Raw genomic sequence first — 72089 nt, forward strand, 5'->3', positions numbered from 1 at the left:
AATGCAGGAGAGCATTTTTAGTGGTGGATTTTAGGAGGACCAGGCCCCTCATGGACCCCGTGATCATCAGAGGTGACTGTGTGCAGAGGGTGCAGACCTATAAATACCTGGGAGTGCAGCTGGATGATAAACTGGACTGGACTGCCAATACTGATGAGGACAGAGCCGGTTATACTTCCTTAGAAGGCTGGTGTCCTTCAACATCTGCAATAAGATGCTGCAGATGTTCTATCAGACGGTTGTGGTGAGCGCCCTCTTCTACGCAGTGGTGTGCTGGGGAGGCAGCATAAAGAAGAAGGACGCCTCACGCCTGGACAAACTGATGAGGAAGGTAGGCTCTGTTGTAGGTACGGAGCTTGACAGTTTGACATCTGTGGCAGAGCGACGGGCGCTGAGCAGACTCCTGTCAATCATGGAGAATCCACTGCATCCACTGAACAGGATCATCTCCAGACAGAGGAGCAGCTTCAGCGACAGACTGCTGTCACCATCCTGCTCCACTGACAGACTGAGGAGATCGTTCCTCCATCACACTATGTGACTCTTCAGTTCCACCGGGGGGGTAAACGTTAACATTATACAAAGTTATTGTCTGTCTGTACATCTGCATTGTTATCACTCTTTAATTTAATATTGTTCTTTATCAGTATGCTGCTGCTGGAGTATGTGAATTTGCCCTTGGGATTAATGAAGTATCTATCTATCTATCTATCTATCTATTATATAGTGCCTTGCACTTCTAACTATCTATCTATCTATGTATCTATCTTATTATATAGTGCCTTTCATATTTATCTATCTATCTATCTACCTTATTATATAGTGCCTTTCATATCTATCTATCTATCTAATTATATAGTGCCTTTCATATCTATCTATCTATCTATCTTATTATATAGTGCCTTTCATATCTATCTATCTATCTATCTTATTATATAGTGCCTTTCATATCTATCTATCTATCTTATTATATAGTGCCTTTCATATCTATCTATCTATCTATTATATAGTGCCTTTCCTATCTATCTATCTATCTATCTATCTATCTATCTATTATATAGTGCCTTGCACTTCTAACTATCTATCTATCTTATTATATAGTGCCTTTCATATCTATCTATCTATCTATCTATCTATCTATCTATCTTATTATATAGTGCCTTTCATATCTATCTATCTATCTATCTATCTATCTATCTATCTATCTTATTATATAGTGCCTTTCATATCTATCTATCTATCTGTCTATCTATCTATCTATCTAATTATATAGTGCCTTTCATATCTATCTATCTATCTTATTATATAGTGCCTTTCATATCTATCTATCTATCTATCTATCTTAGTGATGTGCTCCTAACAGTAAATGAAGCTCCCAATGCTGAGAATTCTTTCTCTTTTCATCTTTATTGCTCGCTCCGGTGGCTTTTGGTCAGGCAAGATGGCCACACCCACTTCATCCTTCCCATATTTATAGGCCCAGGCCCAGGGAGGGCGGGAGTGTTGCAGCCTGCCAGGGCGGGGCTAAGCCTCCACTCCTGGCGCTGTGGCCACGCCCCCTCGCACCCTGGCAAACGTATACAAGACAATCCCTAAGCACACAGATAAAAAACATGGCAATGGAAGGTCAATTCTGCTCTGCTCTGCTCATAATTCCTCTATCAATGGGATGCCCAGGTTATGACGTACAAGAGTGGAGGGGAGTGGACATGTGCAGAGGAGAGATGCTGGGTATATTGGGAGAAGGATGCTAAGGAGAGAGCTGCCAGGTGAGAGGAAAAGAGGAAGGCCTAAGAGGAGTGTTATGGATGTGGTGAGAGAGGACATGCAGGTGGTGGGTGTAACAAAACAAGATGACAAGGACAGGAAGATATGGAAGAAGATGATCCGCTGTGGCAACCCCTACCGGGAGCAGCCGAAAGAAGAAGAAGAATGTGATGGCCAGGTTGCCAGCAGCTGACATCAACACCCCCTGGCACCCGTGAACCGACAGTCATGACCAAGATGGCTAGAGCAAGGAAGACGCAAAACAACAAAGGTTGGTTGCAAATCAAAGTGTTCAGTGTATTTTATTTCCACCGGGAAGGGCCCAACATCTCAAATAAATAAAGTGCAGTGCAGTCAATCCAGTAAATAATTATAAAAAAAAAACAAACTGCCCTTCATCTGTGTAAGTGAAATCAATTAATAAAAAATCCAAAGGAATTTAAAAATAGAGGTAAAAGCCAAAAGAATAGAACCGGGGCTACTCTAAGCCTTGTCGCCTCTCTGAGTCTTCTCCACTCCCCACACACCCATCAGGTCTGTTCAGTGGGAACAGAAACACTGGCAACTGTGGCAAACCTTGTAAACTGTCTGAAGCTCACTTACCTCAGTCGGCCACTGCTGGTGCAGTCAAGTCCAGCTTCATTGTCCTACCATTTCACGCTGTCATCTGTAGGATGGTCTCCTGGGATTCCTCAGTCACTCCTGCTGAGCATTCTGGGAGCAGGTGTGACCAAAGGGCTCCAGGAGATCCCACCACCTTCACACTGGCATCTGGAGGATGATGTGCTGTAGCCTTTTGTTTGCTGCTGCTGAGCATTCTGGGAGCAGAAGTGACTTGGGGGCCGCAGGAGATCCCAACACCTTCTTACTAATGTCTGCAGATTGATCTCCTAAAACCCATCCGTTGCTTCTGCTAAGCATTCTGGGAGCAAATAGCTTCAGAAGATCCCACCACCTTCACAATGGCATCTGCAGATTGACGTCATGGAACTCTTCGGTTGCTCCTGCTGAGCATTCTGGGAGCATGAGTGACCAAAGGGCTCCAGAAGATCCCACCACCTTCACACTGGCATCTGGAGAATGATGTTCTGTAGCCCTTTGTTTGCTGCTGCTGAGCATTCTGGGAGCAGGACAGGGGGGCTACAGAAGATCCCATCACCTTCACAATGGTGTCTGCACATTGACCTCCTGAATCCCTTTGGCTGCTCCTGCTGAGCATTCTGGGAGCAAGAGTGAACAAAGAGCTATAGAAGATCCCACCACCTTCACACTGGTATCTGCAGTACAAAGTTCTGTAGCCCTTTGGTCACTGCTGCTGAGCATTCTGCTTTTATGAATCCCATAACAAATAGTATATAACAGAGGCATATGTACTACATTTGTCATTCCAACAGGTGGAACATCATGAACATTAACACTGCTTTTACAAATCTCATGCCAAATGATATATAACAGAGGCATGTCTATTGCATTTGTCACTCCAACAAATGGCGCATCTCAAACATTAACACTGCTTTTATGAATCCCATACCAAATGGTGTATAACAGAGGCATATGCATTGCATTTGTCATTCCAACAGGTGGTACATCATGAACATTAACACTGCTTTTATGAATCCATATACAAACTGGTATATAACAGAGGCATATGTATTGTATTTGTCATTCCAACAGATGGTACATCATGAACATTAACACTGCTTTTATGAATCCATATACAAACTGGTATATAACAGAGGCATATGCATTGCATTTGTCATTCCAACAGGTGGTACATCATGAACATTAACACTGCTTTTATGAATCCATATACAAACTGGTATATAACAGAGGCATTTGTATTGCATTTGTCATTCCAACAGATGGTACATCACAAACATTTGTAGCGATGCATTTTTTTCTACAAATGTTTCTGTTGTGCCATATGTTGCAATGACAAATGTAATGTATTTTATTACGATGCATTTTAATAGATGGTGTACTGTAAATGTTAATGCTGAGGGCTACATTGATTACTTAGGTTTCAACTCATCTTAGATGGGTAGCACAGCATATGTATAAAGATCAAATACAGGAAAAAAATAAAAAAGCTGAATATTATTTAAGAATAATTCATTGTGAACCTAGGATTTCAGATGTCTGTACCCTGAGGAACCCAAAGCCGCCGGCCTTCTCCATCAGTGCTAATCGGGGTGCAGCTTTCAGGACAGTCATCTTCATCAAAGCTGATTTGAAAGCGTCAGTCTCCAGAGGTTTGTAATGGTTTCTTCCATCTGCTGATGACATTGAGGGTGGCACGGTGGGCACAATGGTTAATGCTCTTTGTAAATTACTTTGAACAAAACAGCCAAGAATCTGTCACTAATTTTCTTTGACAAAGCCTGGGCCCTATTGCTCTGTCTGCAATGTGCAGTACGCGCCGTACGCGCCGTAGTTTCAGAACAACAGCATATAAGTGATCTGCAAAGCATGGAAGCCGACATTTCAATCACACGCGTGTGGCTTCCTACTGTAAAAAATAAAAAAAAAGGCATTGTAGATTTCTGTGCTTCCTACTGAAAGGAAATCAGGAGAGCGAGCGTGAATCGAAGAGCGACTTTCATTTCATTTTTTCTTTCTTTTTTTTTTTTTTTTAAAACAGCAATCAGTGCTTTCACATTGTTGGTTGGCAGCTCCCATTCTAATCAGAGAAAGGAGAGAATACAGCAGGCCTTTGGCTGCCTCCGTCAAACTTCATTCAGCTGTAGATCAAGTGGCATTGAAAACAGGAGCAATCCTTATGCTCGATGCCCCCTGGTGGAGAATGCTGTGCAATGCATAGACAATAAAACGTCATGTTGGGTGTTGTTAGAGCAGTCCACGCTCAAGTTCAGGTTTATTAGATTATGAGAATGGAATGGAAAGACAAAAGAGGGCATTATGTTTCCAGAAGTACAAAGTGTTCATTACTCTAGGAGTGCATTGTGGTCCTCTCCATGGACTGAGGAAATATACTGCTTTTTTTTTCTTTAAGTTTCTAGCAGCTTGATGCCCACATCAAAAGACCTGAGTCACCTCAGAAAGTCCAGTCTGCTCTGGTCCTCCTTTTCCAGCGCCACTGTGTTGTCAGACCAGTCCAGTTTGCTGGTACGTGTAGCTCTGTACCCCTTCTACGTCCTCCCCCTGGATGGTGACTGGTCTCAGAGGGTCCTTAGCACATCGGAAATCCACCACCAGTTCTTTTGTCCTGCTGATGTTGAGTTCCAGGCAGCTCAGCCTTCACCACAAGACCACAACCTTCCACTACTCTGACTCATCTCCATTATTAATACAATCTATGATGGAGGAGTCATCTGAAAAGTTCAGTAGAAGGCAAGCGCTGGTATTGCAGAGCAGGGGTGTTGAACTCCATGCCTGGTGGGCCGCAGTGCAGTGGCTGCAGGTTTTCGTTCTCACCCTTTTCCTAATCAATGATCAGTTTTCACTACTGATTAACTTCTTTTCCCTTCATTTTAATAAACTTGTTTTTAAGGATTCTGTCCTCTGAATTGATTCCTTTCTTCATTAAATGGCAGCCAAACAGAAATGAGACGTGAAACGAGCCAACAGATGACCAGCTAAACTGAGGCTTCAAACTTCAACCAATTTCACTCCAACCAGTTTCTTAATGAGAAGTCGATTCTTGCTGTTAATTAAACCCGTTATTTAATTCCATGTCTTGTTGCTGCTCACATTCTGCCACAGCAGACGTTTCCAAAACTGTCATTTTTCTGCTTTTTCTAAGAAAGCCGTCATGATGGTTTGGTGACCTCGGAAATCAGTCTTACCGAGATCTTCACCTTTCTTTATTTTCAGATATTTTGTGATGGGCACAGGTGAGCTGGACACATGGTGGCCTGTTTTGTGTCTCATTATTGTTTGGCCGATAATTAAGGAAAAAGAAACAACTATGGGGCCTGAGTTAATTAAAAGAAGTAATCAGCAGCAAAAAGTGGTCACTAATGAAGAAGATGGCAAGAATGAAAACCTGCAGCCACTGTGGCCCTCCAGGCCTGGAGTTCGACACCCCTGTTGTAGAAGGTGTTACACACATGTGATTAGGAAAGAACTGAGTGGACCAAGTGGAGGCAATTATCCGCCTTGCCAGGGGGTGGCAGGGGGCACTAAACCCACTTGTGTTATCTCTGCAGGCCAAATACGGGAAACCCTGCCTGATTCAACATCAACGACGTCACACTGCAGACTTTCATTTAAGGGGATTTGCAGACGTTTCAGTCACACCACTTTTTCTACACAATCCCCCCATTTCAGGGCACCATAATGTTAGGGACAAATGGCGTCACAGGTGTTTGTGATTCCTCAGGTGGGTTTCATGGCTTCATAAGACACCTCGGCTCACTTCTACCCCTTTGGAGTCTGTACAAGAGCTGTGCCAGTGAAAGTCAATGAAGCCATCATGAGGTGGGAGAATAAGAACTAAACCATCAGAGGCATCAGTGACACCTTAGGATGATGGAAATCAACTGTCTGGAATATCATGAAGAAGAAAGAACATCACGAAGGGGCTGGAAGGCCAAGGAAGACCTCCACTGCTGAGGACAGAAAAATCCTCACTGTGGTCAAGAAAAAGCCCCCAATACCTGTCTGACAGACCAGAAACAGACTTGAGGGGACCGATGTGTGTGTCACAGCCGACTATCAGCAGAAGACATCATGAACAGAAACACAGAGGAGGCCACACTGCAAGATGGAGACCACAAAAACAGGATGGCCAGATTACAGTTTGTGACATAATTCTAGGAAAAGGTCTTGTGGACCAACGAGACAAAGATGGACCTCATCAGAGTGAAGGCAAAGAGCAAAGCGTGGAGACAACAAGGAAATGTTGTCCAAAGCAGACTACCTCATCTGTTGAACATGGCGGTGCTGGGGGTGTTATGACTTGGGCATGTATGGCTGTCACAGGTCCTGGCACACTTCTCGTCACGGATGATGTGACGGCACAATGAATTCGGAGGTGTGAAGAAATATCTGATCTGCTCAAAGTCCAGTAAAGGTCTCCAAACTCAGGGGACGGCACTTCATCCTACAACAACATAATGAGCCAAAAGATACAGTGGAACCTCGGGTCACGAATGTCTCTGAACACGTACAAATCGGGTTACGACCAAAACGTCTGTTCACGACCACACACTCTGGTGACGAACAAGCCAGTTTCCCTTCTGGTTTGTACGTGCCAATGATTTCCGCACGTGTTCAGTCTCTCCCTGTGCATTCGCTGTGAACTCTTTGTGCTCTATTTCGTTTCCCTTCCAGTTCATACGCGCCGATGATTTCCGCACGTGTTCAGTCTCTCCCTGTGCATTCGCTGTGAACTCTTTGTGCTCTATTTCGTTTCCCTTCCAGTTCGTACGCGCCAATGATTTCTGCACGTGTTCAGTCTCTTCCTGTACAGTATAGGGTAGTCCAGATCTAATTATGCAATTTTCATTACGCTATAACTTATTAAGTTTATTACACAGAAAATCACCCGAAAAATCCCGGACCAACTGATGACATGAAGAATCGTCTTCGCGCCGAACTGGAATAGTCCGCGCATAAATCAAAGTCATTTCGAGTTTTGGAACGAATTACAGTCGTGACCCAAGGTTCCACTGTACTGCTGAGGTGACACAGGAGGTTATCAAAGCTAAACAATGGAAAATTCTTGAATGGCCAAACCAGTCACTCGATTTCAGTCCAACTGAGCGGTCCTTCTATATGCTGATGTTGCATTTTTGATTCAATGTTGATGATGAAACTGTTGATGGCAGTGAGTGGAGGCGTAGAGCGCTGTGAACAATTCTCAGTTATAATTCAAGTAGAGATGATGCTAACTACAGCGTACATATCCAGTAAATGTAGATTTGTTAATACACCAGTTGTATTGGATTGTCATTACTGAGATCCATATGCAGTGTATGTGTTTTTGCTTTGATCAGAATAAGTGCAAAAGAGAATGAGGGCTTTTGAGACCCTCGAACAGTAAAGAACTAAACTAAAATTCGGGACTATATTCTGAAAAGCGTGCAAAGGGGTAAACTTTTGTTTTATTAAAATCTTTTCTACAAATTGTAAAAAAAAAAAAATATATATAGTTTTTCTGAATTAACTGCATAATCAGGTACAAGCAGTCCCAAGCCGATGCACCTGATGATTGACAGATGTGACAAAATCCGTGCAGGACCTGCTCAATGACAGGCGCGATACATGAATGCCAGATGATTGAAATGTAAGCGAGAAAAAGTTTCAGCCTGAAGGCAGGAAGACCGAAGCACAACAGGACAGCGAAGGATTGCTAATCAACCTGGCAGGACATTGAAATCCCAGTACAGAATGATCTCCGCTACCCCTTCCAACAAGCAAGAAAATGTGTAAATTAGCCAAAGTTGGGGATTGTTAAAGATATTTCAGTTTTGATAGAATCATTTTCCAAGTGGAATGAATTTATTATGCTCCTCTATTTCTGTATTTTTTTATTAGAATACAGTGAATCTGACAGGACAGCAGTTTTCAGGGCTAAGCTAGCCTCTCTGAAGCCAGACGTGAGAAATATACACTTGGAGACAAGCGGGAGTGAATTGTGCTTAAAACTGGGTGGGAACCATTAGAAGGCTCCCTGAGTGTCAACTTTCTAAACCAATCCAACGCCTCATGAAGGCGGAGCTCAAGGTAGGAGGCGGTGTCACCGTTTTAAACCAATCCAACACCTTGTGAAGGCGGAGCTCAAAGTAAGGGGCGGTGTCACATTTCTAAACCAATCCAATGCCTTCGGGTGCCCCAGACCCTTTATGAGCTTCTTTGTGCTTTTTTACTATATCTATATCTATATATCCTATATACAGTCGACCCTTGATATACGACCGGCCTGACATGCGAACAACTTGGTTTACGACCAAAATTTTTGTTTTGAATTAACGACCAACGTCTTGCGTTACGACCCGAATGCGGTCACGTGTATCCACTTGTGCGATTGTAATCAAACAGCCGAGAGCGTTTGTAAGCGTCAGTCGGAGCCCAGATACATGTGTTTGTGGACGGAATTTCGGTCAGTGTAGTGATTTATATAATTTTTTTCGATAATTGCTAAGGAAGGAAGAGAAGGTAACGAAAGTAAAGAAAGTGATCACAATCGAAACGAAGAAGAAAATTGTGCGGAAATGTGAGAGTGGTGTACGTGTGTCCGATCTCGCTAATATGTACAGCATGTCGAAATCCACCATCTCGACAATCTTAAAAAGAAAAGATTTGCATAAGGAGGCTCCTTCCAAACAATAACCACCTTCCATTTCATTCTCCTCCTCCTCCCTTCCTGCAGCCCAAAGATGTCAACTTAAATGGTGAGTACAGTATGAAATTGTTGTTTCTGGTAGGCTAGGCACTTTTTATAACTTTTTGGTTAGTACATTAGAAAAATTATTGGTGTTTTGGTAAATTATGCACATTATACAACCCTTTCTTATTATGAAAAGGTTAAGTAAGTGTTGCTGTGGGAGGTTCGGAACACTCGGTCCACTGTATAGATCTCTATATATATATACCTGCGGTGGGTTGGCACCCTGCCCGGGATTGGTTCCTGCCTTGTGCCCTGTGTTGGCTGGGATTGGCTCTAGCAGACCCCCCGTGACCCTGTGTTCGGATTCAGCGGGTTGGAAAATGGATGGATGGATGATTATGAGCCTTCTCTTCTCATCCCAACTGACCTCACAAATGCTCTCTTTTGGCCGAATGGGCACAAATTCCCACACACACATTCCAAGAGTAGGGGCTGTTAGAGCCACAAAAGGGGACCGACTCCATAGTAATACCTGTGGGTTGTGGAAAAACAGAATGTCCTACAATCTCCAAATTTAATAGGTGTGATGGTGAGGCGTCCACAAAGTTTTGGTCATATAACGTAGCTACTGGTGTTGATAGTGTTTTTTACTGTGAATATGCCATATTCACTGATGTAACCTTGTTCGCTGAATATTTTTGTGGAAAATATGCTGGCGATTTAGCGAAACATTCTTTTTCCCAGAGCCCCATGATGCTTTGCAAGGTCAACGTGACATCACAGAGCTGTAGCGGCCGCGTGTAGAACTTTCATGTATGCTTACTGTAAGATTGTGGATGACTTGGCTGTTGCTGGGTCACAAGCACATGGCGGGGGGCTGCCTCCCCTCTGGCCACAGTGATGCACGATGCCCCCTCCACCATTTCTAACCTCATTTTAATCAAAGGGAAGCCCCGCTTTTCCACTCGCGGTCATTTCTCATGTTCATGAAATTGCGATTGTAAGAGGTTTTTCCATAGATTATCATACAAATACGGCTAAACCTACACATATTTTATTATATATTTTATTACCTTTTAATCAGTGCAAACTTTAAAAATAGTGTTTGAAAATTATTTATAAATAATTACACCAGTGTTAATAAAAATCTTTATACAACTTCAAAAAGGAACAGAAAGATCTGTTTCAAATAGGCTGCAATTCCAAAAAAGTCCTTCGATATAATCTAAACGAAACCAATCACCATAAGAAAATAGAATATTTAGAAACATTCAATATAATCTCTGACTGAATATTTAAAATGAAACTCTGCAAATTTCAGTCTTTTTTCTTGCTTACTATATTGTCGTTTTTATCCTCCTCTTCGGAGATGGAGGACTTCTTTCTTTCAGTTTCAAGAATATTGGCGTTTGTGTCTGGCAATGTTGGATCAGGACATCTCTCCTCCGATTCTTTGACATCATTAGCTGAAGCTGCACTAGAACTTGTGGGAGACATTTTCCCAGCAGTCAAAGCTGAGGTTCCTTTCTCGCTTGCCTGCTTCTGCCACCCAAATAATGAGGAGAATAAGAGCGTCTCAAATGCAGAAAATGGAGACATGCTGGGACCACCAATCATCATTCTGACCTGGGGGGATAAATAAATAAATAAACAGACAGATAAATAAATAAATAATTGTGTCACATTAAACAGAATGGGAAAAACAAGATTTAGGCAGACTTTTTTCCCCCCTGAAGAAGAGTCCTGTCTTCGGTTCAAAGGTTTGTTTTTCTCAGCAAGTCAAGTCAAGTCAAGTTGGGGAGCAGGCACTGGTACAGTGCGTTGCCGCACCCACTACACGACGAAACAGCTCGGGATCCCAGTTGGCAACCCCCAAGGCAGACACATGGTCCAGGCCCACCCTCCAGAAATGACCCTCTATCTGCTGCAGCCAGGTTTTACATAGGTGACCCCTTGGTCTGGTCCAGCCACTCGGGTCCCCAACAATGTGGATCTTACGAGCTGGATCACCCTCGGGTAATCACGCTACATGGCTGTAAGTGCCGTAACTGACGCTCCCTCACAATGTAGGTCATGTGCCTCATTCGGGACTCCATGAGCAACACAAAGTCAAACCAGCGTTACCCAAGGATACTCTGAAGAGACACAGTAGTGAAGGAGCCCAGTCTTCGTCCAAGGCCACTGGATAGCGTCCATGTCTCGAAACCATATAGCAAGACAGGAAGCACCAGGACTCTAAAGACTTGGACCTTCGTCCTTTTGCAGAGATATCTGGAGTGCCACACGCCCCTTTCCAGCGACCTCATGACCCCCCCCCCCCTGCTCTCCCAATCCGTCTACTGACTTCATAGGAAGAGTCACCAGGGAACTGAATGTCACTGCCAAGGTAACTAAACCTCTCGAGGAGGTCGACACTCTCTCTGCAGACACACTGCTGATGGCTGTGCCTAAGAGGTCATTAAAGGCCTGGATCTTGGTTTTTATAAGGACACACGCAAGACCAAACACGGGAAATTCTGCCTGAACCTGATGACGTTGCTTCCCATTCCAATCGGGGACAAATACAGTATAGAGTTTTGATTTTTATTAGTCAGGTAGTCCTCCAGTTTCCTCCACAGTAGAAAGGTTAGGTGAGGTGGACTTGTGGTACTAAATTAGCCTTAGTGCAGGGGTAGCAAACTCCAGGCCTGGAGTGCCACAAGTGGCTGCAGGTTTTCATTCTTACCATCTTCTTAATTAGTGACCAGTTTTTGCTGCTGATTACTTCTTTTAATTAACTTGACTCAGGCCCCATAGTTGTTTCTTTTTCTTTAATTAGCAGCCAAACAATAATGAGACACTAAACAAGCCACCACATGACCAGCTCCCCTGTGCCCATCACACAATATCTGAAATTAAAGAGAAGTGATGGTCTTGGTAAGGTTGATCTCTGAGGTCACCAAAACATTTTGCCCCCGAGGGTGAGCAAGCGAAGCGTGCAGGGGGAGAAGCCCCCTAGTATATAAAATAAAAGTCAATTATATTATATTCTGGTTCTTCTTATACCTTTTGAGATGAGCCACCACACTTGAAATTTCTGTGCATGTAACAATTGTCCATTCTTGTTGCTTATAGTAAATCTGCCGATTTCTTAGTCATCCTTCAGTGAATTTTGTATATTATATCAGCCGTTCTTCTTTATTGACTTGACCATCTCAGTATTTTTCCCAAACCAAATCTTATATATCAGTGTACATCTCGTTATCTCGTTTCCGACATTATTAACCCTTTATGCAGTTACTTTAAGATGAATGCTATGTTACTCTAAAATTATTATTCCACATATTCTGGGGTACTGAGTGATACTTGATGAGAGGAAAACATTCATTAAAATGATTTAAGTACCAGGCTGTAACATAACAAAATGTGTAAAACAGCGAAGGGGTCTGAATATTTACTGAAAGCTTCTTATCACATCCCCTTTCAAAGGATAAAAGGCAAACAAACAATAAACACTTTTACCTTTAAAACAACGAGAAACACAGAATAAATCAACATGAAATGATGCTTGGCAAGTGGAAGGCTTCCTCGTTGCTGAAAAGTGAAAAGCACGGATCCAATCAAGGTCACTTTGGTGGCACTGGAGAAAACACAAAGTTATGTTATATAGCAGTTCTGAACGTGTTCAGCAGAAAAAGTAAATACAATGATTAAAAGGATAAACTGAAAAACAACTTATATTATACACTAGAATTACCAAAACCTACGAAAAAATTCATAATCCCGGCCCACCTTAAATCCGTTCGCACCTCTCCGTCAGCGTCTTTTGTTTTGTAAATATGTCGATAAGCGCACTTGTTCTGTTATATTTGTACCTTTTGTGAAAATGCTGATTTGATACTTGGACTTCAGTCTTCACACATTATAGACTTCATGTCAAAATTTTGTCGTTAGTACTAAAACATGAAAAAAGTTGGTCTTTTAGGTATGTATTCAACATTTCTTGCACTTCCTGTCATCCTACACTTACATAGATCTTTGTAGACGCGGAACACACATGACATGCATGTGTTCCAAATAACGATATATTATTTACCCAATACAACTCCAGGTACCTCACACCCAGAGAAACAAGGCCTGAGCTGGGAGAGCATTTTGCCCTTTCTGCAGTGGTGGGTAGGATGTGATAAGGAAATATTTTACCTATAAAAATACAGATTTGGATAAAACTTAAATAAAATAACTAGTGTGAAACTATTTAACATATAAAACCCAGTCCATTACTTACTGTTAAACAACAACATATATTTTTGTAGTGATAGGATTTAAAGTTAACAGAGCAGAATGTAAATCCTGAATAAACATATTGAGCACATATTCCTCCACAACAATCATGGTATACGTTACTGTGACCAATGAAATTGCATTTCAAAGTGATGTGTATTTTATACATTTTAAAAAATAACTAGCCCTCTCTTGCGTTTTATAATGGAGCTTATGAGTACTTGGATCCCATAGTGAAAACAATCCTTAAAACTTACTTAATGTTTCCACTTTGAAGTAGCAAAGGATTTGATTTAACAAAATGTGCCTTCTGAACTTCAGTGACAAGTAAAGTAAACTGGAAATAATACATTTTATCACAGATTCTTGGTACTATTTTCTTGTGCAAGGATGTGTTTCTTTTTAAAATTTTTCTTTTTTAAATGTTCTTTCGTTTTAGCCATTGTACTGTGTGTTCATACCAGAATGTGTGTGTGTATATATATTTATCTATGTATACATTCATTTATTTTAAGAGCTTCATAGAAAGCCAAATGCCCCAAAGGGGACAATTAAAGTTCTATCATCATTATCATCGCGTTTCTTGCTCGCTTCTCTGCTAAATGTCCATAAAGCATGTGACCAAAAAAAAAAGTTTAAGAACCACTGTTTTAATGTTTCAGTTTTCCAAGCAAGTTTTGTTCTGTGTGTAAAACCAGCGAATCCCAACTATCGTGATCATAGTTTAGTAAAGATACTGTACAAAAACATTAATACAGCAAAAAAGACTCCAAACCACATTACAACCAAAATTTCATCCTAGCAACCTGTATTGCTATTTGTTCTGTTAAATATTTGGTTTAGAAAAAAAAAAATAGAATTTCTAAATAAGTTTGTAGCTATATATTATACATTATATATATATATATATATATATATATATATATATATATATATATATATATATATATATATATATATATATATATATATATATACACATATACACACACACACACACACAGTGGAACCTCGGGTCACAAACGTCTCGGACCACGTACAAATCGGGTTACGACCAAAATGTTTGCCAAACTTTTGCATCTGTTCACGACCACACACTCGGGTTTCCCTTCCGGTTTGGACGTGCCGATGATTTCCGCACGTGTTCAGTCTCTCCTTGTGCATTCCCTGTGCAGCGAGCGAGCGAGAGAGAGAGAGCGCGAGCAAGCGAGAGAGACATACAATCCTATATATATATATTTACACATACTGTACATACATACATACATACACACGTGCAAACCTTGCTATTGCATTAGAAAACTCTGTGTTCAGAATACATTTATTAGTTCAGGATATTAATGCTAAAATTTCTTACTACGTCATTTTTAGCAACTCGTTGGTTTCAGGTTTCCAAATTCCTCTCACAAGTTGCTCAAAGTTAGCCAACAGCCCACCTCCAGCACCTGCATAGCAATGAAATGGAAACATATTAGTCTTTTTTACAGTCTGTATTATTAAATATCTTGACTTTCATTTATGAAGCATAGACAGAGTAAAAATTGTGTATAAACTGTTTGTACGGGTAAATTTCTGTGCATTACACTATTTATCAATGGTTTAATTTATCTTCAGTCTACACTGAAAAAGGTATAACATTGATGTTGTTCATTCAATGTCAAATTTTGTCTTTCAAGCAACTTAAGATTAGTCATTTAGTGTTGTAGCTTGAAATATTTGGTTTCAGATCTCAATCAAAGTAAAAAAATGTGTTTGTGCCAAAGTACAATGAATTATGGTGGGGGGAATAAACATAAAAATCCTATTTGTTAACCTAATATTTTAGGATGTTCGTGTGCTGTGTGTGTGTTGGGAGTCGCTATGGTTTGGGGGTGGGCATTTGTATATTCTTCTGTTTCAGTTTCAACTGTAAGGAATGGAATCAGGAAATGGAAGGCCACAGGCACAGTTGCTGTTAAACCCAGCAGGTCTGGCAGGCCAAGAAAAATACAAGAGCGACATATGAGCAGGATTGTGAGAATGGTGACAGACAACCCACAGATCACCTCCAAAGACCTGCAAGAACATCTTGCTGCAGATGGTGTATCTGTACATCGTCCTACAATTCAGCACAATTTGCACAAAGAACATCTGTATGGCAGGGTGAAGAGAAAGAAGCCCTTTCTGCACTCATGCCACAAACAGAGTCGCTTGTTGTATGCCAATGCTCATTTAGACAAGCCAGATTAATTTTGGAACAAAGTGCTTTGGACTGACAAGACAAAAATGGAGTTATTTGGTCAGAACAAAAAGCGCTTTGCATGGCTGAAGAAGAACACGGCATTCCAAGATAAACACCTGCTACCTGCTGTCAAATTTGGTGGAGGTTCCATCATGCTGTGGGGCTGTGTGACTAGTTCAGGGACTGGGGCCCTTGTTAAAGTCGAGTGTCGGATGAATTCAACCCGATATCAGCAAATTCTTCAAGATAATGTTCAAGGATCAGTCACAAAGTTGAAGTTACGCAGGGGTTGGATATTCCAACAAGACAATGACCCAAAACACAGTTCGAAATCTACAAAGGCATTCATGCAGAGGGAGAAGTACAATGTTCTGGAATGGCCGTCACAGTCCCCTGACTTGAATATCATCGAAAATCTATGGGATGATTTGAAGCAGGCTGTCCAGGCTCGGCAGCCATCACATTTAACTGAACTGGAGAGATTTTGTATGAAGAATGGTGAACAATACCTCCATCCAGAATCCAGACGCTCATCCAAGGCTATAGGAGGACAGCGTCTAGAGGCGTCTGTTAGATTTGCAAAAGGAGGCTCAACTAAGTATTGATGTCATATCTCTGTTGGGGTGCCCACATTTATGCACCTGTCTAATTTTGTTATGATGCATATTTTCTGTTAATCCAATAAACTTAATGTCACTGCTGAAATACTACTGTGTCCATAAGGCATGTCAGATATTAAAAGGAAGTTACTACTTTGAAAACTCAGCCAATGAGAAACAAAAATCCAAAGAATTAAGAGGGGTTCCCAAACTTTTTCATATGACTGTACACTAGTCATTTAAGAATGATTGGGACTCAAACACTTACAGTCATGTGAAAAAGTAAGAACACCCCAAGAAAACTGTTGACTTTAGATTTTCACACAAACAGTGCCTACTGATAAAAGTGAAACTTGAACAAATCACACATAAACTTGACATGGTGTATTCATCATCTAAATGAACAAAAATGAAAATTTGTCTTGTGGAAAAAGTAAGTCCATGCCTATTTATGTCACCACTTCAAAATCATAAAATTAGAATCAGGTGTTCCAGATGAGCTGCCAATGATTAAAACCTCTGTAGGGAGTTTGCAGGTGGACCCTGTCTTATTTAAACTGCACATACCAAGGGTCTGGCATTCTCTTTGCTATTTAGGAGTGTGGTGTCATCATGCAAAAGATCAAAAGAGCTCTCTAAAGCCCTCAGAAAGAAGCTTGTGGATGTCTATACCACTGCATGGGGATTTAAAAAGATCTCCAGATTATCCAAAATCAATCACTCCACTGTAAGGATTAACACCTACAAGTAACGTAGACTATAAATGACTGCTAATTTGCTCAGGGCTGGATGACCCAGCATATTTAGCCCAAGAGTTGACTGTATGATATAAAAAGAAGTCACCAAGAATCCCAAAATTTCATTCTGCCATCTGCAGGGAACTCTTGAGTCAAATTGCATGTACCTACAATCAGAAAAAGATTGCACAGATCGGATCTGCATTCAAGGTGTGCCAGAAAAAAAAGCCTTTGCTGTCCAACAAGAATATGAGACCAAGACTAGAGTTTAACATTGAACATCTAGGCAAAGAGCAAGCCTTCTGCAACAATGTGCTCTGGGCAGATGAGTCAAAGATAGAGATGTTTGGCCATAATAACAGTTGACATGTTTGACACAAACTGACACCATTTTAGGAGAAGAACCTTAAACCAGCAGTGAAGCACAATGGTGGAAATGTTGTGGTTTGGGGTTGCTTTAATGCCACAGGACCTGAGCAGCTTGCAGTAACTGAGTCAACTATGAATTCTGCATCATATCAAAATGCTTAAGGAGAATGTGAGAGCATCTGTTATGGTGTATAAAATCTGTACATTTTAGTTTAATTTTCCATTATATTTTGATCAAGATAAAACAACAGATGAACTAAATTTTAAGACAAATCAAAGCAGGTTTTCTCACACCTCACTTTTAAAACAGCCGTTTCCAACATTGAAAGGAAGACATTTCTGGTGGTTCAATTACTTTATAACCTGGGAAAGGATGCTGTGCTGACACCCCTGGCTATTGATTACTTTATGGATGGACATTTGGGATAACTTAAACTGAGGCAATATCAAAGAACTTGATTATCTGGAAAAGAGTTTGAGCAAAATTCATCAATCACATTGACAGCCAGCCAATCAGGTGAATGTGTTGTGAAACCAAGGTATGACATTTCATAATAAATATGCCTTGGTTTGGGAGAGGAGGAGGAAGGAGAAGCAGCAAAGAGAAAAGGAGGAGAAGAAGAAGGAGAAGAAGAGGAACAGACGAAGACGGCATTGGTCGTCAGAAAGGCATCATGAACATCAATTGCTAAATCAAACGCCTCCCTGGGACATTCATCCTTGTCATCTGTAACTTTTTCGCAAGCTTTTCGTAAAGACTATATATAGTCAGACTTTCCTATCAGTACCTTTTTTCTATTATTCTTTGTTCCAGTGGTATTATTATTCTGGTAATAAATACCATGTTGCTTTTAACTTTCTATGCTTTGTCTTAATGTCTAGAGTGATTGAATTAATAAGTCAGATTTCTTTGAGCACCTGGTGTAGCCAGATTTTTTGCCATTATTTCTGTGCTGCAAGGTTTATAAGGCTGAGAGTGAGGGTGCCGCTCGAAAGAAGGGACAGTACGATAAGAAGAAGGTATTCTTGGCTGATAAATGGCCTATAGTCAAGAGTGCTGAGTCTTTGTATGTTTAATGTATGTAGACCAAAAGTAATATTTAGGTCTGAGATATCACTAAAACATCGTATGTTGTTCGTGCCGATAAAAAGTAAGTCTCTTGAAGTGCTGAGAGAGTGACAGGCTGATGTGTGGTTTATAGTACTAAGGGTTAATCAGCGTGTGTGTGTCATTCATGGGGCCTGTAGTGGTTAGGGTCTGTGTATGTGTGTTCATTTTAAAGTGCAACAGTAGACCAACCCGATAACAAACCTGACGAGAACATTTACCCTTGAGAAAACAGGTAAAGGGTAAGTAGAGGGAAATACTACGATAATACAACATCTATCCGAAAGTCAAACGGGAAATGGACCTTCAAAACGATAATTATCTAAAGCATACTACTGAAACCAGCAAGGAATGGCTCCAAAAGAAGAAATGGAGGGCTATGGACAGGCCAAATGATAAACTCTGATTTGAATCCCATTCAAATGTTGTGGGCAGAACATGCAAGAAAACCCACAAACATCTTGCAAATGAAGGATTTTTGTGTGGAGGAGTGGTCCAAAATGTCACTGTATTGACATCAGAGACTGGTGGGTAGTTGTGCAAAATGCCTACAAGTAGTCATTTCTGCAAAAGGGGGCAATACCAGATTCTGAGACCAAGGATGGGCTTACCTTTCCCTAGCAGACCATTACATCTATTGATATTTTTGTTTAAGACATAACTGTAAAGGAAATTTTTCCTTGTAATTTCATTTAGGTATATCACCTTGATCTATAAGCAATTTTTGCATGAAGGTCTAATGTTTGCCTGTTCAAATATGATGAAAGAGTCAACTACTTCCATCGGGTATACTTAGTTTTTCACATGACTGTAAAAGAGAGTGAGTGTCATTGTTGATAAATACAGCGGGGAAAATAAGTATCGAACACTTAAACGTTTTTCTCACTAAATATATTTCTAATGGGACTATTGACATGAAATTTTCACCAGATGTCGGTAACAACCCAAGTAATCCACAGATACAAAAAAAATCAAAACAAATAAGTCCATAAATTAAGTTACGTGTAATAAAGTGTAATGAAACAGGGAAAAAGTATTGAACATATGAAGAAAAGGAGGTGCAAAAAAGGCACAGAAAGCAGCTGAAATCCGTCAGCATTTAGAAAGCAATCCTGATAGCCCCCTATCAGTGCAAATGAATATCCGCTGGTTTAATCCTAATCGATGGCCTATAAAAAGGTTTCTCATTCCCAAGGTGTCACACGAGAAGCATCTCATGATGGGTAAAAGCACAGAGCTCTCTCAAGACCTTCACAACCTTACTGATGGCATTGGTGACAGACGTACTTCTAAACTTCTGAATGTTCCAGTGAGCACCATTGGGGCTGTAATCCGCAAGTGGAAAGAACATCATTTCACCATAAACTGGCCACTATCAGGTGCTCCTCGCAAGATTTCTGTCCAAAGAATAATCAGAAGAGTCGTCTAAGAGCCAAGGACCACTCGCCGAGAGCTTCAGAAAGGCCTGGAATTAGCAGGTTCAGTTGTTTCAAAGAAAACAGTAAGTAATGACCTCAACCGCCATGGCCTCTATGCACGCTCACCACGCAAGACTCCACTGTTGAAGAAAAAGCACGCTGAAAGTTTGCTGCACAACATTTGGACAAGCCAATGAAATACTGGGAGAATAGAGTCTGGTCAGAGGAGACCAAAATGGAACTCTTTGGATGTCATTGCACATACCATGTTTGGAGGAGAAATGGCGCTGCACATCACCCCAAAAACACCACACCAACAGTGAAGTGTGGAGGTGGGAACATCTTGGTGTGGGGCTGTTTATCAGCATATGGTAATGCCAGACTTCATAGAATAGAAGGAAGGATGAATGGAGAAATGTAGAGGGACATTCTTGATCAGAATCTGCTGCCATCTTCCAGGATGCTGAAGATGAAACGAGGGGCGACATTTCAGCAAGAAACACACAGCCAAGGAAACTCTCAGTTGGTTTCAGAGAAAGAAAATAAAGCTGCTAGAATAGCCCAGTCAATCAGCCGACTTGAATCCCATTGAAAATCGATGGAAGGAACAGAAGATCAGAGTTCACAGAAGAGGACCCCGGAACCTTCAAGATTTGAAGGCAGTTTGTGAGGAAGAATGGGCTGAAATCATACCTGAGCAGAGCATGCGACTTGTTTCTCCATACAGGAGCCGTCTGGAAGCTGTCATTACCAACAAAGGCTTTTCTACTAAGTATTAAATAAATTTCAGTAAGCGTGTTCAACACTTATTCCACTTTATTACACATCACTTAATTTACAGACTTATATGTTTTGATTTCTTTGTACGTGTGGATTACTTGGGTTGTCACCGACATCTGGTGAAAATTTCTTGTCAACAGCCCCATTAGAAATATACTTACTGAGAAAAACGTTGACACATTCAATTCTAATTTTCCGTGCTGTATATCATCTTCATCCATAAGCAATTTTTACATGAAGATCTAATATTTGCCTGTTCACATATGATGAAATTGTCTACTATTTCCATGGGGTATACTTACTTTTTCACATGACTGTAAAAGAGAGTGAGTGTCATTGTTAGCAAATACTGTAAATAATATCAGTTGCTGCTAGTTAAAACTTTACATGATAAGAAAATTACCATCCTAAATGCAAACAATTAACTGATTGATTAGTTCAGTGATTGAAAAGTAAGCGAGAATCAGCAGAATTCTTTAAAGAGTAAAACAGAACCATTACCTCTGGACCATCCAACAGCAATAATTGCCAGCCATCCGTCTTTATAGTATTTCTGGCCTTGTGTCACCCCGCCAACCACTTTCCATGTCCTTGTCACCTCTTTCATACCGGCTAGGACAAGACGTAATGGCTGAAATGTAAAGCATTTGTAAGCAAGATCTCCAGGGCAGTAGAATACAATATACCTGAAACAAAACACACAGAGTGAGGAAATGCAGGAAAATTCTGTTAAATTTATCAAAATCAATTGCATGGATACATTTTTCAAAGAATAAAATATTACAGCTTCACCAATTGGATGCAGTGCAAAGAATTTTATGCACTGCGACTTCAACACATCTGACGATAAATCTAATCATGGCCTGAATTGTTATTTCATGCCCTGTACACACATATAGGAAGTGCTTTTCTCTGCCCTTAATGGTAAAGTAGACATATTACTGGTCACTAGGAGTACCGGAACCATCACCTTTCAAGCACTAAAATACAGTGCATCCAGAAAGTATTCACAGCACATCACTTTTTCCACATTTTGTTATGTTACAGCCTTATTCCAAAATGGATTAAATTCATTGTTTTCCTCAGAATTCTACACCCAACACCCCATAATGACAACGTGAAAAAAGTTTACTTGAGGTTTTTGCAAATTTATTAAAAATAAAAAAACTGAGAAATCCCATGTCCATAAGTATTCACAGCCTTTGCTCAATACTTTGTCGATGCACCTTTGGCAGCAATTCCAGCCTCAAGTCTTTTTGAATATGATGCCACAAGCTTGGCACACCTATCCTTGGCCAGTTTGGCCCATTCCTCTTTGCAGCACCTCTCAAGCTCCATCAGGTTGGATGGGAAGCGTCGGTGCTCAGCCATTTTAAGATCTCTCCAGAGATGTTCAATCAGATTCAAGTCTGGGCTCTGGCTGGGCCACTCAAGGACATTCACAGAATTGTCCTGAAGCCACTCCTTTGATATCTTGGCTGTGTGCTTAGGGTCGTTGTCCTGCTGAAAGATGAACCGTCGCCCCAATCTGAGGTCAAGAGCGCTCTGGAGCAGGTTTTCATCCAGGATGTCTCTGTACATGGCTGCAGTCATCTTTCCCTTTATCCTGACTAGTCTTCCAGTTCCTGCCGCTGAAAAACATCCCCACAGCATGATGCTGCCACCACCATGCTTCACTGTAGGGATGGTGCCAGGTTTCCTCCAAACGTGATGCCTGGCATTCACACCAAAGAGTTCAATCTTTGTCTCATCACACCAGAGAATTTTCTTTTTCATGGTCTGAGAGTCCTTCAGGTGCCTTTTGGCAAACTCCAGGTGGCCTGCCATGTGCCTTTTACTAAGGAGTGGCTTCCGTCTGGCCACGCTACCATACAGGCCTGATTGGTGGATTGCTGCAGAGATGGTTGTCCTTCTGGAAGGTTCTCCTCTCTCCAGAGGACTTCTGGAGCTCTGACAGAGTGACCATTGGGTTCTTGGTCACCTCCCTGACTAAGGCCCTTCTCCCACGATCGCTCAGTTTAGATGGCCGGCCAGCTCTAGGAAGAGTCCTGGTGGTTTCGAACTTCTTCCACTTACACATGATGGAGGCCACTGTGTTCATTGGGACCTTCAAAGCAGCAGAAATTTTTCTGTAACCTTCCCCAGATTTGTGCCTTGAGACAATCCTGTCTCGGAGGTCTACAGACAATTCCTTTGACTTCATGCTTGGTTTGTGCTCTGACATGAACTGTCAACTGTGGGACCTTCTATAGACAGGTGTGTGCCTTTCCAAATCATGCCCAGTCAACTGAATTTACCACAGATGGACTCCAATGAAGCTGCAGAAACATCTCAAGGATGATCAGGGGAATCAGGATGCACCCGAGCTCAATTTCAAGCTTCACGGCAAAGGCTGTGAATACTTATGTACATGGGATTTCTCAGATTTTTTATTTTTAATAAATTTGCAAAAACCTCAAGTAAACTTTTTTCACGTTGTCATTATGGGGTGTTGTGTGTAGAATTCTGAGGAAAAAAATGAATTTAATCCATTTTGGAATAAGGCTGTAACATAACAAAATGTGGAAAAAGTGATGAAGCGCTGTGAATACTTTCCGGATGCACTGTAAGCTGTGTATCACAATAAACAAGCAACTTCACTAGCATGCAAAATGCATGACACCATTACATCGCTGTGCGTTGTAAAGAATCTGCAACCATAAGATGGTACATCAGTTTCCTCTCAAAAATTGCATTAGAAAATGTACCAGCTTCTGGAGGAATGGACAGTGGGTATAGAAAAGAATCCTCCCCCTTTGAAATATTCCAATTTTTTTTGCTTTACAGCTTTAAATGAAAACACACAAACCAATATTTTTTTCAGCTTTACTTACTCAATGCAATCTTTAACTTCCAAGTGAAAGATATCACAGTTACAGTTCAGAAGAATTTTAAAAAATAACAAACAAGACATACTGAGATTAATAAAGGATCCCCCCCTCACCACTCCTAAACTCAATCAGGTGTCAGTGACCCCCCATTTCCATTGTGGTTACTGGCTTCCTTCCACCTGTGATCTGTTGTAATCCGTGTGATTAGTGAAGCTGTTCCTGAAGGATTCATTCCCTTGCTTGGTAGTGCCACTGACAGCACACAACTGACTATGGGTGGCAAGCCACTTTCAAAAGATCTCAAGGATAGAGTTGTGGACAGACATAAGGCAGGAGATGGAGACAAAAAAAACCTCAAAGGCTTTATCAATCCCAAGGAGCTCTGTAAAGTCCATGATAAAGAAGTGGCGAGTGTTTGGTACTACTAGGACCCTCCCTGGATCCTCCAAACTGAATGGAAGAGCAAGGAGAAAACTGGTAAGAGAGGCTACCAAGAGGCCAATGGCCACTTTGAAGGAGTTACAAGATTTTATGGCACAGAGTGGTCATTAATGGTGTGCATGTGACAACAATTTCACAAGAGCTCCACAATGGTGGCTTGTTCAGGAGAGTCACAAGGAAAAAGCCACTTCTCAAGAAAGGCCACATTAAGGCTTGTTTGAGCTTTGACAGAATGCACCTTGAAGATTCTGATGCCAAGTGGAAAAAGGTCTTATGGTCAGATGAGACCAAAATTGAACTATTTGGCCTCGATACCAAACGGTACACCAATGCAGCTCACCATCCACACAACACACCATACCGACAGTAAAGCATGGAGGTGGCAGCATCCTGTTGTGGGGAGCCTGGGGCTCTCGTTAGGGTAGAAGGAAAAATGGGTGGGGCAAAATTCTTGAGGAAAACCTGCTACCCTCTGCCAGAAAGTTGAAGATGGGCAGAATGTATACCTTTCAACACAACATCGACCCAAAGCACACAGTAAAATTGAGCACACAGTGGCTGAAGGAGAAAACAGTGAATGTCCTGGTGTGGCCAGTCAGAGCCCAGACCTGAATCACATTGGAAATCTGTGGAACGACTTGAAGATAGCAGACCACCAATGCTCACCATCCAATTTGACCGTTCTGTAAAGAGCAGTGGGTAAATACTGCTCATCTAGATGTGCAAAGCTGATAGAGAAGTATCCCAACAGACTCAAGGCTGTCATTAAAGCAAAATGTCATTGCCATTTTCTGGAAGGAACCTAAGAATGAGAAAATTTCTTATTGTGGTCTATTGTGTAACCTACTGGTGTCAGAAATATTTTTCTGGGAGAAGAAAGAAAAGTTGTTATATACAATCTGAAACATTTCCATCCTTACACTACAGTTAAAAATACAATATACACTGCACTGCACTAATATTTTCACTTCTGTAGCAGAAACAGCAAAGTTCTAACTGCAATTCATGTTCAGGGTTTAATGTAACCTTCCTCTGTTGAAAATGATTTTTCAGAACATAACAATATTCTGAACTTCCAGCAGATGGCACCATCTCCAAAAGAATGAAGGCAAATTGCTGGGAATTAGAAAAAAAATGGCAGTAGATAGCTAAGACGAGCTACTATAGAATATATACACAGTATATATAGAGAGAGAAGCATTCAGAAGGAAAATATTGTGATATAAAGCAAAAGAGGAAGTATCCCATTACACTTGATGTCTACAAACCAAAAATTACATCTTCTGCTGGGGTCTCAGAAAATCTAAAGTGTGTCAAAACTCCCTTAGTTAAATCTTGACATACACCACTACAACATAGACACTACAAAAGCTAGTGAAAGGGGAAATTACAGTCATGATAATTGTGCTTCTCATGTGCTTCATGACTGAAATGTGACAGTGACAACATAAAAAACACAGAAAATGAATTCCTATACAGTTTTTAAAGACCCCTGGTGCCCTGTCTGACTTGTTTCCTTGTCATCTGGATAAATCCACATAAAAACAGACTAAAACTTGTCCCATACTTTTCCAATTTCATTATAATGATCTGGGCATTGGGGAATTTAAAAATATCTTAAAACTTAGATGTATTTACACACACACATACTTTTCCTGAGCTCAAATTTTATTCCACTTTTGCTTTGAATCTGTTAAAGGCTGAAATAATCACTTGCAGCATACAGTTTTAAAGGTTTGCAGACTGCACTTGCAGGTTAACCCCCCCCCCCCCCCCCCCGAGATATATTTTTAATACACTGTATTAATCTCTGAGGGGAAATTGTCTTTTTGCATGATCTTTAGATGCACTTAAAATAAAACTTGTGCACAATGAATTGTTACTTTATGGTAGAAGTGTAGAATATTTGGGAAGATCAATGAGAAAATCAAAAGTAGAATTAGGCATGAGAACCTGAAAAATGTAAATACAGTGCCTCCGGAAAGTATTCACAGCACATCATTTTTTCCACATTTTGTTATGTTACAGCCTTATTCCAAAATGGATTAAATTCATTTTTTTCCTCAGAATTCTACACACAACACCCCATAATGACAACGTGAAAAAAGTTTACTTGAGATTTTTGCAAATTTATTAAAAATAAAAAAATTGAGAAAGCACATGTACATAAGTATTCACAGCCTTTGCCATGAAGCTCCAAATTGAGCTCAGGTGCCTCCTGTTTCCCCTGATCATCCTTGAGATGTTTCTGCAGCTTAATTGGAGTCCACCTGTGGTAAATTCAGTTGACTGGACCTGATGTGGAAAGGCACACACCTGTCTATAGAAGGTCCCACAGTTGACAGTTCATGTCAGAGCACAAACCAAGCATGAAGTCAAAGGAATTGTCTGTAGACCTCCGAGACAGGATTGTCTCCAGGCACAAATCTGGGGAAGGTTACAGAAAAATTTCTGCTGCTTTGAAGGTCCCAATGAGCACAGTGGCCTCCATCATATGTAAGTGGAAGAAGTTCGAAACCACCAGGACTCTTCCTAGAGCTGGCCGGCCATCTAAACTGAGCGATCGTGGGAGAAGGGCCTTAGTCAGGGAGGTGACCAAGAACCCGATGGTCACTCTGTCAGAGCTCCAGAGGTCCTCTGTGGAGAGAGGAGAACCTTCCAGAAGGACAACCATCTCTGCAGCAATCCACCCATCAGGCCTGTATGGTAGAGTGACCAGACGGAAGCCACTTCTTAGTAAAAGGCACATGGCAGCCCGCCTGGAGTTTGCCAAAAGGCACCTGAAGGACTCTCAGACCATGAGATAGAAAATTCTCTGGTCTGATGAGACAAAGATTGAACTCTTTGGTGTGAATGCCAGGCGTCACGTTTGGAGGAAACCTGGCACCATCCCTACAGTGAAGCATGGTGGTGGCAGCATCATGCTGTGGGGATGTTTTTCAGCGGCAGGGACTGGGAGACTAGTCAGGATAAAGGGAAAGATGACTGCAGCAATGTACAGAGACATCCTGGATGAAAACCTGCTCCAGAGCGCTCTTGACCTCAGACTGGGGCGACGGTTCATCTTTCAGCAGGACAACGACCCTAAGCACACAGCCAAGATATCAAAGGAGTGGCTTCAGGACAACTCTGTGAATGTCCTTGAGTGGCCCAGCCAGAGCCCAGACTTGAATCTGATTGCACATCTCAGGAGAGATCTTAAAATGGCTGTGCACCGACGCTTCCCATCCAACCTGATGGAGCTTGAGAGGTGCTGCAGAGGAATGGGCGAAACTGGCCAAGGATAGGTGTGCCAAGCTTGTGGCATCATATTCAGAAAGACTTGAGGCTGTAATTGCTGCCAAAGGTGCATCGACAAAGTATTGAGCAAAGGCTGTGAATACTTATGTACATATGCTTTCTCAGTTTTTTATTTTTAATAAATTTGCAAAAATCTCAAGTAAACTTTTTTCACGTTGTCATTATGGGGTGTTGTGTGTAGAATTCTGAGGAAAAAAATGAATTTAATCCATTTTGGAATAAGGCTGTAACATAACAAAATGTGGAAAAAGTTTACTTTCTGGATGCACTGTAGGTAAACAGATCTCCCGCCTAGTTTTTTTTATTGTCTGCAAACCCAAATATCATTTTGATTATATTCTTGTCCAGACAGTATATGTGAATTAAAAAGAGCAGCTGACCCAACACTAAACCCTGCTGGACATCATGTTTAATATCACCTAATTTTGAAAAGGTGCCACCAGTTTTGTGTTTGAGCCACTTCTGTACCCAACTACACATCGCTCACTGAATTCCCACTAAGCTTTCATATGCTTCCTTATCAAAAGCAAGACAAATGATTTTGCATGCATTGTTCTGATTGTGCGGCACACTGGTGCAGTGGGTAGCACTGCTGCCGCGCAGTAAGGAGAACCGGGTTCACTTCCCGGGTCCTCCCTGCGTGGAGTTTGCATGTTCTCCCTGTGTCTGCGTGGGTTTCCTCCCACAGTCCAAAGACATGCAGGTTAGGTGCAATGGCGATCTGAAATTGTCCCTGGTGTGTGCCCTGCCCGGGGATTTTCTTCTGCCTTGTGCCCTGTGCAGGCTGGGATTGGCTCCAGCAGACCCACCGTGACCCTGTGTTAGGATATAACGGATTGGAAGATGACTGACTGACTGACAGTTCTGATCGTACCCTTTTGTTGATTCCTCATAGAATTCTAGCATATTAATGAAGCACGAACTTCCCCGCCTCAACCATGCTGCCTATCTGACTAACACACCTGTTCCAGACATGTGCTGCTTGATCTTCTCCTGCCAATAATTTACCTGAGATGTACATTAAGCTTACTGGCCTGTATTTACTTGGATCAGCCTGATCACCTCCTTTATACAGCAGGATAATATTTGCTAGCCTCTCTGTCTTCAGGAACTTCCCCAGTGTGCAGAGATTTTTGGAAAGTATATGCAAAGGGTGAATACATGTGCTCACTAACTTCTGCAAGCAATCAAGCATGAATGTTATCTTGTCCTGATAATTTGTTAGATTTCAGCCTGATGTTAATATACAGTCTTCATAGCCATTTGCATCAAGAAGTTAAATCCACATGAAATGAGAAGCCAAGTGTTTTCAATGTTCAAGCCACCCTTATTGAGGTCTATGTTGGTCTGCACCAGGCATCTTCTTTAAGTCCTTAGCTCTTTGATCTGGTTATGAATGTGGCGAGTCACAAGATAAAAGCAAAAGGAGATGAATTTGGAAGAATGGAAAAAAACTTTGGAAGACAGACGGTTGAAGATAAGACTGAATACGAGTTTTTATGATCAGGGTTCAGACGTTTGCCTGCATGAAGATCTATTGAAAAGAGTAGATCGATTTAAATATTGTCACACACGTGCCATTAGAGGACAGCCAAAGGACTGTCTGGCAAAAGACTGGGGAGGGGAACAGTGTACTAACCACTCTCTCTTTTTTCTCTCACAGGAAAGACGAACCACAAAAGAGCCCAGTACCGTGAGTTCACCTCCAACCTTCCATTCAGACAGCCGGGCCACTTCCGCGTTTGTCAATCACGTGCCGTCCCGTCCTGATGACATCATCATCATCCCAGGATTCTCCACTCCTCCCGACATCCTTTCTGCCGTCCCCTCCTCCATAAATACACCATCTTTCCACCAGAAACTTGTCTTGTAAATGTCTACAGTTGTGAAATCACTGTACAACTTTGACCGCATTTCACTATACGCGGACAGATCCCCAACCCTTAACGGTGTGTCTGTGTGCTTACTTTACAATATCATGACAGCCCGAGATGGAAAACTAGTATCACAGATGGCTGGGGGTGGTAACCGGCTGGGACGCCCCGGAGGAGGACTTACGTCTCCCCCAGACCACGTGGGGGTGACCGCCCTGGTGGCTATGGCAACCACGGGTACAGAGCTTTGAAGCTCAGCCCTGTAGGTACCTGTGGTCACTGCCAGGGTGCGCCTTGATGCCTACGGAGCCCTGGACCTCGGCACTTCCGCAACACCCAGAAGTGCTGGGGGGGATTTAGAGAATCAGGGACACCTGGATTGCTTCTGGATGCGCCGTCGGCATTTCCGCCACACTGGGGAGTGCCGGTGGAAGATTGTCGGGAGGCACCTGGAGCACATCTGGGTGGTCATAAAAGGGGCAGCCTCCCTCCATTTGTGGGCTTGAGTCCGGTGGAAGAGGATGGAGCTCGGGAGGAGTGGAGGCGGCGTTGGATGAAGAGGCCTGGACTTTGGGGGAGTTTGGGGTTGTGTTGCACCTTGTAAATACAAGAATGGAGAATAAACATATATGGGTGTTTGTACCATCGGTGTCCGCCTGTCTGTATCCAGGCCGAGCTCCACACTAGATACAGAGATAAACCACAGAGTGCAGTGTGGATGGAACAATTGGGAGAAGGTATCAGAAGTATTGTGTGATCAAAGACTTAAGATAAAGATTAAAAGTAAGGTTTTTAAGACAGTGGTAAGACCAGCAATGTTGTATGGAGCTGAGACATGGGCAGTAAAGGGAGTGCAGGAGGACAAGTTAGATGTGGCAGAAATGAGAATGTGGAGATGGATATTTGGAGTTACAAAAAAAGGACAGAACTAGAAATGAGGTCATCAAAACTGGGGAGAGATATCTGAGAAAGTATTGGAAAGTAGGTTGTAGTGGTATGGATGGGTGATGAGGAGAGACAATGAAAAAGCGAGGGAGGCCCAAGCGGAGGTAGATGGAGAAAGTAAAAGAAGAAGATCTGAAGGAAAAGGGCTTCACTTGCGTGAAAGTGCAGGACCAAGTTGTATGGAGAAAGTGGATCAAGCATATTGACCCAAAATAGAAGTGTGAGAGGATGAAGAGTATTAGCCCCTCTAACCCCAAAAAATTAAGTGGATGGGTCCACCCCCCGAGACAGCGTGCTGTGCTGCACAGGCAAAAAGGTTATTTTATATATTTATGACAATTAAAGCTACCTTTCCTAGGAAGGTATGGCTTCTTGATCAGAAACATGGACACCTTTAAGGAAGGATCAATTTTATTTATACACGGTGAGCCCAAAAGAAGTACCACATTTCAAACACTTATTCTACAAAAATGCTACAAGATAAAATAAATTTCATTATGATACAAGAAAGGGTATACAAAATAGATTTTTTTCACTGTGGTTTAAAAATTATGTCTTTAAGGTGGTGGCCATCATTAGCGATACACTCTTCGAGACGATTTCTGAATGCTCGCATGACTTGTTCGGCCATTTCAAAGGGAAGAGCGACGATTTCATGGTGAATAGCATTCTTGAGGGCTTCAAGGTTTTGAGGTTGGTGTGTGTGTGTACCTTCGACCGGAGTTCACCCCACAAGACGAAATCACACAGAGATTGATCAGGTGAATATGAAGGCCACCGACATCGCCATGTAGGGAGATCAGCTTCCCCGGAAACATCTCCCAAAAAGCTTGCATGGATCTCAGCACCATATGAGCTGTTGCTCCATCCTGTTAACACCAGGCATCCACCACATCCATTTCTTCCAGTTGGGGCCGCAAAAAGTTCTCTCACATTTCAATGTAACGTTCTGAAGTGACGGTGACCGTTGCTCCCCCTTCCTCAAAAAAGTAAGAGCCTACAATGCCAAATTCTGCAACGGTGCACCAAACTGTGCAGGGGTCTCTGATGAAGTTCACGAGTGGTTGGTTTCAGCCCAATAGCAAAAGTTTTGCTTATTTATGCAACCATTCAAATGGAAATCTGCTTCATCGCAGCAAATGATGATGACATCTCAATGAACGGTTTGCAGAATGTTCACACACAACTCTCTACGACTCTCCCCGTCTCTCTCAGTGAGTTCCTGTACTACCATCATTTTTTATGGATGGAAATTAAGGTCCTCAAAGACGTGTTGGAAAATATTGAAGGCAGAAGCGCACCAAACGTCTAGGAGACTGCAAAACTGATGCCCTTACTGCTTGGATGTTTTCAGGCATTCATACAGTACGAAGACAGCTTGGAGATTTTCTGTTAAAATTTATACCCGTCTGTCTAAATTTAGTCACCCACTGAAGAATTGTTATCCGATTTGGGACGTCACTGTTAGGAGGAATGCTGAAGTGCGTTCAGAAGGCGTGTTGTATAGTGATGATGGATTTTTTGTTTTTGAAGAATGCTTCGACAGCGGAAGCACGGTGCGCCCCGGACCAAAGCATGTGACCAACTGAAAACTACAAGGGATCGCCTATCAAAGGACCCCCCTTGCCCAACCCACTTGGCTGCCTGTACCTCGCGCAACGACCCTGAGAAATGTGGTACTTCATTTTGGCTCATCCTGTATATACAGTGTATATATTATATATACTGCGGTGGGCTGGCGCCCTGCCCGGGGTTTGATCCTGTCTTGCACCCTGTGTTGGCTGGGATTGGCTCCAGGAGACCCCCGTGACCCTGTGTTATGATAATGTATATATAATATATATATTATACATATACACATACAGTCATGGCCGAAATTATCGGCACCCATGGAATTTTCCCAGAAAATGCACCATTTCTCCCAGAAAATTGTTGCAATTACAAATGGTTTATTTCCTTTATGTGCATTGGAACAACACAAAAAAAACAGAAAAAAAGCCAAATCTGACATCATTTCACACAAAACTCAAAAACCGGGCTCGACAAAATTATTGGCACCCTCAACTTAATATTTGGTTGCACGCCCTTTGGAAAAATAACTGAAATCAAGTGCTTCCTATAACCATCAACAAGCTTGTTATACCTCTCAACTGGAAATTTCCGACCACTCTTCTTTTGCAAACTGCTCAAGGTCTCTCAGATTTGAAGGGCGCCTTCTCTCAACAGTAATTCTGAGATCTCTCCATAAGTGTTCAATCGGATTTAGATCTGGACTCATTGCTGGCCACTTCAGAACTCTCCAGCGCTTTGTCTTCATCCATTTCTGGGTGCTTTTAGAGGTACGTTTGGGGTCATTGTCCTGCTGGAACACCCATGACCTCTGACGCAGACCCAGCTTTCTGACACTGGGTCCTACATTGCGCCCCAATATCTTTTGGTAGTCTTCAGATTTTATGATGCCTTGCACACAGTCAAGGCGTCCAGTGCCAGGGGCAGCAAAACATCCCCAAAAACATCTCAGAACTTCCACCATGTTTGACTGTAGGTACTGTGTTCTTTTCTTCGTGGCCTCATTCTGTTTTCTGTAAACAGTAGAATGATGAGCTTTACCAAAAAGCTCTACCTTGGTCTCATCTGTCCATAAGACGTTCGCCCAGAAGGATTTTGGCTTCCTCAAGTACATTTTGGCAAACTCCAGTCTGGCTTTTTTATGTTTCTGTGTCAGCAGTGGGGTCCTCCTGGCTCTCCTGCCATAGTGTTTCATTTTGTTCAGATGTCGACAGATAGTTCGAGCTGACACTGTTGCACCCTGAGTCTGCAGAACAGCTTGAATATGTTTTGAAGTTGATTGGTGCTGTTTATCCACCATTCGGACTATCCTTCGTTGCAGTCCTTTATCAATTTTTCTCTTCCGTCCACGTCCAGGGAGATTAGCTACAGTGCCATGTGTTGTGAACTTCTTGATTATGTTGCGCACAGTGGACAAAGGAACATGAAGATCTCTGGAGATGGACTTGTAGCCTTGAGATTGTTAATATTTTTCCACAATTTGTGTTCTCAAGTCCTCAGACAATTCTCTGCTCTTCTTTCTGTTCTCCATTCTTAGTGTGGCACACTCAGACACACAACAGAAAGGCTGAGTTAACGTTTCTCCATTTTAACTGGCTTCAGGCGTGATTGCAGTATTGCCAGCACCTGTTTCTTACTACAGGTGAGTTCAAACGAGCATCATATGCTTGAAATAAAACGATTTACCCACAATTTTGAAAAGGTGCCAATAATGTTATCCGGACCATTTTTTGGAGTTCTGTGTGACATGATGGCAGATTTGGCTTTTTTTCTCTGTTTTTTTTTGTGTTGTTCCAATGCACATAAAGGAAATAAACATGTGTGTACCAAAACATTTGTAATTGCAATAATTTTCTGGAAGAAATGGTGCATTTTCTGGGAAAATTCCAGGGGTGCCGATAATTTCGGGCATGATTGTAGATGATAAAGTCAGAATAAATTGTTCACCCTTAACCGAACTAAAATTTAAATGGATGGTAACCATTTTAAAGAAGACAAAAATGGATTGAAGAAATTGTGAAGTCAGCAATATGTTGAAGGAATAATAGCATCTTCACACTATTCAGGAATGACTTGTGGTGACCACAATAACCTTTAATCAATTAAGCCTTTTATCAGTTCACAAAGATGAACACTTACCAGATGAATGATGCAAGAAATATATTGGTATTGTTGGAAAGAGGTGCTATTAGTGGCTCAGCCAAAAGAAGACTCGACAGCATGGCGCCACCAAAACAGTAAATCATAGCACTAACCCAGCAAGCAAGGGGACTGCGCTGAGCCACATCAGCAGTTCCTGTAATTGAAGAGCAAAACAAGTTTTGAACATCTCATCAGATCCTAAGTCCAGTAACTAGTTATTTAAGCTATGTATCATCAAAACTAAGAAAATGAGAAATAACCAGATCAATAAAATAAAATTCATGCTTTATAAGTTCTCACAATGCTTTCTTGTCCTATTTCAAATGACAAATTTAGTTAGATTTGAATTGATGAACCAGATGCTTTTGCCTGTAATAATTAAAATTTACGCCTACAGTTCTATGCTTCATCCCAGGGTAAAATAAATCGGTAGAGCGTCTAATTTTAAAGAACCATTGAAACAACGAGATGGTGAAGTGGAGTTAAGTCTGTTTTCTTTCTCCTCTCTGATCTAGTGGATCTTGTTGTTTTGGAAGCAAATAGTTATACAGTAACTATACGGTACATTATCATTCTTTGACAGTTAACCGCTTGTTAATGTTAAACAGGTGTTTAAAAATATTACCTGTTCCACTCCTGGTGCTTCCTGTTTTGCTATATGGTCACGAGACATGGACGCTATGCAGTGACCTGAGATGAAGACTGGACTCCTTCAGTACTGTGTCTCTTTGGAGAATCCTTGGGTCCCGCTGGTTTGACTCTGTGTTGCTCACGAAGTCATGAATGAGGCACATGACTTGCATTGTGAGGGAGCGCCAGTTACAGCACTAAAGCCATGTGGCACGATACCCTGAGGGTGATCCAGCTTATAGGAACCTCATTGTTGAGGACCTGAGCGACTAAACCAGAGCAAGGGGACACCCATGTAACATTTCAGGCGAGTGGGACTGGACTGTGTGTCTGCCCTGGGGGTTGTCAACTGGGTTCCCGAGCGGTTTCGTTGTGTGGTGGGTGCAGCCACACACTATACCAGTGCATGCTCCCCAACCTGACCTGACCTGTTCCACTATCACATAACTTACTTAAAATGCAGTGTTCTCCTTGAAAGCATTATGCAACAAAGTGTTGAAAGAATGACTGGATCAGAAGTTGTACTGATCAAAAACCACACATAAGAAACAACTGTCTTCGTAGGAAACAACTGCAATATCAATAAATCAACTATCGACAAATGTGGCAAATATCACTAAAAGCGCATCTTAATGTTATTTTTCGCGATACTGAATGATCTGAAATCTGACAAGAGAAAGCAGCTTTTCTTTAAAACATTATTCAACATTTTCTAATTTTAGGGATTAAAACTAGAACCTGCAGTACTGTGCAAAAGTTTTAGGCAGGTGTGAAAAAATGCTGTAAACAAAGAATGCTTTGAGAAATATAAATAATGATTGTTTATTGTTATCGATTTACAAAATGCAAAGTGAGCGAACAAAAGAAAAATCTAAATCAAATCAATATTTGGTGTTCCTACCTTTTGCCTTCAAACCAGCATCAATTCTTCTAGGTCCACTTGCACAAAGTCAGGGATTTTGTAGGATTTTAGTCAGGTGTCTGATCAACCAATTCTACCAAACAGGTGCTAATGATCATCAATGTCACACGTAGGTTGAAACACAGTCATTAACTGAAACAGAAACAGCTTCAAACTGGGTGAGGAACAGCCAAACTCTGCTACCAAGGTGAGGTTGTGGAAGACAGTTTCATGTCATGGCAAGATTGAGCACAGCAACAAGACACAAGGTAGTTCTACTGCATTAGCAAGGTCTCTCCCAGACAAAGATTTCAAAGCAGACTGGGGTTTCAAGATGTGCTGTTCAAGCTCTTTTGAAGAAGCACAAAGAAACGGGCAACGTTGAGGATCGTAGACGCAGTGGTCGGCCAAGGAAACTTAGTGCAGCAGATGAAAGACACATCAAGCTTATTACCCTTCGAAATCAGAAGATGTCCAGCAGTGCCATCATCTCAGAACTGGCAGAAACCAGTGGGACCCAGGTACACCCATCTACTGTCCGGAGAAGTCTGGCCAGAAGTGGTCTTCATGGAAGAGTTGCAGCCAAAAAGCCATACCTCCGACGTGGAAACAAGGCCAAGCGACTCAAGTATGCACGAAAACATAGGAACTGGGGTGCAGAAAAATGACAGCAGGTGCTCTGGACTGATGAGTCAAAATTTGAAATATTTGGCTGTAGCAGAAGGCAGTTTGTTCGTCGAAGGGCTGGAGAGCGGTACAATAATGAGTGTCTACAGGCAACAGTGAAGCATGGTGGAGGTTCCTTGAATGTTTGGGGCTGCATTTCTGCAAATGGAGTTGGAGATTTGGTCAGGATTAATGGTGTTCTCAATGCTGAGAAATACAGGCAGATACTTATCCATCATGCAATACCATCAGGGAGGCGTATGATTGGCCCCAAATTTATTCTGCAGCAGGACAACGACCCCAAACATACAGCCAAAGTCATTAAGAACTATCTTCAGCGTAAAGAAAAACAAGAAGTCCTGGAAGTGATGGTATGGCCCCCACAGAGCCCTGATCTCAACATCATCGAGTGTGTCTGGGATTACATGAAGAGACAGAAGAATGTGAGGAAGCCTACATCCACAGAAGATCTATGGTTAGTTCTCCAAGATGTTTGGAACAACCTACCAGCTGAGTTCCTTCAAAAACTGCATGCAAGTGTACCTAGAAGAATTGATGCTGTTTTGAAAGGGTGGTCACACCAAATATTGATTTGATTTAGATTTCTCTTTTGTTCATTCACTGCATTTTGTTGATTGATGAAAATAAATGATAAACACTTCCATTTTTGAAAGCATTCTTTGTTTATAGCATTTTTTCACACCTGCCTAAAACTTTTGCACAGTACTGTACATGCTCAAGCTCTGTTCATGTGGGTTTTTATCCGGGCACTGCGATTCAACCACCCCAACCAGTCAGTCATTATCCAACCCGCTATATTCTAACTACAGGGTCATGGGTGTCTGCTGGAGCCAATTCCAGCCAGCACAGGGTGCAAGGCAGGAACAAATCCCTGGGCAGGGCGCCAGCCCACCGCAAAGGCATACACACACACACACACACACACTAGGGACAGTTTAGGATCGCCAATGCACCTAACCTGCATGTCTTTGGACTGTGGGAGGAAACCCATGCAGACACGGGGAGAACATGCAAACTCCACTCAGGAAGGACCCGGGAAGCGAACCCGGGTCTCCTTACTGTGAGGTTGCAGCACCCATGTAGGTGGTTAATGGGCAAATTTAAAATGGCCACATATGAGCGTGTCTATGTAAGCAGACCTAGAGACGGAATTGCACCTCTGCCCAGGATTGGTTCTGCTGATAGGTCAGTGAGCCTAAATTGGATAAGAATTAAAAAAAAAAAACAACACACACACACCAAAAAAAGATGGACACAAAATTATATTTTAACATATTCGGCTGGTCTACCCTAGTCTTAAGATACACAAAGCAAACAGCAGACACATAACACACATTTTAGACCATAGGCTTGCATTTTCGGCCTCTTATTCAAAGTATTAAAGAAATGCCAGTGAGCTTTGCTGGAAAGTTCTACATTAAAAAAAAAACAAATTCACCTGAGGACTCATACAAATGTCCTGCAGTGGGTTGGCACCCTGCCCGGGATTAGTTCCTGCCTTGTGCCCTGTGTTGGCTGGGATTGGCTCCAGCAGACCCCCGTGACCCTGTGTTCGGATTCAGCGGGTTGGAAAATGGATGGATGGATGGACTCATTCAAATGTTACAGGTGGAATAAAATGTTTACATGCACCCTACTTTAGACAGTTATTACACACATACATGACTGCCTTTAACATAAAGAGAACTTAATAAACTAAAAGCAGTTGTGAGGGATGGCCAGCCAAATATTCCGGCCCACGCCTCCAGGCCACCAGATGGCGCTCTCCCAGCAGCATGGAAGTTCCCCGAATTCCAGCAGGGCCTTATGGACCTTGTAGTTTTTATAAACAGCCCTGTTGGATACCATGGGGACCACCAGGAGCCGCTGTAGGGAGGCTTAAGGAATGCTACGTGCCCTATGACCCTTCCAGGTTGAAGAAAAGGACTTTTAATCTGACCTGGAAGTGATGAAGACTCATGGACTGCAGGGTTGGAACCACTTCCGGGTCAGGGACTATAAAGGACTCTGGGAAACCCCATACGAGTGAGCTGAGCTAGGTGGAAGGGTGGCAACGCGTCTGGGAGAGAAGGATTGGTGATTATTTGTTGATTATTGTATTGTATGAGTAGTGTGGAGTGGAGGGTGCTTTGTGCACGTAATTATTATAAAATAAATAATAACTGTACTTTTATCTGGTGTTTGGAGTGGTACCTGAGGGTTCAAGAGGTCAATAGGGGCCTCTACTGCTACACAGTTTTCAAATTGAAACAGCACACACACACACACACACACGTCAGCCACAATTTCCACAGAAAATAAAACATTCACTACATGCACACAGAAAAGGCAAAACACAAATAGCGCTCGCTTTCCAGGCATGCATTAAACATGACATCAGGAGTCTGACCATTCAGTCTTGAGGGGACTCTTTTCATATGACATACCTTTCCACTTAGAGGAAACTGCCCTGTAACATAATAAAAACAAATTACTGTAATATTTCTGTAACGTAAATGTCTAAAGTTTAGCTATACAAACACAGGACATTAACTGCCAATGAACTGTAAAAGGGTGACATGGTGGCACTTTAGTTAGCACTGTACCCTTACAGATCTAAAATCTTGATTTGAATCCCACACCTGGTATTTTTTGTTTTTGTAACTACACAAATAAAACACACACACAAACACACACATAAATAGATATACACATTCAGGGGCCACTTAAGTAGACCTGCCCATTAATGCAAATACCCTACTGTACCATGTGACTGAAGCTCAACCAAAAATAAAAATGGGCAAGAATCCCAATGTACATACATGCCGATAGATAGATAGATAGATAGATAGATAGATAGATAGATAGATAGATAGATAGATAGATAGATACTTTATTAATCCCAAGGGGAAATTTACATACAGTACATGCATATACACTGTATGTACTACATGGGATGGATGGGCATCCCAACAAGGAGATGGAAAGATACCTTAACCGTATGGGAAGCCCCAAGTGGACAGAAAGGCATCCCGACTGGGTGCATAAGTGGGACATCGGACGAAGCAGCACCCTGTCTATGGCTGGTTTCACCCTTCTGCTCCATGCTGCTCAGATAACCTCAGGCCCTCTGCGACCCTCGACAAGATTAAATGGGTTTGAGAGTATTTTATGCTTTGCAAAAATCTGAGGCATTAGGGAAGAAGCCTCAGGCATAGCATCATAAGTGGGACTATGGTATTTTTTTTATATAAACAAAACCTTCACTGCTCGTTTCCAAGTACCTTACTATACAATAAAGTAAATTCAGAATATCTGGTAATATAAGGTGGTGGGCGGGGTAAAGTGCTGCTCTTCTTTCTCTTCCTTTTTGGATATAATGATACGTAACAGCAAAGGACTTTAAAGCCCTGATAGTATCTGACATTTGCAGGCTACCAAAGGAGGACAAACAATGAGCAGGAGCTGAACAACAAAAGCAGAGATCAACAGAACCAAACAAGGAAAGTCATGCAGCAACGTCCAAAATAGACTGCTGCTCTTTCATACCAGGCAGTATGACAATAAGGCTGTGGCACTGGAAAGAGGAGGTCAAGGTTTTAAATGCAGAACAGCAGTCACTCAACAACATTAATAAAAACATAAAAAAATAAATTAAAAAAAACATTGGATGGATCTGATTATGGATCTGATTATGGATGGTTTGGTAGAAATTGTTCACATTATGCAAGAGACACAAAATATTCAAATAATAATAATAATTCATTTTATTCTAATAGTGACAATTAAAAACAAGCAAACATCACTAAATGATGAACGACTGCAACTGCTTCAGCGTTAGACCCATTAATTAGTCAATAATGGAAAGGCAGAATGGAAATCACAATGAACATAAAAAAAAAAACACAATATCCACATAAAACTGCTTAATTTTTATTAAAATGCATGAACACGCGGGCGGCACGGTGGCGCAGTGGGTAGCGCTGCTGCCTCACAGTTGGGAGATCTGGGGACCTGGGTTCACTTCCCGGGTCCTCCCTGCGTGGAGTTTGCATGTTCTCCCCATGTCTGCGTGGGTTTCCTCCGGGCACTCCGGTTTCCTCCCACAGTCCAAAGACATGCAGGTTAGGTGGATTGGCGATTCTAAATTGGCCCCAGTGTGTGCTTGGTGTGTGGGTGTGTTTGTGTGTGTCCTGCGGTGGGTTGGCACCCTGCCCAGGATTGGTTCCTGCCTTGTGCCCTGTGTTGGCTAGGATTGGCTCCGGCAGACCCCCGTGACCCTGTGTTCGGATTCAGCGGGTTGGAAAATGGATGGATGGATGGATGAACACGCTTACTTTTGTAATTTCTTCACTGACCCCAAAACACAGAAACTGGGTAATAACGACTCACTTAATTACGCTAGGACTCCAATTAAAAACAAAAGTTGGTTGGAAGAAAAACCAGCAACTCCAAGGGGTTTGGGAAGCACTGAACTTGTGTTTCTCAACCTTTCTGGTGTTGCAACCCATTTCCTCCTATTTTAGTGTCTTCGTGACACAATTGGGGGGTCGGGGGTCGGTGGAGGGGTCCCTCTTGGTGAATCGAGCTTGATGGTCAGAGGGTCAGGTTTCTCCTGGTTCAGCTCAGCGCCATTGTGACAGCTTCCCCTTTGGTCAACTGAGCATGCTTGTCAGAGCGTTCCCCTTTGGTGAGTTGAGTGTGATCATCAGAGTGGGACCAAGGGTGGGTCCCCATTGGTGAATTAAACATGATCATTACAGAGTGATCAGAGAGGCCACCCACTTACAACCCACTGTGTCCCACTATTATTGTGAATAATAGCAAATTGTGGCCTACTGGCAGCAAGACCCGACACTCAAATGTTGGTCGGTAGCCAGTGATTGAGAAACACCGACATAATCCACACGAGGCTCACAACAGCCAAAACACATGCATTGTTTGCTAGTATGTTATTAAATACTAGCCGTGTGAGCCTGCGCTGTAAAAAGCCCGGGGTCCTAGAAGCTATTGAAATCGTCAGAAAATCAACTGAAATGTAGAGATCTCAAGTAATTGAAAGGAACTAACTCTGGGCACCTCTCTACTAGGAGGATTCATTTTGCCAATGTGCTCGCCTCACTTTTGTATTAGCGGCGGGAGGAAAAGTAAAAGGGATTCCGCTTTGCCGATGTTAGCGGCTAAGTGACTTTGTCTTTCTTCTGTGGTTTCGTTTTTCTGACATGCTGGCCTCGCTTGTGTTATTAGCGGCTAAGTGAGTTTTCTGTTTCCTCGGAGGTGCAGCCCTTACCCCAACTCCACTTCTCACTTCCAGGCCGGACAGACATTCATTCACACTTCCATGCGTAGACATTTATATATAAGAAATGCTTCCCAAAAAATAAATCAGAGCAGTGTAGACAGAGGAAATGCTTTCCCATGAGATCGAGCTTTTGAATTGAAGAAGCCGACTCTCTCCCTCATTCACTGGTGAAGAGTCCTGTCTTCCGTTCAAAGGTTTGTTTTTCTCACCAAGTCAAGTCGGGGAGCATGCACTGGTACTGTGTGTTGCCGCACGCACTACATGACGAAACAACTCTGTAACGGCTGACCCCTTACCATAGCCGGCAGCTACACTACCACGACCTGTGGCCTGGATAAATTACTGAGGCTAACCTACATATACCAAGCCGTACCTCTAACAAATAATATTTTCCACTCAATCGACGGTGAATCACGAGCACACAAGAGCAGGTATGTCAAATAAGTGAATAAATATAATAAATGAAACACAATAACAAAACAATACTGCACATTCCCCACATAGAAAATATATATTTAACGGCATTCGTAGTCTGAATCACAATCTGATTGTATGGGTGGTTACCTACCAGGTAACGCTTGTGGTTGGTCAGCAAGTCGGCTAACATCCACCACGATGCCCTCAGTTTTGAGAAACAGATCATAGAATGGTTGAAATAGTTTACTGCCAAATAATGCAAAGAGTACGCGACACGTGTTTCGCCCTAACTCTTGGCTCATCAGGCGTACACACTCACTGCACTCCCTCTCGGGAATCGAACCTCGTAGGGGCTTCGCCTCTAGCGCTGACGTCCGAGGTTCGATTCCCGAAAGGGAGTGCAGTAGAGTGTGTACGCCTGATGAGCCCAGCATTAGGGCGAAACATGTGTCGCGTACTCTTTGCATTATTTGACAGTAAACTATTTCAACCATATATATATATATATATATATATATATATATATATATATATATATTATATCCCTCCATCAAAGCAACAACGTGAAAACACCATATATACAATAACAAACCCTCCCTTGCCCCAGTAACATATAACACACACAACACAAATAACAATAATGGATGAATACGGAAATGACAATGATCGTGAACTTGAGTCCGGGTATATTACTGTCCTGAATACAAATGACTGGTCAACAAAGAATGGATGTGTTTGAATCTCCCAGAAAAATGGAACAATCTCACCGTGTTTCCTCGGCGTGTGGTGGATAATGACGTCCAACCCCGGGGTCTCTGGCGATGATTGAACTGAAGTAAATCCGGCAGAATGAAAAACAAACTGGATACAGAGCGCGATGTGAAAAATAGATAGATAGATAGATAGATACTTTATTAATCCCAATGGGAAATTCACATTCTTCAGCAGCAGCATACTGATACAATAAGTAATATTAAATTAAAGAATGATAATAATGCAGGTGAAAAACAGACAATAACTATGTATAATGTTAAATGTTAACGTTTACCCCCCCGGGTGGAATTAAAGAGTCGCATAGTTTGGTTGAGAAACGATCTCCTCAATCTGTCAGTGGAGCAGGACAGTGACAGCAGTCTGTCGCTGAAGCTGCTCCTCTGTCTGGAGATGATACTATTAAGTGGATGCAGTGGATTCTCCATAATTGATAGGAGCCTGCTGAGTGCCCTTCGCTCTGCCACAGATGTTAAACTGTCCAGCTCCATGCCAACAATAGAGCTTGCCTTCCTCACCAGTTTGTCCTGGCGTGAGGCATCTTTCCTCTTTATGCTTTCTCCCCAGCACACCACTGCATAGAAGAGGGCGCTCGCCACAACTGTCTGATAGAACATCTGCAGCATCTTATTGCAGACGTTGAAGGACGCCAGCCTTCTAAGGTAGTATAACCGGCTCTGTCCTTTCTTGCACAGCACATCAGTATTGGCAGTCCAGTCTAATTTATCATCCAGCTTTAAATAGCAGGTAATGGTGGTTCGTTGTCGTTAATTGAAATCTCCGTCTTTCTCCTTTCCTCTCTCTTTTCCCTCCTGATCGTTTAAATTGTAAAGAGCCGGATGTAATTGATTGTGAACAGATGCTTTCCATCTTGGGGATGCGGTCTCTATTCCTCATCCGTCCCCTCTGTATTTACGGGGACAACATTCACTGATGCACACATTATAAACAGCAAACGGGACGATGGAAACAAAACACACTCAGCACATACACTGAAAACACTATTACTATGTAGCCCCGCTACAACTCGGGATCCCGGTTGGCAACCCCCAAGGCAGACAGGCAGTCCAGTCCCACCCTCCGGAAATGACCCTCTATCTGCGAAAGCCAGGTGTTATGTGGGTGGCCCCTTGGCCTAGTCCAGCCATTCAGGTCCCCAACAATGAGGATTCTTACGAGCTGGATCACCCTCGTGGGAAACGTGCCACATGGCCTTAGTGCCGTAACTGACACTCCCTCACAATGCAGATAATGGGCCTCATTTGGGACTCTATGAGCAACCGCTCATTCAACACAAAGCATTGGTTTGACTTTGACTTTTTCTCAGCCATCACTGCGAACTTAACAGGGTAAATAGTGCAAAGCAAAACTGGGGTGGAGTATTCCTTTAAGGCAGCATTAAGTTAGATGAAGGCTGAAAAAACACCAAGACCTACAGGGGTGCAGATTGAAAAGGTGAAAGTAATGGGGAAGGGGAAAGAACAGCAACTGCTGATATTGATGAAAGTGGCATGGGCTGATTGGAGAAAGAATCCCTTTCTGGATTCTGTGAACTATTGTAGGGTTAAGTTAATGCAGGGGTGGGCAGATTCAGTCCTGGAGGGCCGCAGTGGCTGCAGGTTTTTGCTCCAACCCAATTGCTTAATAAGAAGCCCTTATTGCTCAAGTAACACTTCAGCTTCACTTTAGTTGTCTCGCTCGTTAAGATTTTGAACCCTTATTGCTTATTTTAGTCTTAAACAGCTGTATTCTTGATTTTTAATTGCTCCTAATTAGCAATACCATGCAAATAACAAAAAAGAGACCAGCATTTCTCCATTTAGCTTGTTTTCATTTACACCTCTGTGTATTTATCACGCACTATTTGGTTTAAATAAAAAAGGGGAAGGAAAGTGAAGACAAAAAAGTGAAGCACTGAGAATTACTCATCTGTTTTAGACTTCAAATCATTTGTATGATATCCTTAGAAAGGAAAATAAATCTAGGACATGAGAATGACCTGACATGGCAGAGTTAAAGCACTAGCAAGCCATGCAATTAAATAATTGACAAGGATTGGTTTTTAATTAAGCAACTGGGTTGGAACAAAGACCTGCAACCACTGCGGCCCTCCAGGACTGAATCTGCCCACCCCTGAGTTAATGGAAGACTTGAAGAACATGTTAGAAAGAGTTAATAAATGATAGATCACGAGAACTTGTGAGGACAGACAGAGGTGTAGCTAGGGTTTTTCAGCGCCCGGGGACAACTGAAGATTTCGCGCCCCCTCCTGTTTGCCAAAATGCAATGGGGAACATCAATTTGGTGCCCCCTGGATGCTGCGCCCGGGGACAGATGTCCCCCCTTTGCCCCCACCCCTAGCTACACCACAGAGGACAGACCATAAACAGCATATGTTCACTGAAGGGTAAGGAATGGCAGATGTAATTTGTTGTGGGGCAGCCTCATGAGAAGGGAAATAAAAAGCAATTTTAGGCATTTATGGGACTCTTCTGGGTCAACAATAAAAGCCCAGGGATGTAGTGCTCTGGTATCTTAAGGAAGAAGAAAAGGTTCAGGAGAATTTGGTAAGCTTGGTAAAAATGATGTATGAAGGGGTCAGTAACAACAGTGAGTGCAACGCATGGAGACACAAAGTTTAAAGTTGCAAGTAGGCTTCTGCTCTTTCCCCTTCTGGTCGATACACTCAGTGATATCAGATGTTGGATGTTGCCAGATGAAGATTCTAAAAAAAACTATTGCAGAAAAAAGTAACTGAACGGCAAATGGGCTTTGAAAGACAAAGGAGTGAAAGTAAATGCTTGGGGTGGGGGGGGACAGTCATGGTTAGCAGCAGGAGGAAGAAAAAGGATACTGCTAGACAGAGCTGTCTTATTTTTTAAGAAGGTAAGAGACATTCCACTCTTCTGGGAAGGCTTGCCTCAGAATTTTTGGGTGTGTTTTTTGTGTCCTTTCAGCCAAAGTAGCATTCATAAGGTCAGGTACATTTATTAGGGTGTTGAGAAGGTTTGAGGTTAGGCCATTCGAGCTCCTACATGTCTTTACGGACTTGGCTTTGTGCACAGGGACACAGTCATGGTGGAATCGCGAAAAACTGTGGCCACACTGCTGGAAGTGCATAATTCATTGCCAGCTGTAGCATTAACAGTACCCTTCACTGGAACCAAGGGACCTAGCCCAAAAGCATTAATCATCCTCCACCAAACTTGACAGCAGGCACTATGCAGTCAGGAAGGAAGAATTATTTTGGCATCTACCAAACCCACTTATCCATCAGAATGCCACATAGTGAACCATGAAAACTATCATCACTCCAGAAAACATGGAATAATCATCTGCAAAATGTAATTATTTCTGAACTCTTGAACAGAGAAAAACACTCCTTTTAAGGCAAAGGCAAGCTTCTCTTGATTTAGCTAAACTTTAAAAGATTTAAACACAGATTTGAAATGGCAAAGTTGAAAAGGCCACAGGGATCTGTTAGACATTAATATTCCACTGCAAAATTTCTTACTTAATTACTACATTACTACACACAGTAGGAGAATGTAATAAAATGGCCACTGTGTGCATAACTTTTATCGAAGAAAAAATAAAAAACAGAAAGAGAAATACCCAGCAATTTGCAGGAGATTTTAATTAAATTCACTTATTATGCAGTGCTGTTTCTGTTTGTAGGCTACGAGAACCGTACACGTTTACAAATTTAGTTTAACCAACATGCTTTGTAATGGACTGGCACGCCGGCCTTTACTAGTTATGCTACTTATGATAGGCTCAAACTGCAAAAGATGCTAAACTGGCTTTACCAGGTTTGAAAATGGAAAGAATAAATAAACACACACCATTTACAAAACAGAATGTTGAACAACACATGAAACGTCCATAAATAGGGCTTCCCAAAAACAAATAAGTTACGCCCTCTCTGACTCCAATTCAACTGAGAGATCCCAAGCCAGTCTCTTAACATCTCCCCTTTCTGTACCTGTACCAAACAATGCAGATCAAACACTGTAACAATTACAACGCTCACTGTGAATCGTCCAAAAAAAAAAATTAGAGTGCTGTTGGTGCAACACTGTGCCAGGTGTCTAGTAACAGCTAGTGAAGATGAAGTCATCATGCATAGCAGTTATCAACTAAAAACAGCTGGACATAACGTTGTTTTCACATGCAGTTAATCCTGCATTTTCTGAAAAGTAAATTTAATCTGCCCAGTTTTGGGACACAGGGAGCCACTGATTAGTTTAGATCTTCTTCTTCTTTCGGCTGCTCCAGTTAGGGGTTGCCACAGCAGATCATCTTCTTCCATATCTTTCTGTCCTCTCCATCTTGTTCTGTTACACCCATCACCTGCATGTCCTCTCTCACCACATCCATAAACTTTCTCTTAGGCCTTCCTTTTCTCCTCTTACCTATCAGCTCTATCCTTAGCACCCTTCTCCCAGTATACCCAACACCAATTCAACACCATTCAACCTCTGCTCCTTAGGGACAAGTTGACAGAGATGAGAGTAGATTCATACCTGGTGGCATGGATCGTGGACTATCTTACAAACCGACCTCAGTATGTGCATCTCGGGAATTGCAGGTCTGACATTGTCCCCAGCGGCACTCCTGTGTTGCTGACCACTATGCTTTCTCCAGTCCTGTTCAGCCTATATACATCAGACTTCCAATACAACTCAGAGTCCTGCCACGTGCAAATGTTCGCCGACGACACTGCTATCATGGGCTGCATCAGGAGTGGGCAGGAGGAGAAGTATAGGACTTTGTTAAATGGTGCGACTCAAACCACCTACACCTGAACACCAGCAAAACCAAAGAGCTGGTGGTGGATTTTAGGAGACCCAGGCCCCTCCTGGACCCCGTGATTATCAGAGGAGACTGTGTGCAGAGGGTGGAGACCTATAAATACCTGGGAGTGCAGCTGGATGATAAATTGGACTGGACTGCCAATACTGATGCTCTGTGCAAGAGAGGATAGAGCCGACTATACTTCCTTAGAAGGCTGGCGTCCTTCAACATCTGCAATAAGATGCTGCAGATGTTCTATCAGATGGTTGTGGCGAGTGCCTTCTTCTACGCGGTGGTGTGCTGGGGAGGCAGCATTAAGACAAAGGACGCCTCACGCCTGGACAAATTGGTGAGGAAGGCAGGCTCTATTGTAGGCATGGAGCTGGACAGTTTGACATCTGTAGCAGAGCGACAGGCACTGAGCAGACTCCTGTCAATCATGGAGAATCCACTGCATCCACTGAACAGGATCATCTCCAGACAGAGGAGCAGCTTCAGAGACAGACTGCTGTCACCGTCCTGCTCCACTGACAGACTGAGGAGATCGTTCTTCTGCCACACAATGTGACTCTTCAATTCCACCAGGGGGGTAAACGTTAACATTATACAAAGTTATTGTCTGTTATACCTGCATTTTTATCACTCTTTAATTTAATATTGTTTTTTTTATCAGTATGCTGCTGCTGGAGTATGTGAATTTCCCCTTGGGATTAATAAAGTATCTATCTACCCAGCATCTCTCCTCTGCACATGTCCAAACTAACACAATCTCACCTCTCTGACTTTGTCTCCCAACTTGAGCTGACCCTCTAATGTCCTCATCTCTAATCCTATCCATCCTCGTCACACCCAGTGCAAATCTTAGCATCTTTAACTCTGCCACCTCCAGATAAACTGTATTAATCCCAAGGGGAAATTCATATTGCATACACAGCAGAAACATAAAAAAACAAGGGTACATAATCACAGGACAAATAATACACCCAATCACTCAAATCAATAAAGAAATAAATGGTGTATTGTGCAGATACTTCAAAATGAACTTAATGAGAACACTGGGGGGCGGCACGGTGGCGCAGTGGTAGCGTTGCTGCCTCGCAGTAAGGAGACCCAGGTTTGCTTCCCAGGTCCTCCCTGCGTGGAGTTTGCATGTTCTCCCCGTGTCTGTATGGGTTTCCTCCGGGTGCTCCGGTTTCCTCCCACAGTCCAAAGACATGCAGGTTAGGTGGATTGGCGATCCTAAATTGTCCCTAGTGTGTACTTGGTGTGTGGGTGTGTGTGTGTCTTGCAGTGGGTTGGCGCCCTGCCCAGGACTGGTTCCCTGCCTTGCGTCCTGTGTTGGCTGGGATTGGCTCCAGCAGACCCCCCCCCCACCCCCGTGACCCTGTGTTCGGCTTCAGCGGGATGGGAAATGGATGGATAGATGGAGAACATCGGGAGGAAGCATTGAATTGCCTGATAGCAGTGGGCAGAATTGACCCCCCAGAGGCGCTTCTTAGCAAACCATGGTGGAATGAGCCGGTAGCTAGAAGTGGTCCCAACCCCCGTCCAAGATGCTTGCTGATACGTTCAGGAACATGGAGCGCTGCGTTGAAAGGTGTCTGGCACAAAACCGAAACCACTTCCAGCTTCGATTACACATACGTCAAGGTGTATAGTGTATTTTTTGGTTCAGATTGCTTCACCTTAACAGGAGTTACAACAGAATATTCGGGGCCTCTTTCAAGTGAATCTCCCTGTAGTTCTGGCTTTAGTCTTAGTTTTCATGAACCCCAATAACTTTGCACCATTCACTGGTCACTACTATTCGACAGCATTGTAAGGAATTGTGGTTTCCTCATATGACCAAATCAGCATGCTGAGTTTCATTCAATTCTGCGACAACAAGGTCCAAAAGTGTGATGATTTGACATGGAATTACCCACACTTTGGATTCAGAAAGTATTCAGACCACTGGAAGCAAGTATGGAAAAAAGGATGGTGTCAAAATCGGACGCCATCATGAAAAATCCCCTCCCGGAAGTGCTCTTCTGTAGCACTCTTAGCCACAGGCTCATCTGACCATGGTTTGCTAAGAAGTGCCTCTGGGGGTGTCTTTTCTGCCCTCTGCTATCAGGCGATTCAATGCTTCCACCCAATGTACTCATTCAGTTCAATTTGAAATATCTGCACAATACACATTTTATTTCGTTAGCGATTCAGTAATTGGCTGTATTATTTGTCTGATGATTCTGTACCCTTGTTTTTTTATGTTTCTGCTGCCTTGTGCATATGAATTTCCCCTTGGGATTAATACAGTTTATCTAATCCAGGGGTCGGGAACCTATGGCTCACGAGCCAGATGTGGCTCTTTTGATGGCTGCATCTGGCTAGCAGACAAATCTTTAATAAAAAAATAATAATGTTAAAAATATAAAACATTCTCATGTATTTCAATCCATTCATTTCCTACCACTCATGTTCACGGTTGCGGGTGGCTGGATCCAATCACAGCTGTCCTCCGGGACAACACCAAATTTTTATTGGATAATGCGTAACGTACACGAGTCGTTGTGAGGTCAGGAAGTAAACTTCCCTCCTTTTAATCAAGTAGTCAGCTAGCTAATTGCAGAAACCCTTTTATCGAAGAAGATGGCTAAAAGAAAAAAAGATGAGGAGTATCGTACTTTTCAGCAGGAATGGACAGAGGAATTCGCCTTTGTGGAGAGAGCAGGTTCTGCAGTGTGTCTAATATGCAATGATAAAATTGCATCCATGAAACGGTCAAATATAAAGCGGCACTTCGACACACGCCATACTACATTTTCATGGAAATATCTTGCGGGGGACAGCAGGAAGAAAGCATGTCAAGAGCTGCTGTGCAGAGTGCAAGCTAGTCAGCAGCAACTCCATGTTTGGACCCAACAAGGTGACTGGAATTCGGCTAGCTTTGCTGGTGCTTTAGCAATTGTGAGAAACGGAAAGCCATTCACAGATAGGGAGTATGCCAAAACATTCATGCTTGATGTTGCCAATGAACTTTTTGATGACTTTTCGGATAAAGACATGATAATCAAACGAATAAAAGACATGCCTCTGTCGGCAAGAACTGTTCACGATTGTACCATCATGATGGCAAATCAAATTGAGGCAACACAAGTGAAGGACATAAATGCAGCACCATTCTTTTCTCTCGCTTTGAGTCAACAGACGTTTAACGGATGGAAGTCTCAACGCCTGCATGAAGCTTAACCTCACCACGTATCAACCAGACTACAAAGCCATCAGCAAAACCATGCAGCACCAGAAGTTGCATTAATGGAACTTTATTCATCATTGGTTAGCAACAGCATAGCAACGTTATTAAAAAGAATTCAGAGTCTTATTGTACTTTAAAAGTGTTGGTCTTACATAAAATGCACACATTTAATTGTATTTAGTTTTAAACATATTGTATGGCTCTCACGGAATTACATTTTAAAATATGTGGCGTTCATGGCTCTCTCAGCCAAAAAGGTTCCCGACCCCTGATCTAATCTAATCACTGGCTCCCTGTGTCCCAAAACTGGGCAGCTTAAAATTTACTTCTCAGCATGTGCAGGATTAAATGCATATGATAACAACATATGTTTAATTCTTTCGAGTTGATAACCGCTATTAGAACATTAGAACACTCTAGAGGAGAACAGGCCATTCAGCCCAACAAAGCTCACGAGTCCCATCCACTTAGTAAGTCGAGTATTGAAAGTCCCCAACGTCTTACTGTCCACCACACTACTTGGTCGCTTATTCCAAGTGTCTATCGTTCTTTGTGTAAAGAAAAAATTCCTAATGTTTGTGCGGAATTTCCCCTTCCCAAGTTTCCAACTGTGTCCCCGTGTTCTGAATGAACTCATTTTAAAATAACCGTCTCGATCCACTGGACTAATTCCCTTCATAATTTTAAAACACTTCAATCAGGTCTCCTCTTAATCGTCTTTTGCTTAAACTATAAAGGCTCAGCTCTTTTAATCTTTCCTCATAACTTATCCCCTGTAGCCCTTGAATCAGCCGAGTCGCTCTTCTCTGGACCTTCTCTAGTGCTGTTATGTCCTTTTCGTAACCTGGAGACCAAAACTACACCCAGTACAGTGATCCCTCCTCGATCCAGAACACCCCGCAAAAGGTGAAAATCCACAAAGTAAAAAGCATATGTTTAAATGGTTATTTTTATATATTTTAAGCCCTTATAAACTCTCCCACACTCTTATAAACATTTCCCATACAGTTATACAGCATAAACCCTTTATATTCTCTTAGATATTAGGTAAGATTTGTTGAAATTATGTATGAAAACACACCGTTTATATACTACGCACAAACACACATATCGTATATCATTGAGGAGTTTTATTTAATACGTAATGATGCCATAATGGTGTCCTACAGTGGCATAGCTGTTCCCTTCCTTCAACATATCCAAAACTTTTACCTTTTCGGCGATCGTTAGCATCTTCCGTCGGCACTTGGACACGGCCCCTGAAGCAGTAGCAGATCGTTTTGGACACATAACGAAGGGCTTGACTACGCACAAAGATAAACACAAAAGAGCACAAAAGTTACCTCTTTACACAGTGAAACACGCTGATCTGAATGAGATGAGTGCGACGAGATGCTGGCTAACGCAAAGTGGAATCAAATGCTGCTCTCCGTGGCTGAGCCAATCAGCACCCAGGAACTTAACCGCGTGCTCTGATTGGGTAGCTTCTCAGCCATCCGCCAATAGCATCCCTTGTATGAAATCAACTGGGCAAACCAAATGAGGAAGCATGTACCTAAAATAAAAACCCATTGTCCGCAGAAATCCGCAATATACAGTGCATCCGGAAAGTATTCACAGCACATCACTTTCTCCACCTTTTCTTATGTTACAGCCTTATTCCAAAATGGATTAAATTCATTTTTTTCCTCAGAATTCTACACACAACACCCCATAATGACAACGTGAAAAAAGTTTACTTGAGATTTTTGAAAATTTATTAAAAATTGATTGGTGGATTGCTGCAGAGATGGTTGTCCTTCTGGAAGGTTCTCCTCTCTCCACAGAGGACCTCTGGAGCTTTGACAGAGTGACCATCGGGTTCTTGGTCACCTCCCTGACTAAGGCCCTTCTCCTCCGATCGCTCAGTTTAGATGGCCGGCCAGCTCTAGGAAGAGTCCTGGTGGTTTCCAACTTCTTCCACTTACGGATGATGGAGGCCACTGTGCTCATTGGGACCTTCAAAGCAGCAGAAATTTTTCTGTAACCTTCCCCAGATGTGTGCCTCGAGACAATCCTGTCTCAGAGGTCTACAGACAATTCCTTTGACTTCATGCTTGGTTTGTGCTCTGACATGAACTGTCAACTGTGGGACCTTCTATAGACAGGTGTGTGCCTTTCCAAATCATGTCCAGTCAACTGAATTTACCACAGGTGGACTCCAATGAAGCTGCAGAAACATCTCAAGGATGATCAGGGGAAACAGGAGGCACCTGAGCTCAATTTGGAGCTTCATGGCAAAGGCTGTGAATACTTATGTACATGTGCTTTCTCAATGTTTTTATTTTTAATAAATTTGCAGAAACCTCAAGTAAACTTTTTTCACGTTGTCATTATGGGGTGTTGTGTGTAGAATTCTCAGGAAAAAAATTAATTTAATCCATTTTGGAATAAGGCTGTAACATAACAAAATGTGGAAAAAGTGATGCGCTGGGAATACTTTCCGGATGCACTGTATATGCTTACATATAAAATCTACGATAGAGTGAAGCCACGAAAATCGAAGCGCGGTATAGCGAGGGATTACTGTACTCCAGATGTGGCCTCACAAGTGTGTTATAAAGCTTGAGTAGAACCTCCTGTGACTTGTACTGCACACCTCAAGGTGCTATATAACCTGACATTCTGTTTGCCTTCTTTAATGGCTTCTGAACACTGTCCGGAAGTCGATAGCTTAAAGTCCACTACGTACAATAACTCCATCTTCACTAGCCGCTACTAGACAACAGGGATCAAGTGTTTGCCCAATGTTGCACCTGCAGCACTGGAGGATGAATCATTGCGCAAAATAACACAAAGATGCCTCCCCACATATCACTACTTACATGCTTATCCACACCCGGATTATAATCCTGGAATTTTTCAGGATGCTGCCTGCTTCAGAGAGAGTCTGAGATTTGTCTCTTCCACTTCCTTTGCTGCAAAACAGAGTGAACCCAACATGTGTGCTCACGATGCTGACGACACCTGCTCTTCAGGAGTGTGACCGGCAGGATTCAAAGTACTAAAGTCATAGCAGACATTCTGGAAACACAACAATCACCTCCCAACATGACACCTCCTCACAACTTACAACATGGAAAAGATGTCAAATAAGTGATTTGCAGGGAAAAACATCTTTGAAAACACTGGAAAAATGTCTGAAAAACCACATGGAACAAAAGACTTAAAAGCGCTTGATAACTGCCCCAAAGAAAGCCTGAGAAACACTTGAAAAAAAACGATTAAAAAAAACAGCAGAAATTTACAATGCTCAGGAGCGAATGGGCCCCAATTCTAAACTCTACTGCCCACTACCTCAGATGCTGCTCCTGTGGTTTCTGCGGCTACCCATTCGCCTACACTGCTTGCTGTTCTTATGGGCTGGCTGTTCAGGTTTAGGGACTCCTTCTGAGAGTACAACTAGGTGAGGCCCGAACAATGGTTTCAAAACCAGGGGCCCCTTTCCCTCCTAAATCCGCTTCTGAATGGGATGGTTAATTTAAACAAAAAAAAAAAAAAATCAAACAATAATTTAAGAAATGGTGATGCATGGGGTAAATGTGTCACAGGAGATACCACTAAATGAGAAGTTCAACATTGAGCTGATTATCAAAAAGGAAGCATATGCAGTGAACACCATAGCTGTAGACACTCCAAAACCATTTTTACTGTCCCTAAAACATAAATGTGGTCTAATCAGCTGGCTCCTCTTAATGGGATTCAACTCAAGAACCAATATATGCATTTCAAAGGCTGCCAACAGTCAGTACTTGCTTTGCTTTGAGCACATGAAATAATGAGATGTGTCGTTTATAAAATGTCTTTTATGCCTGTGCAGGGCAGATCGTGAAAAGATAAAATCGCGACGAACTGTTGGTTTTGTAACCCAGAAAAAGTAGACTTGTTATTTGGCAGCAGATACAAATTCACGTATACATGAAGGCACGTATGATTATTAATACCTATAAAGACACAGGACACCCCTCTAAGTCGGTTGCTCATCGTCTGCAAATGTGCTTGTGTTAAAACGGACAGTGCGTTGCATAAACATTACACCACTGTCTGCCTGAACAATAGGGGACAAAGCTTGGTTAAAATGCGAGCAATCCATATAATTGTATCATGTCCAAAAAAGACTGACAACTAATGGAGGAAAACGTGCTTTCTTCCGGAAACTTCACTTTTGGGATCGCTCGAGCTACTGCGGAATGTCCGAATTCACGGAAGCGCCCGATCAACAATGCAGGCACAAACTGTCCGAGGAATTTACCGAACAACAAATAAAACGCTGATAAATGACATGGGTACTTACCTGCTTGCTCTTTCAGCGCTAGAACAGATATGATATAGTGAGCGATATCAAACAGCGGGTACATGTTAATCTGCGAGAAACGCAAAGAAAGCTCGTCCAGGTGCATCGCCGAAAGCAGCTCCATCCTCAGCCGGCTCTGGATCCAGGTAGTAGGATTAAATGTCAAAGCACCACTTCACACCAGCTGGGCCAAGCCAAATTACAGCAAGCCGCAAAAGTATCAAATGGCAGCCAGCGAAACAGCTGCGGGTCTCACTGACAAGCCCTTACGAATGTGCTGCTGACGTGACGCTCGTTCCTCTCCGTCCTCCAAACAAGTTTGTCCTTTCGCAGTTTCCGTAGTTGTTCGTTTGGTGGATCGCGTGCTTTATGTTCTATGGAAGGTACGTGCACGAGCTTACTTCTCACTTCTGTTCCACGTCTTCTTAATGTCCTGTGAAAAATGACCAGTGAGATTGTCCTCCTTTCACAGACAAGTTCTGAAATACTGTAAACTTTTAGTTGCACTCCAAACAGTATCCCTATTTTGATCTGAAAACATTAATTAATTTAAGAAATATATCTCCGTTTTCTGTGATTGGCTGGAGAGGAACATTTGGTCTTTTTCTCATCTGTCGGATGAATATGGTTATCTCTTACCCTTAATTTAATTTTGTATAAAATTTATTTTCTCTTGCAACTGTAAGCAACGTGGTAAGCTTATTAGGAGATCCAGCTTTATGATGATTAAAAACACAATGACTTGGATAAATCCCATCATCTTCCACCTTTACTGATTGATGATCAAGATTTTATAAATAAGATTTTGCCAAATAAAATAATGTGTGATCTGTATACAAAGCATTTACATCCTATGCAGTGTCGCCACTGGGGTCCTAAACGGTTCTTCTTGGGCTCCCCAAACTCCCCAACCCACTCCTCCCTGAATCTACTGCATTAGTATTTCTTATAACAGCTTTGATTTGAACAAGTACTACAGTGCATCCGGAAAGTATTCCCAGCGCATCACTTTTTCCACATTTTGTTATGTTACAGCCTTATTCCAAAATGGATTAAATTCATTTTTTTCCTCAGAATTCTACACACAACACCCCATAATGACAACGTGAAAAAAGTTTACTTGAGATTTTTGCACATTTATTAAAAATAAAAAAATTGATAAAGCACATGTCCATAAGTATTCACAGCCTTTGCCATGAAACTCAAAATTGAGCTCAGGTGCCTCCTGTTTCCCCTGATCATCCTTGAGATGTTTCTGCAGCTTCATTGGAGTCCACCTGTGGTAAATTCAGATGACTGGACATGATTTGGAAAGGCACACACCTGTCTATATAAGGTCCCACAGTTGACAGTTCATGTCAGAGCACAAACCAAGCATGAAGTGAAAGAAATTGTCTGTAGACCTCCGAGACAGGATTGTCTCGAGGCACAAATCTGGGGAAGGTTACAGAAAAATTTCTGCTGCTTTGAAGGTCCCAATGAGCACAGTGGCCTCCATCATCCTTAAGTGTAAGAAGTTCGAAACCACCAGGACTCTTCCTAGAGCTGGCCGGCCATCTAAACTGAGCGATCGGGGGAGAAGGGCCTTAGTCAGGGAGGTGACCAAGAACCCGGTGGTCACTCTGTCAGAGCTCCAGTGGTCCTCTGTGGAGAGAGGAGAACATTCCAGAAGGGCAACCATCTCTGCAGCAATCCACCAATCAGGCCTGTATGGTAGAGTGGCCAGACGGAAGCCACTCCTTAGTAAAAGGCACATGGCAGCCTGCCTGGAGTTTGCCAAAAGGAACCTGAAGGACTCTCAGACCATGAGAAAGAAAATTCTTTGGTCTGATGAGACAAAGATTGAACTCTTTGGTGTGAATGCCAGGCGTCACGTTTGGAGGAAACCAGGCACCGCTCATCACCAGGCCAATACCATCCCTACAGTGAAGCATGGTGGTGACAGCATCATGCTGTGGGACTGGGAGACTAGTCAGGATAAAGGGAAAGATGACTGCAGCAACGTACAGAGACATCCTGGATGAAAACCTGCTCCAGAGCGCTCTTGACCTCAGACTGGGGCGACGGTTCATCTTTCAGCAGGACAACGACCCTAAGCACACAGCCAAGATATCAAAGGAGTGGCTTTAGGACAACTCTGTGAATGTCCTTGAGTGGCCCAAACAGAGCCCAGACTTGAATCCGATTGAACATCTCTGGAGAGATCTTAAAATGGCTGTGCACCAACGCTTCCCATCCAACCTGATGGAGCTTGAGAGGTGCTGCAAAGAGGAATGGGCGAAACTGGCCAAGGATAGGTGTGCCAAGCTTGTGGCATCATATTCAAAAAGACCTGAGGCTGGAATTGCTGCCAAAGGGGCATCGACAAAGTATTGAGCAAAGGCTGTGAATACTTATGTACATGGGATTTCTCAGTTTTTTTATTTTTAATAAATTTGCAAAAAACCTCAAGTAAACGTTTTTCACGTTGTCATTATGGGGTGTTGTGTGTAGAATTCTGAGGAAAAAAATGAATTTAATCCATTTTGGAATAAGGCTGTAACATAACATCCATTCATCCATCCATTTTCCAACCCGCTGAATCCGAACACAGGGTCATGGGGGTCTGCTGGAGCCAATCCCAGCCAACACAGGGCACAAGGCAGGAACCAATCCCGGGCAGGGTGCCAACCCACCGCAGGACACACACAAACACACCAAGCACACACTAGGGCCAATTTAGAATCGCCAATCCACCTAACCTGCATGTCTTTGGACTGTGGGAGGAAACCGGAGCGCCCGGAGGAAACCCACACAGACACGGGGAGAACATGCAAACTCCACGCAGGGAGGACCCGGGAAGCAAATCCAGGTCACCAGGTCTCCCAACTGTGAGGCAGCAGCGCTACCCACTGCGCCACCGTGCCGCCCCGTAACATAACAAAATGTGGAAAAAGTGATGCTCTGTGAATACTTTCCAGATGCACTGTATATAAATAAATAATACATAAATTAAAAGCACACATCACAAACATACGTTTAACTATTTGATTTGTTTAATTTATAATTAGTAATAACAATAATAATAATAATAGTCCAGGGCATGAATGTTCTGTTACTCTTTATCTATATATCACCGTTTTGGCAGAAGTAGACTTGTTATAAAAAATGTTGTTTATAGGGTGACCAATTTATCAAAGTCCTAGACTGGGTATAAATGTTGCATCGTGACAGCACTACTCGCAGAAACAGACTTCTGGTGTTTCATTAATTAACTTGTACTGGGGATTTGTTTGCCGTCACTAGCAGCTATTGGAGGTAAAATAGAGGAAAAAATGCAAAGTTGCTCCGGTTTCTTCCCACTGTCCAAAAGTCATGCATGTCGAGTGAATTGTAGTGTGTGTTTGGTAAGAGTGTATGTGTGATCATCCTCCAATGGGCTGGTGCTGTGTCCAGGCTTTGTTCCTGCCTTGCGCCCTATGCTAGTTGACATAAGCTGGGAGAGGCTCCAGGAAACCCCATCCCATACGATCCTGTTCATAACAAAGTGGGTTAGAATATGACTGACTGACTGGCTAAGTTTTTTAGTGGGTAAGAGTAATGAGTCTTGTGATGTTCTGTTCGGTGTAGATCTCTTCACTTGTGGTAATCAATTTTGTACCCTTAGCTTGTAACACTTGTTCCTAAACTATCCCCAGACTGATCTTCATTGATTGTATCAGTGCTGGTTGAAGGCCATTTGAATGGGGCGAACCTCATTGTCCATAGCGGGTAGTCGGTATTATGAGACTTTAATGACCTACTGTCCACCTCATTGTCTGAAGTGTGTGCCCCTTCAGTAGCACAAATGGCGCTCCCTTTGTGTATATTGTGGCCTGCAGGGGGTTGTGCACCAGCTTCCCAACCTGACACAGACAGATGTAGACACAAGTTTAGCACAACACATAGGCTTTTATTTTGCTGTGGGAAACTCTTTCCAATCGTTTCCCACACAATGCACACAGTTTAAAGCATCAATACAGCACACAGCAATGCTTTTCTCTTTTTCCTCTTCTCTCTTTCCGCATCCACTCCTCCTCTTCCAGCAAGCCTCATCCTTCTTCCTCTCAACTCTGGCTTCCAGAGCAGTGTCACGCAGCACCTTTTATGTAATCCCTGGAATTAATTCTGGTGTCTTGAAGGCTTGGCCTGGAGAGCACTTCCAGGTAAGGCTGGAGCCCCACAAAGTAGGGCCCCCGAGTCCCCGCAGCACCCCCTGGTGGTACCCATGGCACCCAACAGGGCTGAGTCAAAGAATTCCAATTCCCATGATGCCCTGTGGGAAACCGTGGCGCTTGCAGGGACTGCCATCTACCAGTCGAGACACAATAATGCCCTGAGCACACTCCCTCCCGAGTCCTTCCAATGCGGAAGCATCCCAGCCAGGTAATGGCTTGGTCATCCCTCACAATATACTGCAGACTTTAAGGAGCTCGCACCCCTTGGTGTACAGAGCGTGCACAATTTTAATTTCCTAAGTGGTGCCTGACATGTAACAGCACTCACTTAGTATCAAGGGATGAATTACCTGGATAGGACTGGTAAGCTTTTTTGGGCTGAATGGCTTGTTCTTGTCAAGATTGTTCTAATGCTCTAATCAGAGTTTAAAGACCATGGCTTTGGTCCCACTCTGTGTACAGAATTCGTGCCCCTTAACTTTCATAAATGGTGCCCCTCAGATATTGCCTAATGGATTGTCTGGTTCAGGATTACTGCATGTTGACCTCTTTTGTAAGTACAATACAATACAATACAATTCATTTCTTATATAGCCCAAAATCACACAAGAAGTGCCACAATGGGCTTTAACAGGCCCTGTCTTTTGACAGCCCACCAGCTTTGACTCCCTAAGAAGACAGGGAAAAACTCCCAAAAAAAAAAAAAACCCTTGTAGGGTGAAAAAGAAATGGAAGAAACCTTGGGAAAGGCAGTTCAAAGAGAGACCCCTTTCTAGGTAGGTCGGGTGTGCAGTGAGTGTCAAAAAAAGGGGGTAACAAGTAATCCTCAATACAATACAATAGTGCAATAGAAATATTACAAGTACAGAGCAGAATTCATCAGTAGATGATATCCCATAATAGGATTTGGATTTGTTCAGAGTCCTGGAGACCTCGGCCAACATAGCCGCCCACTCCCCCCAAAGCCCCCCCCCCCGAGTCAACACTGGGCCAGCAAAGCCGATGAAGGGACCCCTCTATCGATCCTCCATCAGAGGTGACTTTTCTTTATAGAGACAAAACAATTTGGCAGGTGGGCAGTGGCACCAAGTGCCACATGTGAGTACCGAGAAGAGAAACAGAATAGGCGAGGGTTAGTCACAAATTCTAACTATCATATTACTTATGTTTTAGTGCTAATGACTAACAACAGAGATGCAGTCTGTACAGTTAATCAGCAGTTCTAGTCAGGGTGTGCTAAACTGAAGTCGTGAGTCTTCAGCCTGAGAGTGAAGGGGCATCTCTTATAGTAGCTGGCAGACCACTCCACAGTTTAGGGGGTCCTGTAACTAAAAACTCAGGTTTCTTCTAAGTCACTTTGGATAAAAGCATCTCATAAGTGAGTAAATGTAAATGTAGATTTTATGATCATTGAGGATTGTTTAAGATCAGTGGTGAGCAACGCTGGTGGTCCTGGAAGACCACTGTAACTGTAGATTTTTGTTCCAACCCAGCTGCTTAACTTGAAGTTAATTATTGCTGCTAAAACACTTATGGCTCAGGTGATATTTTTTTGCCTCGGTTGTCTTGCTTGTTATAGATTACAAACCTTAATTGCTTATTTTAGTCGTAAACCGCTGCATTAACTGTTTGAATGGCTCCCTTATTAGCAATAAGATGCAATTGACAAACCAACCAGCAGTTTTTCATGTATCTTCCTTCCATTGATACCTGTGTGTATTCATGGTGCACTTATTTGCTTTAGAAAGTACTCAGAAGGAAGCTGAAGAACAAGTGAAGGACTGGAAATGACTCATCCATTTTAGGCTTCAAATCATTTGGATGATATCCTTGGAAAGGACAAAAATCTTGATATGAGAATGAGCTGACATTGCAGAGTTAAAACCCCTAACAAGCCATGAAATTAAATATGCTCTGTTATTGACAAGGATTGGTTTCTTATTAAGCAACTGGGTTGGAACAGAAACTTGCAGCTATTGCAGCCCCCCAGGACCACCAATGTTGCACACCCCAATTTTAAATCATTGTTCCGTTTGTCTTGTAAAACATTACAGAGATAGGCAGAGCCAGACTGACGTTTACAATTAGCCGGAGTTTTCCCGGTGGCCTGCTGCCTGGCCTGGCCTGGCATTCAGAGCAACCAGGGAAATTATACAGGGTGGGCTATGGAAAAGTAGTCCGCCTCCGGCGATAGTATGACAAGATGAACGAGCAAGTGCATTGTTTTTATTCGCTTATCCACCAGTTAGTTACAACTGATGCTGAAATTGGGCCCTATTCACGTCTATGCACTTTGGGCACCTCGGAGCATGTTGGCTGATACTGTGTGCAGCTCTTCAACGGTGATGCTGCGTATAGCGTTCGTGATGTTTTCCTTGAGTTCATCCAGGGTATGTGGATTGTTGGCGTTGTCACACACGTGTGTTTAGGAGACAACTAAAGGGCTTGAGTACATGTAATTCCACACCGGACCAGGAGGTGTCGATATGCACTAATTCTCCCTCTCGATCTTTTGCAGACCATTCTAGGGAAATCCCGCCTGGCTCTGGGGCAGCCAACGACATCACTTCCGGTTCCAGTCCTGATGACATCACTTCCTCTACGGGCCTTTAAAGCTGCCATCTTGTGTAGAATGAATCAGCTCTGTTTTGGACTCTGTTGTATGAACATGTCTATGCTTTGGCATCAGTTTTGCAGCCGGGAAAAATTACACGGGTGGCTGCCCCAACCCTTCACTATGTCTTATGGTCGTTCTTCTTACAGCGTACACTTTCTGCTTTAAATTATAAAAATCGCATGTGGACAAGTCCGGGGAACATAGTGACCATAACGCCTTGCTCACAGTTCGCTCCTCTGTAAACAGTTCATGAACCCGTGCCAGTGAGTCGCGTGAGGTGTGGCATGTTGCCCCATCTTGTTGGAAAAAGCAGTACATCTTTTCTTCTGGTGTTAGATGGTCGTAAAATTGTTCAAAGATATCCAGGTAAACTGTGATATTCACAGTTGATTCGAAGAAAATTGGGCCCACTATTTGTGTTCCGAGTATATTTGGGAGAAGGATTCTCAGGATAGAGCTGCCAGGGAAGAGGAAAAGAGGACGGTGTAAGAGAAGGTTTATGGATGTGGTGAGAGAGGACATGCAGGTGATGGGTGTGACAGAACAAGATACAGAGGACAGAAAGATATGGAAGAAGATGATCCGCTTTGACAACCCCTAACAGGAGCAGCCGAAAGGAGAAGATTCGTGTTCCTGACCAAACGCCAATTTTCTGGTTATTTTGTTGCTACGGCCACCTCCAAAGAGCGTGGCACCGGTATTGGCACTTTTCCATATTATTATACTGGAAAACGACTGGGCGTTATTGCTCTGTAGTGGACAGAAATCCTTTCGGTTTAATGTTGGAGGGTTTCTTTTCTGGTTTCTGGTTGGTTTCTTGTTTTTGTTCAAGTCGAGTTTTGACTTAACGTGCGTCTCGCGCTCTGACAGTTAAACAGGAGCGCTAGGATGAGAGGTGCGCATGTCTGGTGCTTTTGTGATTAAAGTTATATATGAAGATTGTTTAAACGTTTATAATATACTTTGAATTATATTGGGATGTTGTATGGGTTTTGGTATTTGTTACTTTGTTTTTATTTGTTTTTATTTTTGTTTCAAATTTTAATGAAGTGTAGCATGTGGTGACATTTTTAATGTTTTTTTGTCCTTTTTCCCTCAGAGTGACTGAATAGGCCACACGAAATGTTTTATTTTATTTTTTTTATTAATGAAACACCTATGTAAGTGGTATTTGAAATTTCATTTTAGAAGCAAAAACTAAAAAAACGAAAATGAAAGGAATTTTCAGATTTAGATTTTTGATTAAAGAATAAAATGAGGGAAAAAAAAGGTATTTTTTAATTCTATGGTAACAAATAGCAGTCATAAACTTAAAATTACACCTACTTTTCTGGATTTATTTGTGATTCAAATAATGAAAGTGTAATAGCTCAAAATCAACAAAACAGACACATTTATAGCTTTTGTCACCTCTGTCTCCAAATGTGTGTCAGAGTCGTCAGCCCGAGATTTGCTTAGCACAAAACTTTCTAACATTTCTCGCAGAAAACCCTCTCGCTTCTCCGTGTTCATATGGCAGGCGCTCAGATATAATTTTCGATGACGGGCCTTGTTTTGCCATCTCTAAAATCACGTGTGAGTACTGTTCCATCGTTAAGATGATGGGACCGGGAAACGAAAATGAAAGGAATTTTCAGATTTTGAAATTTGAATTAAGAATAAAACGTGGGGAAATAAGGTATTTTTTAATTCTATGGTAACAAATAGCAGTCATAAACTTAAAATTACACATACTTTTCTGGATTTATTTGTGATTCAAATAATGAAAGTGTAATAGCTCAAAAACAACAAAACAGATGCATTAATAGCTTTTGTCACCTTTATTTCCAAATGTGTGTTAGAGAGTCGACATCCCGAGATTTGCTGAGCACAAAACTTTCTAACATTTCCCACAGAAAACCCTCTCCCTTCTCAGTGTTCATATGACAGACGCTCAGATATAATTTTCGACGACAGGCCTTGTTTTGCCATCTCCAAAATCAGGTCTGAGTTCTGTTCCACCGTCATGATGATTGTCCAGTCTACACACCAGTGACCAGTGTTTGCTGCAAGTGGCGCATTACCTCATCATGTTGTTGACCTACAAAAACGTCCGGTTCAGACAAAATAAATAAAGGGAGTTTTCTCGTTCTTGTTTCTTGCATTTTACTTTTCTGATGTGCGAAAGAACAAAAGGAAAAAAGTAATTGTTTTGAGTTTTTCATTTCTCCATTTGAAGCTGAAAATTAAATAAGTGTCTCTTTTTCTTTTTTTAAATGATATTTTCTGAAACGAAATTTCAAATACCAAAAAGTACACGGACCGTCCAGTCTACACACCAGTGACCAGTGTTTGCTGCAAGGTGGTTGACCTACAAAAACTTCCGGTTCAGACAAAATAAATAAAAGGCGTTTTTCTTGTTCTCGTTTCTTGCATTTTTCTTTTCTGATGTGTGGAAGAACAAAAGGAAAAAAGTAATTGTTTTGCGTTTTTCATTTTTCCGTTTTAAGTTGAAAATCAAATAAGTATCTCTTTTTCCTTTTTAAATGATATTTTCTGAAACAAAATTTTAAATACCAAAAAGTACACGGACCCTCGCGCTCTGACAGTTAAACCTTAGCACAATGATGAGAGAAAGTGACCGAATAGGTTACACGAAATGTTTTATTTTATTTTTTTTATTAATGAAACACGTATGTGAGTGGAATGATTTGTGTTTTTAAAAGTACCCGTTGTTCTTTATTTCATGATAAGTTTGTTAACTTTATTGTTTTACTTTATTTTAATATTTCTAAAGTGCGTCTCTTGAGCTCTGACAGTTAAACCTTAGCGCTATGATGAGTGAGCGACTGAATAGGCTACACAAAATGTTTCATAGCTTGTTGTTTACTAATTGCATCCTTTAAAAAATGCTTGACAGAATTTTGTGGCACGGAGACATTTTTTTAGTCTTTTGATTTAATTCTAGGTGGACTTTTATGACCAACACTTCAAACTTTGTAGAAGAGTCTTCAGCATCACCATCCAGACACGGACAGCGGCTCATAATCTACGCACCGTGGATTCCACTGACAACTACTTTTTGTGGTTCTGTGCTTTTTGTACATTTGTTTTAATATAAATATTATAAAATTACATGGTTTATTTATTTATGAAGTGTTGTTCTACATTTTATCAGAGGTTGTCTTGAGACTAATATTTAAGAGTGAAATGTGTGTGGAAAAGCTGAATCTACTGTCTCCTTATTCATAAAAAATTCCAAGACAAAATGGTGTTTGTTGGTTTTTTGAGTCTGTGCCTGTACAAGGAAACTGATGTACAGGGTGCGCACAAAGTCCATATACCCCTATCTTTGGGAGGATTTTGAAAGCTAAAGGTTACCTCTTAGGAATCCAAAACATCTGTATGGGTTCCTCCATGATTTCTGCATAGCGAGATGCACCACCAGGTTCTCCTGCTCATGTTCTGCAAAATTTGCGGGGTGACTTTCTGTAACGCTGCGCGAACTGCATATTTCAGTTCATCGTTCGATGAATAACGGCGCTTCTGCACGTCTTCTTCGATAAACCCCCAGAGTGCATTATCTGGAGTTGTGAGATCAGGGCTTCTTGGAGGCCACGGAAGAGGAGCGGGATTGTTGTTTGATCCTCGTCAGATCCAACGATTCCCAAAAATATCGTTGAGGCGATCACGCATGGTGATTGCAAAATGGGCATGTGCCCCGTCTTGTTGAAACCAAACACTGTCAAGGACGCCCTGGTTTCTCAGTTGCGGGATGAGCCAGCCATTCAGCATTTCCAGATAACTGATTTGGTAGACAGAACTGTCAAAAAAATAAGGGCCAAACAAATGCTGTGCTGTCATTCCGGCCCAGATCATCACGTGTGGTGGGCAATGCTCAATTTCTTCAAAGAAATATGGATTTTGTTTTCCCCAGAAAAACACGTTTTGATTGCGGGAGCTGCGATAAATCACGCACTCGTCAAAGAACATAACCTTTTCTTTCTCAGCACTTGTTGGAAATTGGTGCAGCATCAGATCACAAGCTTCCTGACTTGTGTCACCCATCGCTTCGTCTTGGAACAACCGCCACGTTGTTGCGATTTCTTGAGCAGCAGCAGGTGGCAGCACCAGACGGGATGTCGGAAACACACCTCGAAATACCGGGAAGTCTTAGGCTGATGTCCACAGGAACCAAATTGTCATGGTTATTCCTGTAAATGCTCCTAAAGATAGGGGCATACGGACTTTGTGCGCACCCTGTACGTTATGTGGCCTGGCCTGGGTTAGACTTGGGATTCCTGGCCTGAATGACCTTCCCATGGGAAAAAAGTATAACATTGATGTTGTTCATTCAACGTAAATTTTCTCTTTCAAGCAACTTAAGATTAGTCATTTAGTGTTTCAGATCTCAATCAAAGTAAAAAAATGTGTTTGTACCAAAGTAAGTTCTGGTGGAGGGAATAAACATAAAAATCCTATTTGTTAACCTAATATTTTAGGTTGTTTGTGTGCTGTGTGGCGGGGACCATTTGTATACTTGTAATATTTTTATTTTTATACTGTATTGAGGATTTGTTCTGTTCTGTGTATTGTATTGTATGGACACCCTTCTTTTTGACACTCAACCTACCTGGAAAGGGGTCTCTCTTTGAACTGCCTTTCCCGAGGTTTCTTCCATTTTTTCCCTACAAGGGTTTTTTTGGGAGTTTTTCCTCGTCTCAAGGCTGGGGGGGCTGTCAAGAGGCAGGGCCTGTTAAAGTCCATTGCAGCACTCATTGTGTGATTTTGGGCTATATAAAAATAAATTGTATTGTATTTGTATATTCTTCCGGCCGAACTTTCCAGCGCGCTGGCTTTCCAACTGCCAAAAAAGAAGAAGACTTTCCCGAGTGGAGTGGACGTGGCTATACAGGTCTGGTCATTTTCAGCAGCAGACTTTTATAACAGAGGATTTCTGGTAAGTAACCTTGTTTCTCAACTGTTCATTTTAAGTATAAGAACTCGTAATAAAACATACTTTCAAGAAAGCTGTAGAAACGTTTAATAATTTTTTTGTTGTATATTTAAGATTTACTCTGCAAAATACTTGTGTATTTGCACTAGAGTTTTAAATAAATGTAAAAAGTACAGCATTGAAGTATGTTATGTTCATAATATTTTTAATAGCATTAAAACAGGTTACAACCAATAAACCATTTTAAATTGTAACAACTTAAAAAATAGATTTGCTTCAGTATAAAACAAGTGAATTACACCCAATCACTCTAAATAATTTGCCGCAACTTAAAAATTGTGGGATCAATAATATAAAAAGAATTATATTGGTTCAGATTGAAAATATTAAGTTGTGAATCATTACCTTAATTATTTTAAGTTGAATGGAGGTTATACCTTTTTCAGTGCAGTCCGGCCCTGAAGATAGGACCTGCTTTTACATTTAAAGTAGTGGCGTAGAAGTAATTAAAGGCTGATTGTTCTTGAGTTGTCCCAAGTGTGTGCTTGGTGTGTGTTGTTGTGTATGTGTTGGCTGGGATTGGCTCCAGCAGAACTCCATGACCCTGTGTTAGGATATAGCAGGTTGGAAAATGACTGCCTGACTGTTCTTGAGTTTCTCCTTTTCCTTTCTATCACCACATGGTGGCAGTCAAGTGACACTTATTTAAAAAGCAGACTCTTGGCGTGCATACTTGTATGTAAATATAATCAGTATTATAACTTCACATTTTTAAACCTGCTTATTGCAATTGTTAAGAATATTTCCAACACTGAAGGTCTCCTTGGATTACTCAGAAGGTTCTGGACTTTCTCTATTCCTTATCTTTTATGTAAAGATTTTTATAAGGAATCTTTGGTGTTGGCAGCCAAGCAATAGATAGATAGATAGATAGATAGATAGATAGATAGATAGATAGATAGATAGATAGATAGATAGATAGATAGATGAAAGGCACTATATAATAGATAGATAGATAGATAGATAGATAGATAGATAGATAGATAGATAGATAGATAGATAGATAGATAGATAGATAGATAGATAGATAGATAGATAGATAGATAGATAGATAGATAGATAGATACTTTATTAATCCCAATACTAAACTAAATGACATTTAAGGGGTTGCCAGGATGATATAAGATTTTAAAAATCGTCCCCATAGGAGACAAAAAAGTAGAAGGGAAATGCGACTACGCATGCCAGAGTGGATATACAGTACATGGACTAATAAATGACTTGTATGCTGAATTGAGTCCCTTAAATTCATGGTGCATTAAGACTCGGGGGTTGCAAAAATAGATTACTGTTGTGACAGATAGGGGGCGCTGTCATCCCTTTGAACCCTCGGACCAGACACCAGATAAAAGTCCAATCTTATTTTATTTGGACAATAATGTGCACCCTCCACTCCACAATACTCATAAATAATACACTAATACAATAACCAATAATCTATCCTCCACTCCCAGACGCGTTGTCACCCTTCCTCCTGACTCAGCTCGCCCGTCTGGGATCTCCCATAGTCCTTTATAGTCCTTGACCCGGAAGTGCTTCTGATCCCTCAGTCCATGTGATGTGTTATCCAGCACTTCCAGGTCAGGTGAAAACTCTTCTTCTTCATCCCAGAAGTACATCATTTCCTCTGTCGCTGTGACTAAGACGTACTTCCTTGAGCTTCCCTGTAGCGTCCTCTGGCGGCCCCCACGGTATCCAGCAGTGTTGTGAATAGAGACTCCATTGTCCATGATTCCCTGCTGGCATTTGGGGCACCTCCATGCTGCAGGGAGGACTCCATCTGGTGGCCTGGAGGTATTGACCGGGATGAATGGGTGGCCATATCCCACACTGTCTTGTAGAAGAAACTTAGATCACAAAGATATATGGTCTTGAGATGGGTCATCGTGGGCATCTTAATCAAATATTGCCATTGCTCTGCCACAACCAACATCGGCAATTCTTCAAGTTGAAGAGATGACTCCCCAAGGAGGACCCACCCTGCCCCAGGATGACAGTCACCAGCAACTCTTTGTCTTAACACATAAAAAAAGCAAAACTGAGTTTGCGAGAAACAATCAAGTCAAATCAGGTGGCTTTATTGTCATATTATCCATAGTCCATATTGGAGTATGCAGTGGCACGAAATAACGTTGACCAGGATCACAGTGCAACGTATACGTGAACACCAGACAAGTACAAGGCAGGTATAGAACTATACTATAAATAGATAAATAATAGGTATGTGAATAGGCAGCGATCATTTGAAACGGACAGCAATAAATAAATAACAGCAGCTGGAACTGTAACCTAAAACATCAATAATAACAAGTGCAAGAAACGGCACTTTATGTAAATAAACTAATAAGGGCAGATCTGAGGGCATGGGGGGCAGCACACAAAGTTAATAGTCCGAACCACCAAGGTGTAGAAGCTGTTGCAGAACCTGTCAGATCTGGTTTGGAGGCTACAGTACCTTCTGCCAGATTAAAATGGGACAAAGAGACCATAGGAGGGGTGGGAGTTGTCCTTCAACATTCTAGGCTTTGTGGAAGCAGTGCTTTATAAGGATGTCTTTATTGGAAGGCAGAGAAAGTCCCAGTGATCTTTTATGCTGTGAACAAAACCTGATGGTCCTAAAAAAGAATGGTGATGCAGCTGGTTAGAACGCTGTCGAATGCACCGCACTTTCTTGGCTGTGGAGGTGGTGTTAGTTGACAAAGTGAGGTCAACTGCCTGGTGCCCACCAAGGAATTTATTTGGTGATCTTGAACCAATTCCACCGGAGAACCCAAAAACGTGTAGATTTCAAAATACTAAACCATATAGCCAGTCTGAATTTATAATTGTGTTCAGATTGAAGCTGTCTATCATAATCACCAAAGGTTTTCCAGAAAGCAAAACATTTGAAAAAAATTAGTTGTCCAGTGCTGGTTCTACCTTTTCTTTCAGCATAGGAGGCTCACTTGTAAGTCGGGGTGTTTTAAAATGTCTTCCTTTGACAATCAATTTTCTAGTCGAAAATGTAATGTCCTATATCAAAAAATAATATTTAGACTATTTAGAATGTGATTAGGATATAATCTGTAATGTACTTTATAAAATACTAGTCGTGCCCTGCAGCTTCACCCATGTATTACTGAAAAAGGACAGTGAGGAGCTTCCCCCTCCCCTCAGCCCACAGCCTCTGTCTCGGATTAGCGCGAATATATCGCTACTGCAAGTGAACTCTGATTCTTAGTGCGATGAGAGAAGTCACAAAATCAACTGGAATGTTCAAGCAAATTCTAGAAAAAAACCCAATCTAAATCTGTTAAGTACTGTAGTTCTCTTGTTTGCTAGCTAACTGGAGGTAAAGGTACGCCCTGAGGCTGGCATGTGACTGAGAAGGGCTTTGCCCCCCTCCCCTCGGCCCCGCTGCATGTCTCTCAGATTCGCATAAATAAATCGGTACCGCAAGCGAACTCTGATACTTAGCGCAATAAATCACAAAATCAACCAGAATGTCCAAGCAAATTATAGGAACCTACTTTGTTTATTGGCCCACCATGTTTGTAGCTTTGCCTTTTTAATATAGATAGATAGATAGATAGATAGATATATAGATAGATAGATAGATAGATAGATAGATAGATAGATAGATAGATAGATAGATAGATAGATAGATAGATAGATAGATAGATAGATAGATAGATAGATAGATAGATATGAAAGCCACTATATAATAGATAGATAGATAGATAGATAGATAGATAGATAGATAGATAGATAGATAGATAGATAGATAGATAGATAGATAGATAGATAGATAGATAGATAGATAGATAGATAGATAGATAGATAGATAGATAGATAGATACTTTATTAATCCCAAGGGGAAATTCACATATAGTATATACATTTTTTTACAAATGTAAATTAGTCTGAACTGCATACATACCGTTGGTGGTGTGGTGGGCTGACGCCCTGCCCGAGGTTTGTTTCCTGCCTTACACCCTGTGTTGGCTGAGATTGGCTCCAGCAAACCCCCGTGACCCTGTACTTAGGATATAGCGGGTTGGATAATGGATGGATAATTAACATAGAATAAAAGTAAGGTCCGATGGCCAGGGAGGACAGAAAAAACCAAAAAAACTCCAGATGTCTGGAGAAAAAAAAAAAAATCTGCAGGGGTTCCGAGGCCATGAGACCACCCGGCCCCCTCTAGGCATTCTACCAATCGGTCCTCATGGTATTCAGGGTTCACATGGAAGAACTTGATGATGATGGTTATGTGGACTTCTGGCCTTTAATACATCAAGCCAGGGATATCACGATACTTTGATTAGGTGGTGGTGGTGCAGATCACAAACCACAGAAAACCGGAAAAAGAACAGAAGAGAAAGTAGGGGTTAGTATGGATTTTGGAACCACCATGAATAATAATGATAATTAATTGAATATACAGAGCATCAGGATTACACTAAGATGAAGCCATGAGAAAGCCATGTTAAAGTAATGTATTTTTAGCAGTTTTTTAAAGTGCTCCACCGTATTAGCCTGGCGAATTCCTATCAGTAAGCTATTCCAGATTTTAGGTGCCTAACAGCAGAAGGCCGCCTCACCACTTCTTTTAAGTTTAACTCTTGGAATTCTAAGCAGACCCTCATTTGAAGATCTAAGGCATTGTCGGGCAACCAGTGCGCTGCGGAGCACCACTTTTGTAAAATATTTAAAATTGCTAGTGTTTTTGAACTTTTGGTTGAATAAAAAGATAATGTTTAAAAAAAAATATTTTATGTTGGAAAAACAGATAACGGTTAATCAGATTGTTGAATAAACGAATGTATTTATTTTGAATGCAAGTTAAAATTTTCGCTGTTCACCATTCATCATAATATCAACACCAGCGGTGTCAAGAACACATCTCGTGAGACTTCAAAAGTCTCGTTGTTAGAAGATCTCGCTCACTGTACAGATAGAATAAGGAGGAGCAAATATAGAACACTTACGGAAATGAAGTCTAAGAAACGCGAGAGACTTCAAATGATCGACAAGGAAATGCGCGTCTGTCTTTTGAAAATTGATCCTCGCATCAATCTCATATGTGCTGAAAAACAATCTCAACGTTCACATTAATTAAATTTAAGATTTATCCTTTGATTCCTTTATTAATAAGATGTCTTTCAAACTTGTAAAATTAACTGTTTTTATTGGCGATTGTCCATAGATTGTGTCGTCACGACTTTATTTATGGGCCGTCCCTCAGGTGCGCCGCGAAAGAAAATGTTTGGACTTAGTGCACCGCAACTCGACAAAGGTTGCCTTTCACAGATCTAAGGATACGATTTGGAGTTTAAGGTGTAAGACACTCCGAAATATAAGATGGAGCAGATTATTGAAGGCTTTGTAAACCATAAGCAGTATTTTAACTCTTTCAGGGCTTAATATTTTTTCCAAAAACCATAGTTTCTGAAAAGCAATGGTTTCACACAAAAATCAACATAAAACATCTGTTGCTGCATGCTGCGGCTGAAAGTTTGACAAGAATGGGCGGCAGGCTTGCTGCC

General features: G+C 42.0%; 1 protein-coding gene across 1 annotated transcript; it reads right to left on the minus strand.

The window, feature by feature from the left end:
• Positions 1-10314: 10314 nt before the first annotated feature.
• tmem38b (transmembrane protein 38B) lies at positions 10315-55076 on the minus strand. Its single transcript, XM_028805057.2, has 6 exons — positions 54753-55076; positions 33695-33851; positions 21058-21242; positions 14682-14769; positions 12563-12680; positions 10315-10687 (listed from the first exon to the last, which is right to left on the minus strand). The coding sequence occupies exons 1-6, from the start codon at positions 54874-54876 to the stop codon at positions 10379-10381; spliced, it is 981 nt and encodes a 326-aa protein (XP_028660890.1). The 5' UTR covers positions 54877-55076; the 3' UTR covers positions 10315-10378.
• Positions 55077-72089: the final 17013 nt, after the last annotated feature.

This window comes from Erpetoichthys calabaricus, chromosome 7, assembly GCF_900747795.2.
Source record: "Erpetoichthys calabaricus chromosome 7, fErpCal1.3, whole genome shotgun sequence".
Lineage (NCBI taxonomy): Eukaryota > Metazoa > Chordata > Cladistia > Polypteriformes > Polypteridae > Erpetoichthys > Erpetoichthys calabaricus.

Excerpts from the sequence above, each read along its gene's own strand:
- tmem38b (XM_028805057.2), bottom strand. The coding sequence starts at position 54,876 with ATGGAGCTGCTTTCGGCGATGCACCTGGACGAGCTTTCTTTGCGTTTC. Across the intron at positions 21,243-33,694 it reads TTTCTTGCATCATTCATCTG|GTATATTGTATTCTACTGCC; the intron begins GTAAGTGTTCAT and ends GTTTTGTTTCAG. Across the intron at positions 12,681-14,681 it reads GAGTTGCTAAAAATGACGTA|TGCCACCAAAGTGACCTTGA; the intron begins GTAAGAAATTTT and ends TGTTTTCTCCAG.